Consider the following 58,200-nt stretch of genomic DNA (forward strand, 5'->3'; position numbering starts at 1 on the left):
GGGACACATGAGTAAACTCTCTTGACTCTTGACTTGACTTGAAACCCATGCGGTCACAGGGAAATCGTGCAAACTGCACGCACAGACAGCACCCAAGGTCAGGGTCGAGCCCTGGCCCCTGGTGCTGTGAGGCAGCAGCTCAACCCGCTGCGCCACTACACCGCACGATGGTGATGTTCCATGAATTAACACTATCAACGGGGAAATGATGGGGGAAGTGAATGGCGAGGTGACTGATGGGGCCAGCAGCCGCTAGTCCGGAGAGACAACAAACTTGTGTTCAGGGTGGGTGGGTGTGGCCGGCAAGAGGCAGGACTGATGGAGGAAGATGCATTGTCTTGTAACGGTGCAGCAGGCAGCAGTTAGTGTAACACGATAGATCCCGTCTCTGTACAGTGCGTTAGGCAGTGCAAATGCACAGACAAATCAAAGTGTAGATGGAATGTTCTGTAAAATTATAAACCTGCAAAAAAGTGTGCACGCCACCAAAATATCACACAATAAGTTAATTCACCAAAAAATCTCAACAGCAATCAATTCATCACCAACTTCAGTGGAATTGGATAAATACAGGCAAGAAATTTAGCTTTAAAAATTTGATTTTTTTTTTTTTTTTTTTTTTACATAGACAAATTACACGATTCGCTGCTGTAATGTGTACATTCTGTACAAAACAGATTGGCAGATTAGCAACAAAAAAAAACCCCTCCAAACAATGCAGTCATTAAAACTAAACAATGGTTAGTTTGAAATATTTTCCTAGTCACCGTGATATTGTACCAGCCTTTTACAGTTAGCAGCTGTCAGCGATGTTTCCTCTTCATTAGATGAGCCCACTTTACACAAGCCTGGTGTTATACAATTGTATTCAGTGAGAGACAGACAACTGTCACCTGCAAATACTTGATAAGAAGGATGTTGTTTGATTGCTGTGGGTGTCAGCCCGGGCAGTCCCGTGGACAATATTCACGTCTCTACCTCAGTTCCAGATTTTCAGGAAGCTATCCCAAGAGCCGGTTGCTACCGCCATTCCGTCGTCCGTGATGCCCAGACAGCTGACACGGTTGTCATGGCCGGCCAGCACGCCTGCAGGGCGCACAAAGCACAACTTAGTATTATTACCTGCAGTACATAGGGGCACAGGGTGGTGCAGCAGTCTTGTTAGTGCCGTGCAGCACCAGGGTTACTGCCTCACAGCGCCAGAGACCCGAGTTCCATCCTGACTACGAGTGCCGTCTGTACCGAGTTTGTACGCTCCCCATGTGACCGTGTGGGATTTCTCCGGGTGCTCCGGTTTCCTCCCACACTCCAAAGGCATGAAGGTTCGTAGATTAATTGGCTTCTGTAAATTTAAAATTGTCCCTCGTGTGTGTGTGTGTGTGGGATAGTGCTAGTGTACGAGGTGATCGCTGGTCGGCGCGGACCCCGCGGGGCCAGTTCCTGCGCTACATCTCAACACTAAACCAAAGCTATTTTAATGGTAAATTTGACTATAGTTTTACACCATTGGGTGTCCCAGTGATGCAGCTAGCAGAGCTTCCACAATGCCCCAGAGTCCCGGGTTCAATCCTGATTTGGATGTCGTCTGTGTGGAGTTTTCACGCTCTCCCTGTGACCGCGTGGATCTCCCCCCCTCATCCCAAATATGAGCGATTGTAGGTCAATGTGCTCTGTAAATTTTCCCACTAGTGTGTAGGGAGTGGATGAGAAAGTGGGAGAACATAGAACTAGTGTGAACAGGTGCTGTCCATGTGGAGTTTGCACGTTCTCCTTTAGATAGCGTGGGTTTCCTCTAGGTGCTCCGGTTTTCCCCTCAACATCCCAAAGGCGTGTTGGTGAATTGACTCTAGTGTTAGGATGCAAAACTGGAAGGACATAGAACTAGTGTATGGGTGGGTGATTGGCAGTTGGCGCAGGTGCTAACAATGTTTAACATGACAGCATAGTAAAGAGTGGAGTGCTGACCTGCGCGATCTCCCTTTAGAGAGTCCCACACGTTGCAGTTGAAGTCATCGTAGCCGGCAAGCAGAAGGCGGCCGCTCTTGGAAAAGGCAACGGAGGTAATCCCGCAGATGATGTTGTCGTGAGAGTACATCATCAGCTCCTGATCGGCCCGCAGGTCAAACAGCCGGCACGTCGCGTCGTCCGAGCCAGTGGCAAACGCATTGCCATTGGGAAAAAACTGCCAAAGGAAACAGGACATACAATGCTCCAGAAATGATCCACATTCAACAGGATGGTCACAAAATCATGTTCACTACTTGGCCCTCATTTTTATAAAGCAATAGATTTTATATCATAGGTAGACAAAAATGCTGGAGAAACTCAGCGGGTGAGGCAGCATCTATGGAGCGAAGGAATAGGTGACGTTTCTGGTTTCGAGTTTCTCCAGCATTTTTGTCAACCTTCGATTTTTCCAGCATCTGCAGTTCCTTCTTAAAGATTTTATGTCATTGTGATTGTAACCCTTAATAATCTTATATGTTTCAATTAGATCCCCTCTCATCCTTCTAAACTCCAGAGTGTATAAGCCCAGCCGCTCCATTCTCTCAGCATATGACAGTCCCGCCATCCCGGGAATTAACCTTGTAAACCTTCGCTGCACTCCCTCAATAGCAAGAATGTCCTTCCTCAAATTAGGGGACCAAAACAGCACACAATACTCCAGGTGTGATTGTAACTGTTTGCACAATTAAAACGTAAAAGAACGTGTACCTAAATCCAATTTCACTTGGTGTTTTAAATTTTTTTTTAAAATCATTGTTTTCACCAATCACGTCATTGTGATAAAGTAGTCCTGTGGATGAAGAGCATTGGTGGAAACTGCTCTTCATTATTTAATATAAAACCGCCAGCATTTTGTGTCTATTATCGGTAACGCCAGTATTTTGTGTCCATGATCAGCTCGAAGGGCCCGAATGGCCTACTCCTGCACCTATTGTCTAACTTTGGTACAAACCAGCATTTTGTGTCTATCTTTGTATAAACCAGCATCTGCACTTACTTTTTATTACTTCTTTATTGTGTCATCGTCTCCTACCCTCCCCCCCCCCCCCCCCACTTCAAGTGGTCTAAAGGGTCCCAACCCGAGACCTTGTCTGTCCGTTCCATCCACGGATGCTGCCCGAGCCGCTGAGTGACCCTCCATTATAACACATTGCAGGGCCTGAGCGTACACTTACACACACTGCATTGATATCAGACACGTGCCCCGTGAAGGACTGCCGACACATCCCGTCTCGAATATCCCACAGTTTGGCAGAAGCATCGCAGGCGCCGGAGACAAATATCTTCATGTCGGGACTGAGGGTGAGGCTCATCACGTCCCCAGTGTGGCCCGCAAATGTTGTCGTTTGATTTCCCGTCTCAATGTCCCATAACACACTAGAAATACAAAACATTAACACTTTACAAAATGACAGTGCCTGAAGAACCTGTCCATTCCCTCCACAGATGCTGCCTGACCCGCTGAGTTCCTTTGCTTAAGACTCCAGCATCTGCAGTTCCTCGTTTCCCCACGTTCATATGTTATGTTCACAAGAGCAAAAGCTTCACATAAATGCAGCTCATCCTTATTAAACTGTCCAATGAACAAATAGTGGGAAGAAAATGTTCTCTTCTGGCTGATCCCACAGATTTCTCCAAGCCTAGGATTGGAGTACAAACTTCATAAAACAGATACAAAGTGCTGGAGTAACTCAGCAGGTCAGGCAGCATCTCTGGAGAACATGGATAGGTGACGTTTCACAGAGTGCTGGAGTAACTCAGCAGGTCAGGCTGCATCTGCAGAGAACATGGATAGGTGACGTTTCACAGAATGCTGGAGTAACTCAGCGGATCAGGCAGCATCTGCAGAGAACATGGATGTGAACTGGGAGGAAGCGGCCGATTCGGAGGCTCCGGGCCGCTGAGAGTGTTTTTCCATTCGAGGGCCTGAAACATCAGGCCACCGTTGCGGCGACTGCGGAGGCCTCAATAGGCCCCGACTACGGGCGAACAAGAGGAAGAGGACTGAACTTTGGTGCCTTCCCTCACTGTGGGAAACGTTGATTCCATTGTGGGGGGATGTTTTATGTTTTATGCCAAATTCTATAGTGTTGTGTTTATCTTATTTGTGTGCTGCACGGCAACGCAAATTTCACTGCACCAATTGGTGTATGTGACAATAAACGTCCTTAGTATTTGTCCTTTGTCCTCGTCAAACAGGTCCCGAAACATTGCCTCCAGAGATATTGCCTGCCCTATTGATTTACTCCAGCACTTTGTATCTTTTTTTGTAAACCAGCACCTGCAGTTCCTTGTGTATACAAATTGCCTCTCCGTCCACTGCAACTTTCAACATCTCCATCTCTCCTCCAAGCTCAGAATGCCCGTGATGTTATTCTGTTCTCTCCACCCCATTTCAAATGGATTTACCTTCCTCCCTAACTCAGTTTTCCCACTCCCAATCCTCTCCCATTCCCAGTTTGACAATTTTAACCCTTCTTCTGGAAGAGCTCCGACCTGAAACGTCACCTGTTCCTTTTCTCTAAAGATTACTATCGACAATAGGTGCAGGAGTAGGCCTTTTGGTCCTTCGAGCCAGCACCGCCATTCAATGTGATCATAGCTGATCATCCACAATCAGTACCCCGTTCCTGCCTTCTCCCCATATCCCCTGACTCCGCTATCTTCAAGAGCCCTATCTAGCTCTCTCTTGAAAGTATCCAAAGAACCGGCCTCCACCGCCCTCTGAGGCAGAGAATTCCACAGACTCACAACTCTCTGGGTGAAAAAGTGTTTCCTCGTCTCTGTTCTAAATGGCTTACCCCTTATTCTTAAACAGTGGCCCCTGGTTCTGGACTCCCCCAACATCGGGAACATGTTTCCTGCCTCTAGCGTGTCCAAACCTTTAATAATCTTATATGTTTCAATAAGATCCCCTCTCATTCTTCTAAACTCCAGAGTATATAAGCTCAGCCGCTCCATTCTCTCAGCACATGACAGTCCCGCCATCCCAGGAATTAACCTTGTAAACCTTTGCCACACTCCCTCAATAGCAAGAATGTCCTTCCTCAAATTAGGGGACCAAAACAGCACACAATACTCCAGGTGTGGTCTCACCAGGGCCCTGTACAACTGCAGAAGGACCTCTTTGCTCCTATACTCAACTCGTTTTGTTATAAAGGCCAACATGCCATTCCATTCCATATGCTGCCTGACCTGCTGAGTTTCTCCAACGTTTTGTGTCTAAATGCAGATTTCAACTCATTTTCTAATCGGTAGCTCAAATTAACCAAATTATTTGCATCCCTTGCATGCCAGTTTGCATCTTTTCATCACAAGGACTAAGCTGTGGCCACAGGCTCTTCCCAAGAGTGGCCCCTGTATTGTGGGGGTGCACGATGAAACACACTCACCAATTTGTATCTCCTGAACTTGTAATAATCTGGTTGTCATCCAGAAAACGACAACATGATAAATAACCTGTTGAGAAAAAAGTGAATGCAGTCAGTGTCAACATTAGCGGAATTCATAATTATTCGGAGGGGGTCTTTATAAACACCTTCTCCAAACAAGGTCTTCAAATCAAATCGAGCATCCGATTTAAACACAAAGAGCTGGAGGAACTCGGTGGGTCAGGCAGCATCTGTGGAGGGAATAGACGGGCAACGTTTCGGATCAGGACCCTTCTTCAGACTAACCAATCCCAACCCAAAACTTTGCCTGTCCATTCCCTCCGCAGATGCTGCCTGACCCACGAGTTCCTCCAGCACTTGGTGTTCTGCTCGAGCTTCCAGCATCTGCAGTTCCTGGTGTCCAACATCTGATTTAACAGTTCACATGTAGAAATTAAATGGATTACGTCAATTTCATTTCTTACACTTTTAGTTCCCTCTAATGCAATAAACAGTCTTTCGCTTAGTTTCTTTAAAAAAGAAGTGAACCGCATTTTGGCGGTTGATGGAGCAGTAGAGCTAATATGACTTGATGTTTCAATCCCTGTAATAAGTCGGCACTCTAGATATTTGCAGTGGGATTGGGGTGCTGAAAGTAAGGTAGGTACGTCATCGGGGTCATCAGGTGGGCACCCTCCTTCTTTGATGTTTCATTGATAAGCCCACAACATCTCCAGAGGGCTCACGGTGATACCTGGCGTCCCAGTTACACCCCACTCAATTGGAAATGAAATTGCCGTCGACAGTGGTCATGATGTGACTACATTACACAGCTCTCATTTCAACAGGAACCACAGAACATGCCACCTCAACCATTATTTCAACAAAGATTAATCAACGCATCATTAACTGGTTTAATCACAATCGAATCTGCCTTTCTGTTGCTCAGCTGGCAATGTCCCATTAAAGGACTTACTTATCCAATACATCCTGATATCCAATTAACATCTGCTGCTAACGCATTGCCAGCAGCTGCAATGGGGAGAGACAATAGACAATAGATGCAGGAGTAGGCCATTCGGCCCTTCGAGCCAGCACCGCCATTCAATGTGATTATGGCTGATCATCCACAATCAGTACCCCGTTCCTGCCTTCTCGCCATATCCCCCGGCTCCGCCATCTTTAAGAGCCCTATCTAAAGGGCCTGTTCCACTTGGCGATGTTTTTCGGCGACTACTGGCATCATTGACTGGCATATCAGGTTGCCAAAAAATTTGCTGCATGATGCAGCGGTGATGACATATTGACGCGCGGTGTTTTTTCAAGTGTCGCAACATTTTTTTATCGTTGCTGGATTTTGAAATGTTCAAAATCTTTTGGCGACGCTGAAATGAAGCCGGCAGTCGCCGAAAAAAATAAAAATAAAAATAAATCGCCAAGTGGGACTCTCTCTTGAAAGCATCCAGAGAATTGGCCTCCACTGCCTTCTGAGGCAGACAATTCCACAGATTCACGACTCTCTGGGTGAAAAAGATTTTCCCACATCTCCCTTATTCTTAAACTGTGACCCCCTGATTCTGGACTCCTCCCAACAGGGATTAGTGTGAACATAATACCTGCCTGCCCAGCCTCACCTGTATGTCCCGGCAGCTCCCTGCTTACTCGAACATTCCCCTCTCTAGTCTTCAGGCTGTATATCGAGCAGATGTTGTCCAGCCCACCACAAGCAACATAATTGCCCGATGGAGCGTAGGCACAGGTCATAACCCAGGATGATCGCAATGGGATAGCATGCATCTATAGGAGAAACATAGAAAACAATGATTACTGATTCACTCTTAAACACGATCTGAAAGACATACTCTGAAACAAGTAAGCTTCTGTGCATTCTTACTTTGTTCGTTGTATAACTATCCCAGATGATTAATTTTCCATCTTGTGATGCACTTACTAATAGTCTGCAGATATAAAAATATATTTGAAGTTAATGACAAGGTTAGTAACACATCAACTTTAGACAAGAAGTCTGGAGGAGCTGTTCTTAGTCATGGAATGGTGAGAGAAACAGAACTCTTTCTTGCCCGACTACAACGTGTTCTAAATGTCAAGATTTTAGACAAGATATATTGGGACAGTACCTCATTAAACAGAGAAATTAAAGCATGTAAAATTTACAACAGGATAGTGGTCTTACTTTGAAATGAATAATACTTTTAGGATGTGGAATCAAATACAACACACAGTAAAGATGGAAACAGAATGCAAAAGCTGTTTAAAACGTTTGGAATAAAGATCAAAGTAATAACCAGTTCAGGTAAAAGTCAGGTAGGCAAAAATGCTGGAGAAACTCAGCGGGTGAGGCAGCATCTATGGAGCGAAGGAATAGGTGACGTTTCGGTTTGTGTCACTTCTTCAGACTGATGTGGGGGTTGGGGAGGGGGGGGGGGCGGGAAGAAGAAAGGAAGAGGCGGAGACAGTAGGCTGTGGGAGAGCTGGGAAGGGGAGGGGAAAGAGGGAGAAAGCAAGGACTACCTGAAATTGGAGAAGTCAGTGTTCATACCGCTGGGATGTAAACTACCCAAGCGAAATATGAGGTGCTGCTCCTCCAATTTGCAGTGGGACTCACTCTGGCCATGGAGGAGGCCCAGGACAGAAAAGTCGGATTTGGAATGGGAGGGGGAGTTGAAGTGCTGAGCTCCCGGGTGATCAGGTTGGTTAAAGCGAACTGTGCGGAGGTGTTGGGAGAAGCGATTGCCCAGCCTGCGCTTGGTCTCACCGATGCAGAGCAGTTGACACCTAGAGCAGCGGATGTAATAGATGAGGTTGGAGAAGGTGCAGGTGAACCTCTGCCTCACCTGGAAATACTGCTTGGGTCCTTGGATGGAGTCGAGGGGTGGAGGTAAAGCGACAAGTGTAGCATTTCCTGCGGTTGCAAGGGAAAGTACCAGGGTGGTTTGGGTGGGAAGGGACAAATTGACCAGGGAGTTACGGAGGGAGCGGTCTCTGCAGAAAGCAGAAAGGGGAGGACATGGGAAGATAAGGCCAGTGGTGGGATCCCATTGGAGGTGGCGAAAATGTCGGAGGATTATCTGTCGTGGTAGACAAAAATGCTGGAGAAACTCAGCGGGTGAGGCAGCATCTATGGAGTGAAGGAATAGGTGACGTTTCGAGTTGAGACCTGTAGACAATGATAATAGTCAGGGATTGGATAAGTAAATAACCTCTACCGAGAAAAGTGGAAGAAGTCGTTTTCTGTGGTAATTAAAATCTACTATTGCCATGCACTAAATCCTTATTCTTCCATTATTTTCTCAGTTTAAATATTTAATTTTTATGTTCCACAACAGCTGATACTGGACTACAGAGCCCAAAATACGGTTACACCCATCAATTAAAATCTACCCTGATTAAAGAACGGTCGAGAGCTGGGCTCCAAGCTAGAGATTTATTCCCATCACAGAATGTTGGGATAATACCAGAATAACAGGTTGTGTGGGAATAAAAGGAATGGGTGACATTTCGGGTCGACAACCTTCCTCTGAGGAACGGTCGTGACCTAAAACGTCATCCATTCCTTCTCTCCAGAGATGCTGCCCGTCCCGCTGAGTTACTCCAGCTTTTTGTGTCGATCTTCGGTTTAAACCAGCATCTGCAGTTTCTTCCTACAGGTTAATAGCCAGTGCGTTATAAAGCGTCGAATTTAGCGTAAGACAAAAACTAGTTAATTAGTCCTAACCAATATTAAACCCACGATATGACCTCTAATTTAATAGTTTTTTTTTTAAAAAGATCACACTGCAAAAGCCCACCATGGCAGTATATTCACCACAGATTTTAATAAGGTATTCATAAACTGGACAATTTGAAATAAATGGGCTGCTGCAACAAATTGCTTGAATGTTAGAACCAAGACACTAATGGATAATCTTGAGCATGTGCTCACATTAAATATATAAATAAAGAGCATGGATATAAATGAATGTCAAACAGAGCCAGCTCCATCTGAATGCAGGCTCCGTATTGCTGATCTCATACAATGAACAATGCAATTGATTCAACATATAAACCTTACAATGCATGAGTTACACTTGGCAGTCGCTGATCATAGGGCCACCACTAAATTTCCGGCACCTTCTTTAATCCGGACAAAATTATGAGAGTGGCCACCCGGAAGTCCCCGCAAAAAAAATGTGGAGGCGGCCGATCTCGACCTCATCGGGACTTCCAGAGCCGATCAGCTGGTGTAATTTGCCCCCCTGCGGCCGGGGCTCTGGAACTCCGGCCCAGCTGGTACCGGCAGATCCGTTCCCACAGCCCAATTTGCCCTCGGCCGCCTAGACGGAACGTTCCGGTACCGTTGGGCTCCTCCGTGAGACTGCGACCTCTGTTGGTCCGGCAACATGGATAATGCAGAGAAGCTCTGGAAACAAGAGTGCCGGGGGGAAAAAAACACGAAATGGTGATGGACTCGTAAACAATAGAGTATAGACCTTTAACGTGTGATAACTAACCTGGAGTCTGTTCCCCAATGCATGGCGTAGATTTTGGCCAAATGCCCCCTCAGCGTGCGCCTTGTACGCATTTGGATTCGACCCACTGAATCTAGACCGGCCGTGATCTGCAAAGAACAGGTAGCTATGTTTCAATAAAAGTGACACAGCAGAAAGACAAAAGCAAGCTAGTTGTCCACTTCACCAATGTGTTTACCTGGGCCAGAGTAGAATCACCACAAGCTTTCCTTGCATCCTGTAACGACAAACACAATGTTATCTGCTGCACTGCCAGCATCAGTCATGAGTAATAATATCATGGGCCAAGGTCCTATCTGCACCACCATTATTCTTCATAAATGATAAGCTCTTAGGGCGAAGGGAATCAAGGGATATGGGGGGAAAAGCCAGAACGGGGTGCTGATTTTGGATGATCAGCCATGATCATATTGAATGGCATTGCTGGCTCGAAGGGCCAAATGGCCTACTACTGCACCCATTTTCTATGATAGGAGCAGAATTAGGCCATTCGGCCCATCAAGTCTACTCCGGCATTCAATCATGGCTGATCTATCTTAACCCCAACCCCATTCTTCTGCCTTCTCTCCACAACCCCCAACATCTACACTAATCAATAATCTACCAATCTCTGCAGGAGTAGGCCGTTCGGCCCTTCGAGCCAGTACTGCCATTCAATGTGATCATGGCGGATCATCCACAATCAGTACCCCGTTCCTGCCTTCTCCCCATATCCCCTGACTCCGCTATCTTTAAGAGCCTTATCTAGCTCTCCCTTGAAAGTGGCCAGAGAACCGGCCTCCACCGCCCTCTGAGGCAGAGAATTCCACAGATTCACCACCCTGTGACTAAGGAAGTCCTTAGACCTTGGTTATTGCTAGTGGAATTTCAAACCAGCTGGTTGTAGAAGGCAGGGCTATGGTGGCATCTTACCCGGATTTGATTCCTCAGTTGCTCCGCTTCTTGCCGCAACTGTTCCAGTTCACTCATTTTGCCTGGTATATAAAATGTCCACGCACACAATTACAAAACCGATCTGTAATGAAGAGAGTAATTCAATGCAATTCAACGTACACAACCACCACACAATGAGTTATTTTTTGAATATTATGAAATATGACAGGATTTTTGTTCTGAAAACACTTTTAGAATAAACAAGACAATATACAAAACATTCACTCTCGCCTCATGGGGAAAAAAACATTTCCCACCATTTAAAAAAAAAACTGAAGTAATCTGGACTCAGAACTGCAGATGCTGGTTTGCAAAATAAGACAAAGTGCTGGAGTAGCTCGGCAGGACAGGCAGCATCCCCAGAGAACATGGATAGGTGATGGATCAGGTCGGGACCCTTCTTCAGACTCTGTGGAATTCATCCACCTGGCCTTGTTCGACCTTCATCATTTAACAAGATCATTCTCCTTCCAACAAGCCAATGGCTGATTTTCAACCTGAAATCCATTCCTCCTGTTAATTTATCAGGTCAGGCAGCATCCAGCATCTAGTTTACACCCCAGCAGTATGAATATTGACTTCTACAATTCCAGTTAGTCCCTGCTTTCTCTGTCTTTCCCCTCCCCTTCCCAGCTCTCCCTCAGACCACTGTCTCCGCCTCTTCCTTTCTTCTTCCCCACCCTCACATCAATCTGAAGAGGGTCCCGACCAGAAACGTCGCCTATTTCCTTCGCTCCATAGATGCTGCCTCACCCGCTGAGTTTCTCCAGTATTTTTGTCTAGCTTTTTGTGTCTATCTTCGGTGTAAACCTACACTGCCTGTTCATTTATGTTGATTTTTAAGTCTGCTTTTTACCCAAAAAGCATAACATATCAATCTATACGTGTACCCACAGTACCTGGGACTGTGCAGACCAGTTAGCAGAGGTTTTTAGCGACATCTTTAACCTCTCTCTGTCAACATGCACTGTCCCTAAATGCTTCAAGACTGCTACCATCGTGCCTGTTCCCAAAAAAACATAAATCACCAGCTTGAACGACTACCGACCTGTTGCTCTCACTTCAACTGTGATGAAGTGCTTTGAGAGGCTGGTCCTGGCCCACATTAAATCCTCACTCCCACCCACCCTGGATCAGCATCAGTTTGCATATAGAGCTAATAGGTCAACAGAGGACGCCATCAACATAGCTCTACATTCTGCACTGACTCAGCTGGAGCGCCCTGGCTCGTATGTGAGAATGTTGTTTGTAGATTTTAGTTCTGCATTCAATACCATCATCCCCAGCAGAATGGTGGACAAACAGTCTGACCTGGGTGTTAATGCCAACACATGCAGATGGATCAAGGACTTAACAGATCGTCCACAGACTGTCAGGATGGGGTTCAATCACTCCCCAGTCCTGACGCTCAGCACAGGAGCGCCACAAGGGTGTGTGCTGAGTCCTATCTTATACACAATATACACCCATGACTGCATACCAATACACAGCACAAACCGGATCATCAAGTTTGCAGATGACACGACTGTGGTGGGGCTGATAAATAACAACGACGAGTCTGCCTACAGAGATGAAGTCCAAAAACTGACTGTCTGGTGCACTAAAAATAACCTGGTACTCAACCCAACCAAAACAAAAGAACTGGTACACAAAAATGCTGGAGAAACTCAGCGGGTGCAGCAGCATCTATGGAGCGAAGGAAATAGGTGACGTTTCGGGCCGAAACCCTTCTTCAGACTGATAGGGGGTGGGGGGGGGGGGGAGAAGGAATGAAAAAGGGGAGGAGGAGCCCGAGGGCGGGGGGATGGGAGGAGACAGCTCGAGGGTTAAGGAAGGGGAGGAGGCAGCAAGGGCTAGCAAAATTGGGAGAATTCAATGTTCATGCCCGCCGGCCGCAGACTACCCAGGCGGAATATGAGGTGCTGTTCCTCCAATTTCCGGTGTTGCTCACTCTGGCAATGGAGGAGACCCAGGACAGAGAGGTCGGATTGGGAATGGGAGGGAGAGTTGAAGTGCTGAGCCACCGGGAGTTCAGGTAGGTTCTTGCGGACTGAGCGGAGGTGTTCGGCGAAACGATCGCCCAACCTCCGCTTAGTCTCACCGATGTAAATCAGCTGGCATCTAAAGCAGCGGATGCAGTAGATGAGGTTGGAGGAGATACAGGTGAACCTTTGTCGCACCTGGAACGACTGCTTGGGTCCTTGAATGGAGTCGAGGGGGGAGGTAAAGGGACAGGTGTTGCATTTCTTGCGGTTGCAACGGAAAGTGCCCGGGGAGGGGGTGGTACGGGAGGGAAGGGAAGAATTGACAAGGGAGTTGCGGAGGGAGCGGTCTTTGCGGAAGGCAGACATGGGGGGAGATGGGAAGATGTGGCGAGTGGTGGGGTCACGTTGGAGGTGGCGAAAATGGCGGAGGATGATTTGTTGTATTTGCCGGCTGGTGGGGTGAAAGGTGAGGACTAGGGGGACTCTGCCCTTGTTGCGAGTGCGGGGATGGGGAGAGAGAGCAGTGTTGCGGGATATGGACGAGACCCTGGTGCGAGCCTCATCTATGGTGGAGGAGGGGAATCCCCGTACCCTGAAGAGCGAGGACATTTCCGATGCCCTGGTGTGGAACGTCTCATCCTGGGAGCAGATGCGGCGTAGACGGAGGAATTGGGAGTAGGAGATGGAGTCTTTACAGGGGGCAGGGTGGGAAGACGTGTAGTCCAGATAGCCACGTGAGTCAGTGGGTTTGTAGTGTATGTCGGTCAGAAGTCTATCCCCTGCGATGGAGATGGTGAGGTCAAGGAATGGTAGGGAAGTGTTGGAAATGGTCCAGGTGTATTTGAGTGCCGGATGGAAGTTGGTGGTGAAGTGGATGAAGTCAGTCAATTGTGTGTGGGTGCAGGAGGTGGCCCCAAAGCAGTCGTCAATGGAACGGAGGTAGAGGTCGGGGATGGGGCCCTGGTACGTATTGAACAAGGATTGTTCGACGTACCCGACAAAGAGGCAGGCGTAGCTGGGGCCCATGCGTGTGCCCATAGCTACGCCTTGTGTTTGGAGGAAATGGGAGGAGTCAAACGTAAAGTTGTTGAGGGTGAGTACCAACTCCGCTAGGCGGAGGAGAGTGTCAGTGGCTGGGTATAGGTTGCTCCTCTGGTCGAGGAAGAACCGGAGGGCTTTGAGGCAATCCTGGTGGGGGATGGAGGTGTAGAGTGACTGGACGTCCATGGTGAAGATGAGGGGGTGAGGGCCTAGAGAGTGGAAAGCGCGGAGGCGGCGGAGAGTGTCTGAGGTGTCTAGAACATAGGTGGGAAGGGATTTAACCAAGGGGGATAGTATGGAGTCAAGGTATGTGGAGATGAGTTCGGTGGGGCACGAACAAGCAGAGACAATGGGTCTGCCGGGAGAGCCGGATTTGTGGATTTTGGGGAGAAGGTAAAACCGGGCTGTGCGGAGCTGGGGAACGATGAGGTTGGAAGCTGGTTATTGGTTATTGGTTCAGGAGGAGAACTGGTTATTGACTTCAGGAGGAGGAGAGAGGAACCTGCTCCTCTCTACATCAAAGGAGACATGGTGGAGAGAGTACATCTCCCAAGACCTCAAATGGACAATGAACACCGTCATTCTCGTGAAAAAGTCACAGCAGCGGCTGTATTTCCTGAGGTCTCTGCGGAGAGCAAACGTTTCACAGCCGCTGCTGCTGTCCTTCTACCGGTGCGCCGTGGAAAGTATCCTCTCCTATGGCATCCAGGTGTGGTTTGCTAGCTGCATTGTGGCTGAGAGGAGGGCGCTGCAGAGAGTTATTAAAACTGCACAGAGCATCACAAACGCTCAACTGCCCTCCCTGGATGACATATACAGGGCCCGATGCTTGCGCCGGGCCACAAACATTATGCAGGACACATCCCATGCTGCCAACCACCTTTTCACTCTGCTACCCTCTGGGAGGCAATACAGGTCTCAGAAGGCTCGCACCGGTAGACTAAAAAATAGTTTCTATCCATGTGCGATAAAAGAACTTAACTCTAACAGAGAACACTGGGGGAAGCACAACATAATTCGGGGTGCAAGATAATGCGCAATATTCTTTTAAAATATTTTTAATACCCATTTATTATTTTCTTTACTGATCTTGTGTACAAGTGAGTCAATGGCTGTTGCGTTTTGTTCTTTTTAAATCTTTTATCCTGTGTCTTCTATGTGCACACCGAAGGAGATGCAATGGAATTTTGTTGTACAGTTGGTGTGCAATGACAATAAATGTATTCTATTCTATTCTATTCAAAGAAGCCCCGAACTCCTCATTCCTAGATGGTTTAACGCACCTCCCCTCCCTTCGCCCGTATCTTTTAACGCCCCACTTAACCCAATTCTAATCTCACCTCAATCCCTTCACACAGGTATGAAACTATTTTCAAAGGTGGGTGGGTGCAGCTCTGTGCCAAACCCACTCCCAACACCTCCTCAGTGCAGTTTAGTTTATTGTCACGTGTACCGAGGTACCATGATAAGCTTTTGTTGCGTGCTATCCAATCAGCAGAAAGACAAGACATGATTACAATCAAGCCATTCACAGTGTATAAATGCATGATAAAGGAATAACCTTTAGTGCAAGGTAAACCCAACAAAATCCAATCAAGGATAGCCAAAAATCAAGGATTTATTTATTTATTTTTTAAATTATACTGGACCAAGTGCAGACCCGTTGGGTCTGCTCCCCCAACGCACCCGTTCCCTACCCGTAGCCCCCATGGGAGACGTGGTCCTGCAAGCCGTTCCCGAACATAAGATTCCAGCACTCAGCAGTGTGGCTGTTTTTAAATGGCGTCTTTGAGGCGAGAGGCAGGCGCCAGCAGCCGTTATGGTCGCTGGCCAGCAGGAGGCGACAAAATGAGTGAGTGTCGGGGGGGACGAAATGTAATCAGGAGTGGATACTTGGAATTAAAAGTGAAATCTCCACCAAAATGGAAAAATTCTTGGCGTTTCTGCGTCTGGTGTTGGCGTAGCAACGAATCAAAGGCTGGCACCCACAAGACAAGCAGAAACACACACACAGTTTTAAATATAGATAGATGTATGACTGCAAGGCAACGAAATTTCGTTCAGACTGAAAGGTCTGAATGACAAAAATAAAATTCAATTCAATTCCAAGGGACACCAAAGAGGAAGTTTGTAGTTCAGCACTGCTGTCTGGTTGTGGTAGGATAACTTAAACCTAAACCAACTCTTTTCTTGGTGAGAGGACGGTTCAGTTGCCTGATAACAGCTGGGAAGAAACGGTCCCAGAATCTGGAGGTGTGCGTTTTCAAGCTTCTATACCTTTTGCCTGATGGGAGAGAGAGAAGAGGGAGAGTGTCTAGGGTGCGACTGGTCCTTGATTATGCTGCTGGCCAAGGCAGTGCGAGGTATAAATGGAAGGGAGAATGGTTTGTGTGAGGGTCTGGACTGTGTCCTCATCTCTGCTGCATCCTCTGGAGAGCAAATGGAAGAATCAGGGTAATGTGTGGGACTCGCTTATATTTTAGTAGTTGCACACAACTCTATGTAGATGGGAGACACAAAATGCTGGAGTAACTCAGCGGGACAGGCAGCATCTCTGGAGAGAAAGAATGGGGGATGTTTCGGGTCGAGACCCTTCTTCAGACTGATGTCGGGGGAGGGGGCGGAACAAAGATAGGTGGAGGCAGTAAGACTGGTGGGAGAACTTGGAAGGGGGGGGGGGGGAAATGGAGAGAGAAAGCAAGGGCTATTTGAAGTTAGTGAAGTCAATGTTCATACCGCTGGGGCGTAAACTCCCCAAGCGAAATAAGAGGTGCTGTCCCTCCAATTTGCACTGGGCCTCACTCTGACAATGGCGGAGGTCCAGGACAGAAAGGTCAGTGTGGGAATGGGAGTTAGTGCTGAGCACCCGGTTAGTTTACAGTTGCAACGGACTGAACGGAGGTGTTAATGGGAGTTAGATGGGATCTGGCCACAGTATTTCCCTGGATTACAAAAACCCATGATTTAAACCATAACTGTACACCAAGATATCCAGGAATATGCACATTTACCGAAAGGATTACTCATTTGGCAATTTAATAAATTTTGAGTTCTAACAAGATCAACAAGGACATCATTTAGTCTAGGATTTTAAGGATTCATAGGCTGCAGTAAAATGTAAAATTCAAGTTCTCAGCTGCTGCTATAAATTTTGCAATGAAGCATGAATCTTTAAATGCAATGCTCAACACCAGGATACGAACAAAAATGACAACCAACCATATTTGATTTACAAATTATTCTAGTACAATTTCATTGAACCTCTGTGGAGGAAGGAACTGCAAATGCTGGTTTAAACTGAAGATAGGAACAAAATGCTGGAGAGTCAAATTGGCAAGGGTGCTGAGGAAGAGGATTTCTTGGAAGGTATGCGGGATAGTTTTCTAAACCAACATGTAGAGGAACCAACGAGAGAGCAGGCTATTCTAGACTGGGTATTGAGTAATGAGGAAGGGTTAGTTAGCAGTCTTGTTGTGCGTGGTCCCTTGGGCAAGAGTGACCATAATATGGTTGAGTTCTTCATTAGGATGGAGAGTGACATCGTTAATTCAGAAACAAGGGTCCTGAACTTAAAGAAAGGTAACTTTGAGGGTATGAGACGTGAATTGGCCAAGATAGACTGGCGATTGATTCTTAATGGGTTGACGGTGGATATGCAATGGAAGGCATTTAAAGACTGCATGGATGAACTACAACAATTGTTCATCCCAGTTCGGCAAAAAAATAAATCAGGGAAGGTAGTGCATCCGTGGATAACAAGGGAAATCAGGGATAGTATCAAAACAAAAGATGAAGCGTTCAAATTAGCCAGAAAAAGCAGCCTACCAGAGGACTGGGAGAAATTCAGAGACCAGCAGAGGAGGACAAAGGGCTTAATTAGGAAAGGGAAAATAGATTATGAAAGAAAACTGGCAGGGAACATAAAAACTGACTGCAAAAGCTTTTATAGATATGTGAAGAGAAAAAGATTAGTTAAAACAAATGTAGGTCCCTTGCAGTCAGAAACGGGTGAATTGATCATGGGGAACAAGGACATGGCAGACCAATTGAATAACTACTTTGGTTCTGTCTTCACTAAGGAAGACATAAATAATCTGCCGGAAATAGCAGGGGACCGGGGGTCAAATGAGATGGAGGAACTGAGTGAAATCCAGGTTAGCCGGGAAGTGGTGTTAGGTAAATTGAATGGATTAAAGGCCGATAAATCCCCAGGGCCAGATAGGCTGCATCCCAGAGTACTTAAGGAAGTAGCCCCAGAAATAGTGGATGCATTAGTGATAATTTTTCAAAACTCTTTAGATTCTGGAGTAGTTCCTGAGGATTGGAGGGTAGCTAATGTAACACCACTTTTTAAAAAGGGAGGGAGAGAGAAAACGGGGAATTACAGACCAGTTAGTCTAACGTTGGTAGTGGGGAAACTGCTAGAATCAGTTATTAAAGATGGGATAGCAGCACATTTGGAAAGTGGTGAAATCATTGGACAAAGTCAGCATGGATTTATGAAGGGCAAATCATGTCTGACAAATCTTATAGAATTTTTCGAGGATGTAACTAGTAGAGTGGATAAGGGAGAACCAGTGGATGTGTTATATCTGGACTTTCAGAAGGCTTTCGACAAGGTCCCACATAAGAGATTAGTATACAAACTTAAAGCACATGGTATTGGGGGTTCAGTATTGATGTGGATAGAGAACTGGCTGGCAGACAGGAAGCAAAGAGTAGGAGTAAACGGGTCCTTTTCACAATGGCAGGCAGTGACTAGTAAGGTACCGCAAGGCTCAGTTCTGGGACCCCAGCTATTTACGATATATATTAATGATTTGGACGAGGGAATTGAATGCAACGTCTCCAAGTTTGCGGATGACACGAACCTGGGGGGCAGTGTTAGCTGTGTGGAGGATGCTAGGAGGCTGCAAGGTGACTTGAATAGGCTGGGTGAGTGGGCAAATGCATGGCAGATGCAGTATAATGTGGATAAATGTGAGGTTATCCACTTTGGTGGCAAAAACAGGAAAGTAGATTATTATCTGAATGGTGGCCGATTAGGAAAGGGGGAGATGCAACGAGACCTGGGTGTCATGGTACACCAGTCATTAAAAGTAGGCATGCAGGTGCAGCAGGCAGTGAAGAAGGCGAATGGTATGTTAGCATTCATAGCAAAAGGATTTGAGTATAGGAGCAGGGAGGTTCTACTGCAGTTGTACAGGGTCTTGGTGAGACCACACCTGGAGTATTGCGTACAGTTTTGGTCTCCTAATCTGAGGAAAGATATTCTTGCCATAGAGGGAGTACAGAGAAGGTTCACCAGACTGATTCCTGGGATGTCAGGACTTTCATATGAAGAAAGACTGGATAGACTCGGCTTGTACTCGCTAGAATTTAGAAGATTGAGGGGGGATCTTATAGAAACTTACAAAATTCTTAAGGGGTTGGACAGGCTAGATGCAGGAAGATTGTTCCCGATGTTGGGGAAGTCCAGAACAAGGGGTCACAGTTTAAGGATAAGGGGGAAATCTTTTAGGACTGAGATGAGAAAAACATTTTTCACACAGAGAGTGGTGAATCTCTGGAATTCTCTGCCACAGAAGGTAGTTGAGGCCAGTTCATTGGCTATATTTAAGAGGGAGTTAGATGTGGCCCTTGTGGCTAAAGGGATCAGGGGGTATGGAGAGAAGGCAGGTACAGGATACCGAGTTGGATGATCAGCCATGATCATATTGAATGGCGGTGCAGGCTCGAAGGGCCGAATGACCTACTCCTGCACCTATTTTCTATGTTTCTATGTAACTCAGCAGGACAGGCAGCATTTCTGGAGAGAAAGAATAGGTGAAGTTTTGGGTCGAGACCCTTTTTCAGTCTGAAAAACCTGAAACGTCACCTATTCCTTCTCTTCAGAGATGCTGCCTGACCCGCTGAGTTACTCAATCATTTTGTTTCTATCTTCATTGAACCTCCGAGCACCCGGACGAAACCCACGGGGAGAACATGCAAACTCCACACAGACTGGACCAGAGGTCAGGATCAAGCCCTGTTTTCTGGTCTTTGCTTGTTCTATCTACAATGAATTGTGTTCGGGGATAGCCAGGTCCCTTTGGACATCAGCACCACCTAAACTCTCAGCAAGTACCCTGCCTTTCTGTTCTTTACACCAAACTGGATCTCAAGTTTTTCTATACATTATATTCCAAATTCTCACAGAGAGTGGCGAGTCTGTGGAATTCTCAGAGTGGCGAGTCTGTGGAATTCTCAGTGGCGAGTCTGTGGAATTCTCACAGAGTGGTGAGTGTGGAATTCTCAGTGGTGGAGGCAGACTCTCTGGATGCTTTCAAGAGAGGGTTAGATAGGGCTCTTGAAGATAGGGGATATGGGGAGAAGGCAGGAACGGGATACTGATTGTGGATGATCATCCATGATCGCATTGAATGGCGGTGCTGGCTCGAAGGGCCGAATGGCCTACTCCTGCACCTATTGTCAAATGGCATGGTCTCAGAACCATTTATATCCCACAAAGCCTCTCGACACAGTCCTCACAATCCCACCTAGTCATGAATGGTGGGGACAATTTCAACGTTGAGGCACTGGGGTCCCGATTGGGAGCGATAAAGATATGGAGAAACACATGCAGAAATATCCAGCCAAGTGTCAAATGAACAATCTGCACTGACTTCCTCCTGAGTTCTCACCAGCACAGAAGCCAGTTTTCAGAAAATTCGATTCACAAGGCACAAGATGCAGCAACGGATGAGACAGCACATAAACTATCAGCTGTTGTGCTGAAGGTCTGGGCTCCAGAACACACCACATCCCAGTCAACCTGCCAAAGGCCGTCAATAATACTTCATTATAATTACATCAATAATTCAGTCTGAAGGGTCTTGACCCGAAATGTCACCCATTCCTTCTATCCGGAGATGCTGCCTCACCCGCTGAGTTACTCCAGCACTGTGTGTGTGTCTATCTTCGGTGTAAACCAGCATCTGCAGTTCCTTCCTACAGACTGACCAATTACCGCACATATCAATGTCGAAGAAAAAACTGCAGATGCTGAAAAAATTGAAGGTAGACAAAAATGCTGGAGAAACTCAGCGGGTGAGGCAGCATCTATGGAGCGAAGGAACAGGCGATGTTTCGGGTCCAGACCCGAAACGTCACCTATTCCTTAGCTCCATACATGCTGCCTCATCCGCTGAGTTGCTCCAGCATTTTTGCCTACCACCCATATCAATGTCGATCACCAGCATTGTGTCAGAAGGCTCGATGACAATCCAGAGAGCAGCATGTTTGGGCCAATGCTTAGTTTGCCAGGACCTCCCTGCTGCAGCTCTCTGCAAAGCTGGGTCGAAACGCAGACCAAACAACTGAACTGAAGGCGAGGCAAGATGGACTGCTCCCAACATCAACATCCACAATTGAATGCAACATCTCCAAGTTTGCGGATGACACGAAGCTGGGGGGCAGTGTTAGCTGTGAGGAAACATAGAAAAAATAGAAAATAGGTGCAGGAGTAGGCCATTCGGCCCCGAGCCTGAATGCAAGGTGACTTGGATAGGTTGGGTGAGTGGGCAAATGTATGGCAGATGCAGTATAATGTGGATAAATGTGAGGTTATCCGCTTTGGTGGCAAAAACAGGAAAGTAGACTATTATCTGAATGGTGGCCGATTAGGAAAAGGGGAGATGCAACGAGACCTGGGTGTCATGGCACACCAGTCATTGAAAGTAGACATGCAGGTGCAGCAGGCAGTGAAGAAAGCGAATGGTATGTTAGCATTCATAGCAAAAGGATTTGAGTATAAGAGCAGGGTGGTTCTACTGCAGTTGTACAGGGTCTTGGTGAGACCACACCTGGAGTATTGCGTCCAGTTTTGGCCTCCTAATCTGAGGAAAGACATTCTTGCCATAGAGGGAGTACAGAGAAGGTTCAACAGACTGATTCCTGGGATGGCAGGACTTTCATATGAAGAAAGACTGGATAGACTCGGCTTATACACGCTAGAATTTAGAAGATTGAGGGGGGATCTTATAGAAACTTACAAAATTCTTAAGGGGTTGGACAGGCTAGATGCAGGAAGGTTATTCCCGATGTTGGGGAAGTCCAGAACAAGGGGTCACAGTTTAAGGATAAGAGGGAAGTCTTTTAGGACCGAGATGAGAAAATCATTTTTTACACATCTGTGAATCTGTGGAACTCTCTGCCACAGAAGGTAGTTGAGGCCAGTTCATTGGCTAGATTTAAGAGGGAGTTAGATGTGGCCCTTGTGGCTAAAGGGATCAGGGGGTATGGAGAGAAGGCAGGTATGGGATATTGATTTGGATGATCAGCCATGATCATATTGAATGGCGGTGCAGGCTCGAAGGGCCGAATGGCCTACTCCTGCACCTATTTTCTATGTTTCTATGTTGCCTTGATCCACCAACTTTGCTGCATCCTTTCAATGTTCCAAACACTAGTTTCTGCGTCGGTGGGAATCTCAAAAGGATACACTTATGCAAAGCCTTCAGCCTGGTCCTTGTTATCTTGCACGAGGTACTGTTCTTAAAGATCACCTGGACCTTGTTAGAAAAGCACAGGAGGCCACAGATTCATAAATCAAAGTGGAAGAGAAGAAACGTCCCAACCGGAAACGTCACCTATCCATGTTCGCCAGAGATGCTGCATGACCCGCTGGGTTAATCCCACACTTTATGGGCTTTTATTGGAGAATTAAAGTGAGAAGACACAGGATGCTTGGAGTAACTCTTGTAGACTGAACGCACGCATTCCACGGAGCAGCTCCAACTTCTGTATGTGAACTTGCTGAAGACTGGTTTCAGTGATGATGGGATCCTCATGGAGGCAGCAAGATAAGTCAGCCACAGGACACTTGTGTGGCCTATCAAAAGCCTGATCTTTACCATTCACACACTATACATCACCATCGTGGCTGGATAGGAAATATTCTGGGGTTCACCTTCTGTTGACTATTTAATAGTCCAACACTCTTTACAACTAGATGTGGAAGGCTGCCTAAGTTGGCACTGGGAGTTCATTTCATTTAATCCTTTGCGATTTCAATGTAGTATTTATGACGTAACCGAGTGGCTTTTCAGGTCACTTCAAAAGGCAGTTAACGGTTAAACCATGTTGCAGCATGTCTGGAGTAACACAGCGAATAATGATGAGAGATTCTGCTCCTTGTAGGACGTGCTTAAGATTACGTAACAATCTCACCCACCAAAAGATATGGTGTACTTAAGACGGACACAGACAAAGGGTTGGAGCAACGCAGTGGGTCAGGCAGCATCTCTGGAGAAAAGGAACTGGTGATGTTTCGGGTCAGAACATGAGTGGTCGGGGGAGAGGGTAGAGAAAGCATTCATGTCATTAAAGAAAGGTCATGTGGAAAAATAAACCAGTTGAAAAAGCTGCAAGTTAGTTATTGTTCGGGTTCCTGAGGTATGTGGATAGCCCATGTATACCCCCATGCAGTACGAGCAAAACACAAAGTGCTGGAGATACTCAGCAGGTCAGGCAGCATCTGTGGAGGGAATGGACAGGCGATGTTTCAGTTGAATCCTTTCTTCAAACTGATGGAGTGGGGGGGTGAAAGAGGTGGGGAGTGGGACAACAAAAACCGGCGAGTGATAGGTGGATAGGTGAGGAGGATTAGATGGAATAAATGACAAGGGGGTGGAAAGGAGGCAAAAGGGTGTCAGATGAGGAGAGAAGAAGGGGAGTGTAGCCAGAAGGAGGGATATGGTTGAAGGGGACAGGGGAAAGAGGCGACTAAAAGGGAAATATGAGGTTTTGTTGCCCCACTTCAAGATTTGCTCAAGATTCCAGCATCTGCAGTCTCTTGTGTCTCCATACATTAAGCTTGGCATAAAAACATCTTTCTTCCAATTTGATTTTACGTCTATTCATCAATCTGCTCTCAACATGGAGCTCTTGGTATTTTTGAAGTAAAAATCACAATTGTACTGAACTAACTTCTCGAAAGTCATTTTACTTTTGTTGATAGTAATTATGGTGATTGCTTTTGTTGAAAAGGGGTTTTTAACTGAGGTACAGTAAATGCCGATCTGAAACACTGAAATATCTGGAGAATGTGGTAAAATGTAAAGAATATTATTCAGACAGGAGAGAAGGGAGGAGACGTCAGCAATAGCAATTGCAAAATATTATGGAATGGGTAAAACAAAAATCAACTTTATTTTACTCCTGGAACAGCAGACTGATCTGGCAAATCCCTTTTTCCTGCAATCCAAAGTAGACAAAAATGCTGGAGAAACTCAAGAGGTGAGGCAGCATCTATGGGGCGAAGGAATAGGTGACGTTTTGGGTCAAGACCCTTCTTCAGACTGATGCAGGGATGGGGGGGGGGGGGGGAAGAGAAGAAAGAAAGAGGCGGAGCCAGTGGGCTGTGGGAGAGCTGGGAAGGGGAGGGGAAAGAGGGAGAAAGCAAGGACTACCTGAAATTGGAGAAGTCAGTGTTCATACCGCTGGGGTGTAAACTGCCCAAGCGAAATATGAGGTGCTGCTCCTCCAATTTACGGGTGGGCCTCTACAAATGATCTCAACACTACAAGGAGGAGAACTATAAAGCAGAATTGGAACAGCAAATGTTAACCATTAGCCCAACAATAGCACCCTTCTCTTCAAGCATTGCTACTGCAATAAACAAAAAAGATTTTAAATGTATTTTGTGTCCAGGACATACTTTTGATCGTTGCCCGAGGAGGATTTCATATAATTACCTTGCTTTTCCACAAACCTAGCAGAGTTTTATCCCAATGATGCACGGCACTGCTTGATCTTCGACAAAATGGGCTGCAGTTAAGACATTTGCAGGTCCTCTAAAACATTAATGGCTTTACAATGGATACATTTGAAATTAAAGCCAATATTAATGTTATCTATTAAACAAGTAAAATAATCCTGTAAATTAAGTATATTTAGAATCTTCAAGGCTCAGGTACAACTTGTACAAACTTTATTTAGTATAATTTGGTACCATAAACCTAAACCCGGCAACAGCTTATTTTGGCAGGAAAATGGGGTTAGGAGGGAGAGATCGATCAGCCTTGATTGAATGGCCAAGTAGACGTGATGAATTACCTCATTCTGCTCCTATCATTTAAGAACAGTTTATTTTCAGTTACGTTTCCTCATTTCTCCTGCTCAATTTCTTCTTCTTGTACATCCATTCCGGCTTGCCTTAAAACGGAAGGACAGGGCCATAGATGACAGGATGGCTGCATATAATACAATCTGTGCGGGAAGGATCTGCAGATGCTGATTTATACAGAGGAAAGGCACAAAGTGCTGGAGCAACGCGAGATAATGAACAGGTGACGTTTCGGGTCGGAACCCTTCTTCAGACTCTTAATACAAACTACAAAAAGAGTGTTTTATTTCAAGGTTTACAGCTAGAATGAGCAATGGGAGGCAGTAGAATATGGAAGACTACAGCACAGCCCACAATGTCAGTGCCAAACAAGATGCACATCTCCCTGCCTGCAAGACACAAATCTCTGATGCAAGGTGCAGCAGAATAATTTGGAATCTTTGGATAGGTGGATGAATTGAAATTTCCACCATTTACATAAACTGGAAAAACTAAAGCAAATACCATCCCCGACAGAAGCACTATTCTGTGGCCACTGGTTCCCAAAGGCAACATAGGCAGCCGAGAGAGTCCGTGCCCCATTTGTTAATGAACTGAGATTCCAATCCCACATCCCAACAAGGTCACTTCTTCCCATTCCAAGTGAAGTGCCTATCCCTCTGGCATCCAGCATCCCTTCCACTGTTGAAGCTCCTCGCCACAATTTGCCTTTCACTCAATATTCTTGTTCCCTTGGTCAGCCTTCCAACTTCTGTGGACTTCACAATGAGAGCCTTGCCCCAACTTACACCAGGACCCATTTACCCACCCCTGCTCTCTCTGCCTCAAGTAAACAATTCTCTCAGTTGCATTCAACTCCCTCAATGTTCTTGTTCCTTGGTTCTACACCAGCACCTCCCCTGCAAATTCTGCACTCCTGCTAATTCCAAATTTATCAATTCAATATACCCAAGATTTGCAATGCTCTTCCTAAACCTCTGTTGCTCTTTTCCTTCTATAGGGCACATTAATACCATTGACCAAATTTTCGATTACTCGTCACAATAAATCCGTGATGTAGTCCCAATGTAATTTGGTATTAAAGTTCGTTTGGATTACGAACTTTTTGAAATGAATTCAAAGATACTGCATCAAACAGGCCCTTCGGATCAAGTCCATGCCAGCCATCCATCATCATCTGTTCACACAAAATCCCACACGTCTTTGGGATGTGGGAGGAAACCGGAGCACCCGGAGGAAACCCACGTGGTCACAGGGAGAACGTGCAAACTCCACACAAACAGTGCCCCCGAGGTCAGGATCGATCCTGGGTGCGAGACTGCAGTTTTCTGGCACTGCAAGGCTGCAGTTCTATCAGATCGCCGCCTCTGACTTATGTTTCAAGCACAAGAGACTGCAGATGCCGGAATCTGGAGCAAATAGCAAACTGCTGGAAATGCGCAGTGGGTCAGACAGAATCTGCAAGGGGGGGGGGGGGGGGGAGGAATTGTCGTCACATCGGGTCAAGATGCTGCATCATGATCCCGATAATCACCTTATCAGAGTCATTCCCTTTATTCTCTCTGCTCCACCTTTCTCCCTCCAAGTTAAAATTGTTTTGTCACTTCCAATTCTAATCAAAAATCATACACCGAAACTAGTTCCATCCACACAGATACAGGCCAGCTTGCAAAGTACCTCCGGCATCATTTCTGTGTGCGCCGAACAGGTTCATTTTCAAAACTACTGATATAACTTACCTTAATAAAGAATTCTACAGTAAAGCTAAGGTAGACAAAAATGCTGGAGAAACTCAGCAGGTGAGGCAGCATCCATGGAGGGAAGGAATAGGCGACGTTTCAGGTCGAGACCCTTCTTCTGACTTCAGTAGGATAACTACGAACTAATGTGAACGTGTGATCGATGATCAGCCTGGACTCGGGTCGAAGGTCGAAGGTCCTGTTTCCATTGCTGCATCTGAAGTGTGAAGGGTCTTGACCCGAAACGTCACCTATTCCTTCGCTCCATAGATGCTGCCTCACCCGCTGAGTTTCTCCAGCATTGTTGTCTGCCTTCGATCTTTCCCGCATCTGCAGTTCCTTCTTAAACACTACACCAAAGCTAGATCTTACGACTGGTATAATGTTGCAACATATTTATAAATGCCAGAATAAAATTGCTATTCAGCAACTTAATGAACATTTCACGATCGACTTTGACTATTATTTCATTTCCACCTCTCCTCCAGACTAAGTACTTACTGGCCAAGCAATAGGTTCATGCAAGGCCATCACAATGCCAGTGACAGGACAAACAAAAGAAAAACTAAAATTACGAAATTAATGATAAAAAGCAGAAAGACGGAAGCCAGCCAGCATTTAATGTCATTGACTTGAAACGTTAATCATCTCTCCACAATGCTGCCTCGTCAGACCATTGGCAGTGATAATACTGCTGCACCAAAATATACTTCAGCTACCAAAGCACAGCTCAGAATTCTGCATGTTGTGCAGCATTCACTGATTTTTGCTAGTCTTGTTTCAAAATTATCCCGAATAAAAACGTAATTACAACGTTTTCAAATGTTCTATGCCACCCTGTTAACTTCAACTAAAGATGGCATGGGGGGGGAAGAAAGAGACCAGAATGTCATTTTCCATTTTGCAATCACCTACATCTTGATTAATGTTTAAGAAAGAACTGCAGATGCTGGAAAAATCAAAGGTAGACAAAAATGCTGGAGAATCTCAGCGGGCAAGGCAGCATCTATGGAGCGAAGGAGTAGGTGACGTTTCGGGTCGAGACCCTTCTTCAGAGACCCGAAACATCACCTATTCCTTCGCTCCATAGATGCTGCCTCACCCCACTGTTTCTCCAGCATTTTTGTCTACCTCTTGATTAATGTTGACTTAAGTGCAGGTGAGCAGCACACAACCAACAAGCAACCAGTCAAGTAAATACCAACTGTTATTTGATGCTTTTTCAGACGTTGAACGAGGAGGATATAATAGGCTTCATTTCCTCACACAACTTAGATTATACAGATTCAATTGCAAAGTTTAACGTTGCCAACGATGCAACACACCTTCAATTCAGCAAAGTGAACCAATATCACAGTGCTCAAGAAACAAGGAACTACAGAATCTGGTTTACAAAAAAATGACGAAGTGCTGGAGTAACACAGTGGATTAGGCAGCATCTCTGGAGAACATAGCTAGACAGAGTTTCAGTCTGATGGAGGGCCCCGACCCAAAACGTCACCTAGGCATAGATACCCTAGTCACACAGCGTGGAAACAGGCCCGACCAACATGTCCCACCTACACTAGTCCCACCTGCCGGCGTTCGGCTCATATTCCTCGGAATCTGTCCTATCCATGTACCTGTCTAATCGTTTCTTAAACGTTTCAATGGTACCTGTCTCAGCTACCTCCTCTGGCAGCTTGTTCCATACACCCACCACCCTTTGTGTGAAAAAGTTACCCCTATGGTTCCTGTTAAATCTTTCCCCCCTTGACCCTTAAACCTATGTCCTCTGGTTCTCGATTCCTTTACTCTGGGCAAGAAACTCTTGTGTGTTTACCCGATCTATTCTTCTCGTGCCTTTATCCATGTTATTCAGAGATGCTGCCTGACCCACTGAGTTACATCGTGGCCCTTTTAAGCCCAGCATTGTGCTTTCAGTGAAAAAATGTGCACAAACATTGGTTAGTCAAATTTCCAACATGATACATTATGTGATTACAATCTTGCTCAGCCAAAAACACAACCAAGCCAACCTCCAGACCCAACCCTTTAGGCCTCAATTCATACAGATCGGCATGCCTGTGACCCAGATGCAACTTAACTTCCCTGCACGCTATTGAACACTAGTTGGCCTAGCAGAGTATCCAATGGAATAAATATCAACATACTGCAAAAGTTTAATTCAGCAGAGGGAGAGTTAGATAAAGCTCTTAAAGATAGGGGATATGGGGTGAAGCCAGGAACGAGGTACTGATTGGGGACGATCAGCCATGATCATATTGAATGGCGGTGTTGGCTCGAAGGGCTGAATGGCCTACTCCTGCACCTATTGTCTATTGCCCACAAGATCTTGCATGACATTGTTTCTGACCAAAAAAACTGCAATTTCTTTTTTTAATCACCCATTTTTTAATGAACATTTAGTAATGATATTTCAAATATGAAAATCATTATGTAGAAGGTTAACAAAATTATTCCTTTGTTTTCTTTGCCTTCTTTCCATCCAGTATAAACCCCTCACGCTGGGACATTAAAAAACTGCAATATTCAAAATGTCACTAGATTTGATTTGCTTACAATAACCAATCAAAGCTGTTTGACTGTTAAAATGTTAAAAAGTAAGAACTTACAGCAAACCTCAATCCGTAATTACGCCAACCATAGAAATCAGCTCCATTTGATTTTTTTATTTAATTTAGTTTTAGAGATGCAGCAATGGAAACAGGACCTTCGGTCCGAGTCCAGGCTGACCATCGATCACACGTCCACATTAGTTCATAGTTATCCCACTCTCTCGTCCACTCCTACACACTGGGGTAAATTTTACAGAGGACCAATTAAGTTACAAACTCGCACGTCTTTGGGATGTGGGATGAAACCCACGCGTGCACTCGGAGAACATGCAAACTCCACACGGACTTCACTCAATGCCAGGATCAAAGCCGGGTTAGGATCAAAGCCGGCTGCACCATCTCCATAGGCACATTGCCCAATGATTCCCACCCATACAATCTATTCCATCTTTCGCCTACCCAGTTTCCACTGTACATGCAGACAAACAACCCTTTCAAGAGAGAGCAAGATAGGGCTCTTAAAGATAGCCGATCAGGGGATATGGGAAGAAGGCAGGAACGAGGTACTGATTGGGGATGATCAGCCATGATCACATTGAATAGCGATGCTGGCTCAAAGGGCTGAATGGCCTACTCCTGCACCTATTGTCTAAATCCTTTTAATCTGGAATAATCCATACAGTTAAAAGCAGATTCAAGGAACTGCAGTGCTGGTTTATACAATTAAAGTGATGGAGTAACTCAGCGGGCCAGGCAGCATCCCTGATGGGATAGGCAACGCTGAAGGGTTCCGACCCAAAACATCCATGTTCTTCAGAGATGCTGCCTGACCCACTGAGTTACTCCAGCACTCTGTGTCTTGTTATAGTCGGTACAGTTTTCAGGGATAGCGTCATTAATTCCCCTGACCATAGAGGTCATCAACTGAGAGGAACAGATTCAAGTAGAAGACTAAGAGAGGATCAAATGAAAGACCTTTCACTTTAAAAGTGGCAAGGTTTGGGGTGTCACTGGTTAAGATGGTGGGAGGCAGAAATCAGAGCCAAAGTAAGTCTTTGGTAATTAAATCAATCTAAATTACTTTCTGGACATGGGCTGAATCTGCACCCTGAATTTCTGACAATTCTTTGTTCACAAACAAGCCGATCAAGGTCTGCACCAATAGGTAGAAATGACTGGATTTTTGGAACACAAATTCTGAATATATGTAACCTGCGTACAATGAATGGCATTCTCACCGTTCCTCAAAATAAAATAACCAAACACAGGCAAGTGACTGAATGAAAGAAATTAGAAAATCCCAGTCAAACCTCTCAGATATTTCAAATATTTGACAATTACTCAGTAGAGAAAATAAAAATGATTGCAATTCCACTTAAAAATGATTGCAATTTCACTTAAAATACTTCGAACCGATGCAGTAAAATGCACATTGTAAAATGTTTGAAATATATTAAATATACAATTCCCCAAAAATGCTTTGCATTATATACCTATTATTCCCACAAGATTCTCCAATACGGCAGTTAAAAGATGTATTAGATTTATAAAGGTAAATCCAAACAGATTAAGCATATTATTTTTCAAATCACTCATTATCTAACTAATTATTCTTTCATAATCCAGATTTGAGATTTTGTAGTGTCTGCTGCAAACTATAAAGAAATTAGATAACCAAGATGTTATCAATTGTGCCTGCCATGCACTCACCAAAAATTCAATTAAGACTGCTTTTTGAAAATATTCACAGGATGGTAATTAAGAACCTCTTCGTTTCACCACTCTCATCCCCACCCTCACCCTCAACAAAAATAATAAAATAGACACCCACTGTACAACAGAATACAATATAGATTTAATCTGTTTAAATTAAATTAATCCTACTTTTCACATAGGTATTACTAATTTCTTGTGGCAATATATCTCGAGTATAGTTGTCCTGTTGCACTTTTTTCAACATATACCGACACACACTCATCTTTGTATAAATTAAATTCACAAATGCAGCAATCAATGTTAACATCAAAGACAGACACAAAAAGCTGGAGCAACTCAGCTCCACAGATGCTGCCGGACCCGCTGAGTTACTCCAGCATTTTGTGTTTATCTTCGGTGTAAACCAGCAACGGCAGTTCCTTCCAACACAACAGGAGCATCTTTAAGTGGCACAAACCCCCCCTCCTCCCCTTATAATTGAATCACTAAAATTCAGCAGTTTACAGTGAATTTGACTTAGTTAATTTAGAGCCACGGAAACGTCAAATTTCTGCTGATGGTAATTCATCGTTAAAGAGCAGAAAATTATGTATTTTGTTGTTTATTTGCAGAGAAACAGTGAATATGTTGAGATTGCGAGCCTGGTGGTGCACTGACTGAGCCAAGGACTACAAAGTCAGACTGTCCTGCTTGCCATTATTGGACTTCTCCCAACATATAATGACACACACTTGTGCTGGAGGTCCAAGCTGATTATTTTATGGTTAAATGATTTGATTAGAGCCCCGTCCTGTGCTGAACAGACGCCGAGAGTACCTTGTCACCGCCGCCCCGGCCTCTCCACGTCCCCGAGTCAGTCCTCGTCCTGTCCTGTCCTGTCCTCTCCCCTCAGCGGGCTCGCATGGCCTCGGCCTTGCGCCGGTGCAGGGTGGCCGCTGTCCGGCTGTCGAGCGAGCTGGCGAGGCCACAGGCTGTATGTGTCTGTATATTATATATATATGTGTGTGTATATATAATATTGGCGACCGGCGGCGAGCACAGTGTCCTCTCTCTGCGCCGTCCTCCCTCCACTGACGGCCGCTGCGCCGCCCCTCGCCCACCACACCCAGGCCCGGGCCCCTAGCAACCGCGGGCAGAAAGGGGGGGGGGAACAGAGAATACATACAGATATTTACTCAATATTCCCCCTCCTCTCCATTGTAACAATAACACATCGAACTATTAGTCCCTAAAATACAAATTAAATGAATCTAACCATCTCTCCCTTTCACCATTTATTGTAAAATTGTCTGCTTACTCACCAGTCCCCCCCCTCCTGCAGACCGGACATCAAGTCTCCCGGCCCAGGACCATCCCTGCAGGAATAACGGTGCAGGCGGCACAGGTGGTCTCAGTCAAAGATGATAGAGCACCTTTCATCTGTCATCTTTGGTCTCAATGCAAAAATAAATCGCAAAATTGTAACTTGCACTGGGGCTCCGAAAGCGCAGGCATTATTTTTTTTCGCTGCAATATGTCAGTGTGTTTTTTAATTGGGTTTGCAGGGAGGCGGTGCATCCAGGCGGAGGGTTCAGCAACAAATGATGCAAGCTTCCCTTGCATATGAATGCAGCCTAGTTAAGATTACACTTTGCACATGAAAGCAACGCGGTTGAGATGATATTTTGCACGTCTTTGCATATGAAAGCAGTGGGGGTGAGATCATATTTTGCACGTCTTTGCATATGAAAGCAGCGAGGGTAAAATTACATTTTGCACGTGAAGGCGGCCCAAATTAAGATTGCCTTTTGCACGTTTCTGTTTATGAAAGCAACCAGATTAGGACTATACTTTGCTCATTTTTGCATATGCACATAACGAGATCAAAAATAACTCCACTTTGCACGTATTTGCAGTATGTACATAGCGATGGTTAAGACTACACTTTACACATTAACTTTCTTTGTTTAAAACTGCGTTTACAGCCCAACTGATGCATTCCCTTGGATATTACCGCTTGCAGCTGAGTGGCGGTTGCCATGGGGACGGAAGCATTGACGTAGGAAGCGCCGAGGAGGGGGGGGGGTCTTCCCCCAGCACTACACCCCCCTATTCCACACACACACCTAGTTACATGCACCCCAATGCTTCACACACACCTAGTTACATACACCCCACTACTACACACACACACCTAGTTACATGGACCCCACTAGTACACACACACACACCTAGTTACATGGACCCCACTAGTGCGCACACGCACACACACCCAGTTACATGCACCCCAATACTACTGCACACACACCTAGTTACATGGACCCCACTAGTGCGCACACGCACACACCCAGTTACATGCACCCCAATACTACTGCACACACACCTAGTTACATGGATCCCACTAGTGCACACACACACGAATAAACCCGTATTGTATTGTATTGTACACACCTAGTTACATGCACCCCAATACTACACACACACACCTAGTTACATGCACCCCACTAGTACACACACACACCTAGTTACATGCACCCCACTAGTACACACACACCTAGTTACATGCACCCCACTAGTACACACACACACACACACACCTAGTTACATGCACCCCACTAGTACACACACACACACCCCTAGTTACATGCACCCCACTAGTACACACACACACCTAGTTACATGCACCCCACTAGTACACACACACACACACACACCTAGTTACATGCACCCCACTAGTACACACACCCCTAGTTACACGCACCCCAATACTACACACACACACACACCTAGTTACATGCATCCCACTAGTACACACACACACAGTTACATGCACCCCACTAGTACACACACACACACACACACACACACACCTAGTTACATGCACCCCACTAGTACACACACACACACCTAGTTACATGCACCCCACTAGTACACACACACACCTAGTTACATGCACCCCAATACTACACACACACACACCTAGTTACATGCACCCCAATACTACACACACACACCTAGTTACATGCACCCCACTAGTACACACACACACACCCCTAGTTACATGCACCCCAATACTACACACACACACCTAGTTACATGCACCCCACTAGTACACACACATAGTTACATGCACCCCACTAGTACACACACACACACACCTAGTTACATGCACCCCACTAGTACACACACACACACACCTAGTTACATGGGGGTGGGAGATTGAAACCAAAGATCCTATAGCTGTAGGACCTTTGATTGCAACCTTCACGTGGTCCACCCTGTTTCGACGAATGCAATCAACCTGGCGTGCACAAACAGTAGATCAAACAGAACAAGTTGTCTTACAACTTTAGGCTGTGCACGCCATACACAAGAAGAAGAAGAAGAAGAAGAAGAAGTCCTAGTTACAATGCACCTTGGGTTGAGACCCTTCTTCAGACTTTCCACTATGGTGAAGACTTAGGAAACGATACATCACACTTGTTCACATAAGCAAATTGCCTATGTTTGATTTAAATTAATAAATCAACGTAAGAAACAAATTAGAACTTACTTATTGAAAATTAGTTTTGTGTAATATGAATTAATTACCCACGAACCAGTAAAACCAAGGTCATAAATCTACATGTTCAAAAGGGAACTGCAGATGCTGGAATATCGAAGGTACACAAAATTGCTGGGGAAACTCAGCGGGTGCAGCAGCATCTATGGAGCGAAGGAAATAGGCGACGTTTCGGGCCGAAACCCTTCTTCAGACTAAGCTGAAGAAGGGTTTCGGCCCGAAACGTCGCCTATTTCCTTCGCTCCATAGATGCTGCTGCACCCGCTGAGTTTCCCCAGCAATTTTGTGTACCTTCATAAATCTACATAGTGCAACAAGTAGTGTGGGAAGAATCATCAAATTGAAGAAAAATGTAAAATAGCTAAAAATGTTGCTTGTGGACAGCAAAGGTTTACTAGTAATTAGGAAATAGAGTAGGAACAAAACATGGCATGTGAGAAATAAGGCAGAAGGTATCAACAGAAAAATAGAATTAAGGTAGATAAAAATGCTGGAGAAACTCAGCGGGTGAGGCAGCATTTATGGAGCGAAGGAATAGGTGACATTTGGGGCCGAGACCCTTCAGATTAATGAAAGAGATGTTATGTAATTTGTCAGGATGTACGTGAAAAGGATTAAAAATGTGTGGAAACTGCTTCTAAAATGTTAAAACTGAGAATAAATTGGAGACAAGACAGAAGTCAAAACCAGAAAAATAATGATTTGGCCATGTGAATATCACAAAGATGCACGTCTAATTTCGGTGTAAACCAGCATCTGCAGTTCCCTCTTACACATTCTGTCTGCTCCACTGCAAAATCTCCTCAAGGCATGTCTACTTTGAAGACATTCTCCTCCCTCCGACGAGAGATCTGCAACATCTTCTCTCGCTGCTCCCACTCTGTGATTCCTCCTGCTCTCCGACACTTCATCCCTTTTGTTCTCTTACACTTCCTTATCTCTGTAACTCCCTCTCCCCTGACATCACCCATTCCTTCTCTCCAGAGATACTGCCTGATCCGCTGAGTTACTCCAGCACTGTGTGAAACATCACATATCCATGTTCTCCGCAGATGCTGCCTGACCCGCTGAGTTACTCCAGCACTCTGTGAAATGTCACCTATCCACATTCTCCACAGATGCTGCCTGACCCGCTGAGTTACTCCAGCACTCTATGTCATGTTTTCTAATTGCACGCAAAGCAAAAGGACAAAGGAAAGAGAACAGCTTATTAGAGATTTTTTTTTTAAAGGAACCTTTGGCTGTGTGCACCAGCCCGTTATGCAGGTGGGGACAGGGCAAGCGGGGGGAGCGCTGTCTGAGTGAAATTCAAGATGATACAGACACACACCACAATGAACAGGAAGGTTGGCGCTGTGATTAAGACGGCTAAAGTACAGTCCTTTAAAAGAGGGGGGGAGATGGGGGGGGGGGGAGATGGGGGGGGGGGAGATGGGGGGGGGGGGGGGAGATGGGGGGGGGGGGGGAGATGGGGAGGGGAGATGGGGAGGGGAGAAGGGGGAAGGAGTGGAGACAACTTTTAAGAAGCCAGAGATACAAGGCTGTGAAGCTCAGCGGACATTTAACATTACCAGTCGGTTATCCTTGGTTCTGAAAACGACTGCTTACTTTTTTTTTTCCCCAATGAACCAATGAAATTCAACGGTCGGCACCGGCTACAACCTACGAGAACCTACGAGAACCTTCGACGTCCTGGCAACCTACTACCACTGCACCTACGGCACGAGAATTCTCGCTACTCTCCATGGCGGCTTCATTCTGGTCGCCGCTAATTTTTCAACATGTTGAAAAATTGGGGGCGACCATAATGAGGCCGCGACTAGTTTCCAGAATGCGGGAACTCCTCACGACCATGGAGGAAAATGGCCAATGGAAGTTATTTTCTAACATTAGGTAGGGTAGATGCTCAGGGCCTTTTAGAACCGGAGGGCATGTGTTTAAGGTGAGAGGGGAAAGATAGAATAGGAACCTAAATAAAGGGCTTGTCCCAATTAGGCGATTTTTTAGGCGACTGCCGGCCACTAAGTCGTAGCAGGTCGCCGAAAAACCGGCGACTGGACTATGGGCCTGTCCCACTTAGGTGATTTTTTTAGGCGACTGCCGGCGACTAGGCTGTCACCACATGGTCGCCGGAGTGTCGCCTTTATGGTCGTGAGTAGTTTCCTCAGTCGCTCAAAGAGTCGTAGCGTTTATCTGGTCGCCGCTGGATTTTGAAATGTTCAAAACCTTTCGGCGAACATGGGCTTGTCGTAGCATTTTCCTCAATTTCTGTCTTGAACTTTGAATATCGATACAGTGGGTTAGTCCACAACTTGTCATGGTGTGTACTTTTCCTGTACGAGTAAGGACTGCGAGTGTGCACAGGATATTTGACTATTCCGTCAACTCTTTATCATTCCTTGTGGTTTTTGGAGCGTGGTGAATTATTCAATGATTCACTTCAGCTGCTTTTAATTTAACGAGCAGCTTTTTTTTTAAAGCCGAACAGAGGTCATGAGATTACAACTTTGAATCTTGCTAATTTTAGCTTTCCTGGTCTTGGGCCATCAAGCCGTTGTACTATTTATGCCAGAGGATTTGACGCGGCTGATATAACACCTCAGTTAAGATGCGAGGGAATAACGAGTTGCTGAGTTGAATTTTTAAATACTTTTTTAAATGTAAGTATTTATGGATGCGTGAATAACCAGATGTGTTTTTGTGCAGCTTGATAGAGGTATAGTCTCCTTGACAAACTTAATAGAGTTTTTAAGAAGATCTCCGACCGCCGGCCTGCGGCCTATAACATCCTGAAGCCGCGGTCTCCGGTAGGAAAGTGCCGATTCGGGCACTCCAAGCCACGGAGTGTGTTCGACCGTCCCGACGTTGGAGTTTCAATCATCCCGACGAGAGGGCCTGTACATCGGGCCATCCGCAGCGGCAACTACGGAGGGTTTATGGCCCCGACCACGGGTGAACAAAGGAGGACTGGCTGAACTTTGTTGCCTTCCACCACAGTGAAGAATGCTGTGGTGGATGTTTGTGTTAAATTCTATTGTGTATTGTGTGTTCTTTTTGGGTGTATCGCTGCTGGCAAATTCATTTCACTGCACCTTCGGGTGCATGTATCGAATAAAATTGACTTTGACTTTGAAAGAGGAAAAAAAGTAAATAATTTAATAGGGACAACACAATGGCACAGCGATTGAGTTGCTGCTTCACAGAGCCAGAGACCGGGGTTTGATTCTGACTACTAGTGCTGCCTGTATGGAGTTTTACAATCTCCCCGTGACCATGTGAGTTTTCTCCGGGTGCTCCGGCTTCCTCCAGCACTCCAAGGACGTACAGGTTTGTAGAACTAGAGTGCATAGGATTAACACAAGAGGCACAACGTTTAAAGAAAATGTGCTGGGCAAGTTTATTTTGTCCAGCATTGTCTACCTTCGATTTTTCCAGCAGCTGCAGTTCCTTCTTAAATCTCCCTAAGTTTGCTGCCCACCAAGCTCTGAGCTTCTTAGTTTAGTTAGGGCTAGATAGGGCTCTTAAAGATAGCAGAGTCAGGGGATATGGGGAGAAGGCAGGAATGGGGTACTGAATGGGGATGATCAGCCATGATCACATTGAATGGCGATGCTGGCTCGAAAGGCCGAATGGCCTACTCCTGCACCTATTGTCCATTGTCTAGTTTAGTTTAGTTTAGTTTATGTTTATCATGTGTACTGAGGTACAGTGAAAATCTTTTGTTTGCCTGTTTTTCAGTCAAATAAAAGACTATACATGATTACAATCAAGCCATCCACAGAGGAAGGATGACAGCACTCGCTACAAGATAAAGTCACAAGATCAGTTTACTGCCAGTAGATGTATCATTGTAACTCCAGCTGCAACTTCTGCTTTGAAACCAAGATCTTGATCCACTGCAAATAGACACTAAATGCTGGAGTAACTCAGCGGGTCAGGCAGCATCTGTGGAGAACATGCATAGGTGACATTTCACAGGGTGCTGGAGTAACTCAGCGGGCCAGGCAGCATCTGTGGAGAACATGGATAGGTGACGTTTCACAGAGTGCTGGAGTAACTCAGCGGGTCAGGCAGCATCTCTGGAGAAAAGGAATAGGTGACATTTTGGGTCGAGACCCTTCTTCAGACTGAGAGTCAGGGGAGAGGGAAACAAGTTCTATGTACCGTCCATAATCTCTCGTTTCCCGCTCCCCTGAGGCTCAGTCTGAAGGAGGGTCTTGACCTAAAACATCACCTATTTCTTTTCTCCAGAGATGCTGTCTGACCCGCTGAGTTACTCCAACATTTTGCGTCTATCTATGGTGTAAACCTTCATTTGTCGGAGATCACTAAAAGTTAAAAGAATTTTAACTAAAAGTTAAAATGCAGGACAAAATATCCAAAGGTCAATTCGGACCATTAATGATTATATCGCGGGGTTTTGATAAATCTGTCTGGAGATTAGATGTTAAGACTTTCGAGATACAGCGCTGAGGCCCTTCGGCCCACAGAGTCCATGCTGACCAGTGATCACTTTTTCTTTTTTTGCATGCAGTTCAGTAAAAATCTTACTATTCATCGGCACATCATACTCAAGTATTAGAGTACAAGAATTATTTTTTTTTAGCCGGAGAGTGGTGAATCTGTGGAAGTAATAAGCGAGTTCAGTATTCCGACTGCGCATGCTTTAGAAGGGTCGAGATGGCCTGTTTCCGTGCTGTAATTGTTATATGCCCAGGTCATAGGTCATGCGCGATAAACATTCTCAGCAGCTCAGCTGCTGCGTGTATACAGACCTGCGTTTCATCCGTCTTACGGAGTGTAAGAATAGTAGATTATCCTGAGGCAATACGAAAAAATTTGCCTCGTTTCCATTGTCATCTTGTATTCGAGTTTCAAGTTGTTAAAATTGTTAAAGTGGTCACAGAAAGTATTGAAGGAGCGGCTTGTAATAATATAATAATATATTTTATTGTCATTGCACATAAGCGCAACGAGATTTGGTATACAGCTTCCAACCGATGTCATATTATATGGTTATATGGTTATATCATAAATAACTAATAAAATTTGGATTTAGATGTACTGGTCTTAAGCTGATGAATGGCTCAAAGAGTGGCTTAAATGTAGTTATTATTTGTCAAAAAGTGAATATGTATTGGGCAGACTGAAACCATCATCTTCAGTCGATTACAAACTCTTCTTCCTAACTAGTCCTCTCTCTGTCCACCACTTGAAACTGAACCAAACTCTTTGCAATCTTCGTTTCATGTTTGTCTTTGAGTTGAGCTGTGGACCTGGTTATTATTACGGTTGTTTTAAAAATATCTATTCCATCTTTCTGAAATATCTATTCCATCTTTCGTCCCATCTTGGCCAGTCTTCATCTCATCATGTGCTTTAAATCTTTTTTAAGATCTTGAGTTCCAACAAGACTTGGAACCAGGAAACAAGAAACTGGTGGAGCCCAGTTGGGATAATGTTTAAGATCGAACAGCAGATGCTAGTAAATCAAAGGTAGACACAAAATGCTGGAGTGATTCAGCAGACAATAGGTGCAGGAGTAGGCCATTCGGCCCTTCGAGCCAGCACCGCCATTCAATATGATCATGGCTGATCATCCCCAATCAGTACCCCCTTCCTGCCTTCTCCCCATATCCCCTGACTCCGCTATCTTTAAGAGCTCTATCTAGCTCTCTCTTGAAAGTATCCAGAGAAACAGCCTCCACGGCCCTCTGAGACAGAGAACTCCACAGACTCACAACTCTCTGTGTGAAAAAAGTGTTTCCTCATCTCCGTTCTAAATGCATTACCCCTTATTCTTAAACTGTGGCTTCTGGTTCTGGACTCCCCCAACATCGGGAACATGTTTCCTGCCTCTAGCGTGTCCAAACCCTTAATGATCTTATATGTTTCAATAAGATGCCCTCTCATCCTAAACTCCAGAGTGTACAAGCCCAGCCGCTCCATTCTCTCAGCATATGACAGTCCCGCCATCCCGGGAATTAACCTGGTGAACCTACGCTACACTCCCTCAATAGCAACGTCGCAATGACCTTTGGATTGGCAACGTCGCCAATTTCTTCTCCCCATAGATGCTGCCTCACCTGCTGTGTTACTCCAGCATTTTGTGTCTACCAGTGGGGATAATAATCTTCACTGAACTAATTGACAACAGGCTACTGTCGTCTTTAGATCCGTGTTTGTCCAGTGGATTGATACCTTTCACCGGATTGTACCACAGATAGTCTTTTCAATTTAATTCTTGTAGGATTATAACATTCCCTTAATAAAAGTTATGCTGCATTTGATCGTAATTTACCTGAAGGCAAAATGATTTCATGGAATCCCAGTAAAAATACTCGTGAATCCCTTTTGATTTACTAAGATTAAATGTTTAATGAACATTAAGTATTTAAATAATCCAATAAAATCGTGAAGTGCGTTAAATTTATGGATTAATAGCTTCTTTTTATACCTCAGAAAGTAAAGCACCAAGATATGTTTAAGAAAGAACCGCAGATGCTGGAAAAATCGAAGTTAGACAAAAATGCTGGAGAAACTCAGCGGGTGGAGGCAGCATCTATGGAGCGAATGAATAGGTGACGTTTCGAGTTGGAGTACTGTCTCCGACCCGAAACTGTGGGAGAGCTGGGAATGGGAGGGAGGGGAAGGAGAGAGAAAGCAAGGACTACCTGAAATTGGAGAAGTCGATGTTCATATCGCTGGGGTGTAAACTACCCAAGCAAAATAGGGAAAAGTACCAGGGGAAGGGGTGGTTTGGGTGGGAAGGAACAAATTGACCCGGGGGTTACGGAGGGAGCGGTCTCTGCGGAAAGCCGAAAGGGGAGGAGATGGGAAGCTGTGGCCAGTGGTGGGATCCCGTTGGAGGTGGCGAAAATGTCGGAGGATTATCTGTTGTATGCGACGGCTGGTAGTGTGGAAGGTAAGGACAAGGGGGACTCTGCCCTTGTTACGAGTGGGGGGATGGGGAGTGAGAGCAGAGCTACGGGATATAGAGGAGACCCTGATGAGAGCCTCATCTATAGTCAAATAGGGGAACCCCCAGTTCCCTAAAGAATGAGGACATCTCCGATACCCTGGTTTGGAACACCTCATCCTGGGTGCAGATGCGGCGTAGACAGAGGAATTGGGAGTAGGGGATGGAATCCTTACAGGAGGCAGGGTGGGAAGAAGTGTAGTCCAGATAGCCATGGGAGGCAGTGGGTTTGTAGTAGATCGCCAAGATCACCAAGAGTAATAGCACAAAGATAGGATCCCTTAAATCATAAACATATGTCTTCTGATTCTTGATTTCCCTACTCTGGGTAAAAGACTGTGCTGTTCACTCCATCTATTCCCCTCATGATTTTATACACCTCCATCAGATCACCCGCACTGCAAGGATTAAAGTCTAGCCTGCTCAAGCACTAAAGCAAAGGCAGGCACCCGCAACAACATAGTGAACAAATGGGGTGGCAACCCAACAACAGTACGTACTACTGCCTAAGCACTCTGCTTCTCTGCTGCACAATACGCTTGCCCTGCTTGGGAGACATCTACACATGCACAGAAGATTAACTCATCCTTGAATGCCAGCTGCCGTAGCATCAATGGTTGCCTCCAATCTACGGACATGAACAATGTCTACCTACTGGCTGGCATCGCTCCCCCCCCCCCCCCCCCCCCCCCCCCCCCGACATCAGGAGAGCTGTTGCAAGTAGGACAGAGTGTCTGAAACAACTGACACCCATTAGTTCAAGTTTCAGTTTTCAAGTTTCAGTTTCATTTTTCATATGTAGGTTAACACAGGGTCAACGGTACAATGAAATGTGTTTGTCAAGACACAACACATTACACAACCATGTGTCCCTCCTAGCCGGTTAAAATCCCGTAAGAGCTTCCTAACCAGCGCCAGCCCATTGGAAACAACACCAACTGAAGGTCGCCTCCAGATGTGGAAGAACAGACTAGCCACTGTCCCTATTTCCACCAAGATGGGCACATCCCAGCACCACCAGGCGCTGGTGAACACTGGCTGAACTGGAGATGTCGCAACCGACTGTGAACCAGGGTCGGCCGGTTAAGGGTGACAATGGGGCACAATTTGGGCGACATGGAGGGTGACTGTGGCACACAGACCCAGACAATGCAACACCTACTGCAATGCCCATCGCTGGATAATCCATGTACTACTGCAGACCTTGCACTGAATATTCCAATAGCACAACGATGTGTACAGCATTGGCAAGCCACTATGTTACATAAGGACACGGAAAAAGCCGAACCACTCCTTCCTGCACAGGTCCTCAAGTTCTGGCAACGTCCTCGTGAACCTCGTATGTACTCTTTCCAGCAGAGATAACATAAATATACTCCGGTAAAAGAAAACAAAGGAATCAAAGGTAGTGATTTCCTCTCACATTTTCTCGTTGGGGGATTAAATATCCCGTCAGAATCTAGAGGAACATTAAGCACAGAAGTTGGCTAAATTAAAGCAAGCAACTCTGTGTCTCACTTCATATTAGAGAGGAACACCAAATGCTAGAATTTTGTTGGTGATATTCTGCAGAATTACCCAGGAATGAGTGGGTCAAGGCATAATGAGTGTTTGTCGGCACTGGGCCTGTACTTGCTGTGGAGTCCAGGACTAGTGGTTACAGCCTCAGAATAGAAACATTGAAACATAGAAAATAGGTGCAGGAGTAGGCCATTCGGCCCTTCGAGCCTGCACCGCCATTCAACATGATCATGGCTGATCATCCAACTCAGTATCCTGTACCTGCCTTCTCTCCATACCCCCTGATCCCTTTAGCCACAAGGGCCACATCTAACTCCCTCTTAAATATAGCCAATGAACTGGCCTCAACTACCTTCTGTGGCAGAGAATTCCACAGGATATTTAAAGGATATTTCCTTTAAGGCGAGCGCACGTGCGCACACACATCTTTTTTTGTTTATTATATTGCTTACGGAGTATTATGTTTACATATTCTGTTGTGCTGCTGCAAGTAAGAATTTTATTGTTCTGTTTGGGACACAGGACAATAAAACACTGTTGACTCTTGACTCTCTTGACATGGGAGAGTGTGAGGTCATGCACTTTGGTTAGAGATATCTAAATACGGACCATTATCTAAATGGAGCAAGATTACAGATGAGCCAAGAACAGTGGGATCTTGTGTTCTTGTTTATTAATCACTAAACTTTAACAGGCAAGTGGTTAGGATATTAGATAGATAAAGACACAGAGTGCCGGAGTAACTCGGCGGGTCAGGCAGCATCTGTGGAGAACATGGATAGGTGATGTTTCACAAAGTGCTGGAGTAACTCAGCGGGTCAGGCAGCATCTCTGGAGAACATGGATAGGTGACGTTTCTCAGAGTGCTGGAGTAACTCAATGGGTCAGGCAGCATCTGTGGAGAACATGGATAGGTGACGTTTCACAGAGTGCTGGAGTAACTCAGCGGGTCAGGCAGCATCTGTGGAGAACATGGATCGGTGACGTTTCGAGTCGAGATTCTTCTTCAGACACTTTGTGCCGCTGAGTTACTCCAGCACTTTGTACCATTGTGTGTAAAGCAGCATCTGCAGTTCCTTGTTTATACAGGGTATTAGATTCTGACTGGCGTCTGTGATATCTGAAGCTAACCAAAGTTACATTGCACCACGTACATTGCAGCCTTGAACTGCAATCATAGTTTTGGTTGTCCAAAGTAAAGACCAATGCAGGTGGTTAGAATTAAGATAAAAGGGAGATTTGATGGATTTTTTTGTCAGATAATATGGTGCTATTTAATATACTGTATATTAAAGATTGTGGAAATCATTCTTATTACAGGTTATTAGTTTGGTTTATCGTTTTGTTTAGCTCACATATACTGAAATGGTTTTGTTGCGTGTGAACCAGACAGCAGAAAGATTATATTTGAATCATTCTCATCTTTTGTTAATTTGGCTTTATTTTTCTATTGTTTTCAGGAGAATCTCTGTTAAAGATTCAATTGAATGGGAAATGTAGGCAGATTTTAAAGCTAAAATGCAAGTTCAAATATTTAATTAGTGTTAAACATTTCTGTACATTTCTTGAAGCAATGTGATATTTATCTTCAGTTATTTTATTTGTGCTGTTTAAAATATTCTTTGAGACCCGATCAAGGAAATTAAATACACTTAGTTTTCAATATTCACTGAGTTTTACTATGAAGAAGCTATTGTAGAGAAATCAAGTTGGAATATCTTCTGACTCTTGTTGTATATCTGCCGTTCACTCGCCCGGCTGCACATACGTCAGATGCCACACAAAGCATTTCTTAGATAATGATAAAAGTTAAATACAGATAATAATACATGAACACCATTTATCCACTTTCATTCTTGCAAGATTTTATTTTGTGATCACAAAGAGAAATAACATTGTGCAGTCCAGAGCCTATAAAATGTCTGCTGCAATATTTGTTCTTGCATTTACTTCACATCTCACTCTATTTTTAGCCGTTAATTAACGCCAGGGGAGTGTAACTTCACAACATGGAGTCCTTGTGTAGTTCTACGTGAAGAATACACCGCATATGAGGACATAAAAATACCTGATGTCTTTAATAAAGCATTTGACCTTGTGTGCGTCAGTTATCTACAATCTATTCATAATTATCACACAACCAAAATAATAATCGTTTGTAAATAATGATGCAGCCTCAAACATTTTACATTTGTGATGCCTCTTTCCATATTTCCTCCATTTGATACCTAATTATTATACTTAAGTACAGCCTTGTATAAAATGCCACAAGAATAATAGTAAGAAATTTCAATAATGTAAGATAAATCGTTAGAAGCTTGCAATAATTCTTCGAAGGCAAGAAAGCCTGTTCTGTTTCTTGAATCTAATACATAATTAAGTTGCTTATGAGCACTTTGTTCTATTTTTGAACCATATCTTTTATTGGTGAGGTTTGATAATGATGTCTGACAGGACATGTTATGTCTCTGCTGTAGAACACTTTTCCCCGTTGGAGATAAATCTTTCATCAGGCTGACAAAGAGGTTAGAATAATCCTATCATTTATTGATAGTTAAAACAAACCACTGCAGGATTCGGTGACCAATTAATTACAAGTTGAATAAAGGAAGGAAAATCTTTAGTTTATTTGGAGATACAGCTTGGAAACAGGGCCCTCTTAGCCTGCCCGACATCCACCGTGGATCGCCAGTTCTCACTAGCTCTGCTACCCCACTTTCTCATCCACTCTCTACACACTAGGGGGCAATTTACAGAGGGCCAATTAACCTAAAAACCTGCACCTCTTTGGGATGTGGGAAGAAACCGGAGCAGCCGGAGGAAACCCACGCGGTCACAAGGATGACGTGCAAACTCCACCCAGAGAGCACCCAAAGTCAGAATCAATCTCGACTCTCTGGCGCCGTGAGGCAGCAACTCTACCAGCTGCGCCGCTGTGCCGCCCGTTACAATTGTGGATGATCAGCCATGATGACATTGAATGGCGGTGCTGGCTCGAAGGGCCAAATGGCCTTCTCCTGCACCTGTTGTCCATTGTCCAAAACTCTCTGTGTGAAAAAGTGTTTCCTCGTTTGTTTTGTAAAGTATACTTCTTTTTTGGTGTGCAAGTTAATAGGACAATATTGAAGCAACAATTATGTTAGTAAAAAGTACTGGCGTAACAGCGCACTAAATGTCGGACCCGCAGGAGAGAAATGTTACTTTATGTATCTGACGACGGGTCCCTTATGTTGTCAGTCAGTTTTGAAGCAGCAGTGACAATCTTATGTAAAACTGTACTTTGTTAGCCTAAACTGCTGGGCTGAATTCGCCTCCAACCTCAGAGGTAATATAATAACTGTCCATGGAAACCTCCTATTTAACTTAGATGTATATAAAATTATGAAAGACAGAGATAAGGCAGATGTCAGAACATTCAAAACACTGAGACATTCAGAACCTTTCTCCCAGGATGGAAAAATCAAATACGTGTGATGTAAGTTTTGTACTCAGAGGGTGGTGGGTGCCTGGAACGCACTGCCAGGGGTGGTGGTACATGTACATACAATGGTGGCATTTAAGAGGTTTTTGGTTAGGCACATGGATATGCAGGGAATGGAGGGATATTTTATTCACGTGCAGGCAGATAAGAGTTGGACTTGGCATCATGTTCAGCAATAGACAATAGGTGCAGGAGTAGGCCATTCTGCCCTTCGAGCCAGCACCGCCATTCAATGTGATCATGGCTGATCATTCCCAATTAGTACCCCATTCCTGCCTTCTCCCCATATCCCCTGACTACGCTATCTTTAAGAGCCCTCACATTGTGGGCCGGTGGGCCTTTTCCTGTGCTGTTCTATGTTCAATGCACCAATGTTATCATCGATAATTCACAAATCAATTTTGGGAGATATAACCTTTAAATACATTTGACCCACCTGTTTTTGAAAGAACAGTCTTTGAAGTGGTATATAGTGTGTTGCTGTTATGTTATGCAGAATGTCATATGCTGAGAGAATGGAGCGGCTGGGCTTGTATACTGTGGAGTTTAGAAGGATGAGAGGATATCTTATTGAAACACATAAGATTATTAAGGGTTTGGACACGCTAGAGGCAGGAAACATGTTCCCGATGTTGGGGGAGTCCAGAACCAGGGGCCACAGTTTAAGAATAAGAAGTAAGCCATTTAGAAAGGAGACGAGGAAACACTTTTTCTCACAGAGAGTTGTGAGTCTGTGGAATTCTCTGCCTCAGAGGGCGGTGGAGGCCGGTTCTCTGGATACTTTCAAGACAGAGCTAGATAGGGTTCTTAAAGATAGCGGAGTCAGGGGATATGGGAGAAGGCAGGAACGGGACACTGATTGGGGATGATCAGCATTGAATGGCGGTGCTGGCTCGAAGGGCCGAATGGCCTACTCCCGCACCTATTGTCTATTGTCTAATTAGGATTTAGTAAATTATTCATTTGGGACTCTGTTATTGCATTCTTTAAGTTTATTAATAAAATGCATAAATAATTGAGAGAATTATTAATCAAGTGTTTAATTGCCATATGTATCGGGAACAGAGCATTAAAATTCTTACTTGCTGCAACTTAACACAACGATTAAATATACAATAATGCAAACCAATAAACTTTAGACTTTAGAGATACAGCATGGAAACTGGCCCTTCTGAGTTGGTGCCAACCAGTGATCACCCCATATATTAACACCATCCTACACAACAGGGACATTTTACAATTTTACCAAAGCCAATTGACCTACAAACCTGCCTGTCTTTGGAATGTGGAGCACCCGGAGAAAAAAAAACAACTTTCTTGAAGTTAGGAGAGAAAATGGCATCAAATACTTGCCTAATCTTAACGATATGACATGCAGGTTCCAGTTAGCTAATCCAGATTATATATAGGAGAATTATTAGAATCTGGCTTGTTAAAACATGGCCATTTAATGATTGCAAAGACCAGCTCATCACTGCATGCTCAAAGAGGGCTAATTAACTCACTGAGGTTTCAGCTGGCAAGGTTCTCTACATGCAAGTGAATAAGTGTAGGAACCAGATGTACATGACACTATTTACCTGGAGTGAGACCACACACAAACTGGTGGAAAAACACCTCATATTCTGCTTGCCTAGCTTGCAACCCAATGGTATGAACATTGAATGCTAAAATTTTAGGTAACTAACCACAAACAAACCCCCCTCCTCACTTCCTTCGCCCCCCCCCCCCCACCCCACCTCTTCTTCAACCCCCCATCTCCAGCAACCCCCTCCTCCATCAACCCCCCCTATCCATCAGCCTCCCCCCCCCCCCCCTCTCTCCGTCAACCTCCCCTCTTCCCCCACCTCTTCCCTTCCCCTCTCTGTGGTGGCGACACAAGGTACTGCAGATGCTAGTGTACGAAGAAAGACACAAAGTGCTGTGGTGACTTAGCGGGTGAGGCAGCATCTCTGGAGAACATGGAGAGGTGATGGTTTGACCTGATCCAGCACTCTGCATCTTCGTTTTCCTCCTTTTGTCTTGACATTTCACGTCTCTTTCCTCCTTATCTCGTTTTTCATCTCTGGCCTTTGTGCAACCAAATCCGGCCTTTGTGTAACCCCTGAAACCCCTCCCTCTCCATCCCCCCTCCCCCGTCGTACCAGCCTCAAAGTCGTCTTGTCGAGTCTCATTGTCTGTAACTTGTTTTCACCTAGCTCACTGCTAACAATGGCCTGTTTCTTTTATTATCGTTCCTTTTTTGCACATCTTTCATTCATTTGTTCTATATCTCTCTGCATTACCGTCTAATATCTTTCATTTCCCTTTCCCCGGCTCTCAGTCTGAAGAAGAGTCTAGACCCGAAACATTGTCTATTTCTTTTCTCCAGTGATGCTGCCTGACCCGCTGAGTTACTCCACAGATGCTGCCTGACCCGCTGAGTTACTCCAGCACTTTGTGAAACGTCACGTATCCATGTTCTCCACAGATGCTGCCTGACCCGCTGAGCTACTCCAGCACTCCGTGAAACGTCACCTACCCATGTTCTCCAGATGCTGCCTGACCTGCTGAATTACTCCAGTACTTTGTGTCTTCTTTTGTAAACCAGTACTTGCAGTTCCTTGCGTCTAGCCAATTTGCTTCATCAAGTGAGTAATCGACCGTGCCAAAGCCTGCTGTGGATCTGTCTTTTCAGACCACCAAGGTCGACGCAATGGGTTTGGTTTAGTTTAAATACAAAATGAAACAAGCCCTGTGGCCCCCCCGAGTTCATGCTGACCATCGATCAACTGAGTTCCATGTCACCCCACTTTCTCATCCACTCCCTGCACTCCCTACAATTTACAGAGGGCCAATTAACCGACAAACCCGCACGTCTTTGGGAAATGTGAGGAAACCGGAGCACCCGGAGAAAACCCACGCGGTCACAGGGAGAACATGCAAACTCCACGCACAGACTGCACCCGAGGTCAGGATTGAAACCTGGGTCTCTGGAGCTGCGAGGAAGCGACACTACCCGCTGCACCACGGTGAAGCACTAAAATTGAACAAAGTTAATCGCAATCCATCATCTTATCACTGATGTGTTTGCTGGACAATGCACCAGCTCAGAGTTTAGCTACGACTTCTAGAGGACAATATTTCATCATCAGAGGAAAATTGAAATTAGAAAGCAATTCACCGTACGTAATGTGCCTGTCACACACTTTCCTCGTGTGATTCAAATATTAATAGAATGCAAGGTGTCGGGAGATCAAAAGGATATGAGATGAGCGCTAATTCACACAACGCCACAAAAATCGACCACTCGGGAAATATTTTAATTAACGTCTGCTGTTTCAATGTTATGCTTTCAACGTTGAATTTAATTTATGCAAAAATTCAACCAGCTTTCTATAAAGGCAAATTATACCTAATCGCACATTGATTGACCTTATATATCCGTGTCAAAGATATTCGGATGATATGTTTAATTTGTTTCAAAGATGTAGTCGTGACATTATTAATTTTACATTGCTCGAGTGCTTATTCCCAACCCAATTTCCACATGAAGCACTCGTCTCTAATGTCAGGCTAGAAATTCCTCTGGGATTCACGCATCCTTGTCTCTGCTAGTTCTTTGCTGCTATTTTTAGAAAGCTTTTTGTGGGCAGTCAAGAGAAGAACGATGATCCGCTGCAGTTCCCCAAAGCAACCCCGTGACGTCAATCAATATTTCTGCATTCGAGATGAGAAGAAACCCTAGCAATATTTCCGAAATTAAGTCAGGGCTGTCGTACAAGAACAAAGACAACAAGAGATTTTCTTTTACAGAGCCGCAGATCAAAGAATATGGGTTTTTCAAATAATAATAATTCACATTTCATCCTCTCATTCGGTTGTTTTATGTCCCTTTTTGTGGTTTATGAATGTTAATTTACAGGCAAAGTAGTAAAGCATGGATTAATTAAAAATAACCTTGATACCTTTACTGTAATTGATACTAGTTGTGTTTGACTTATGATATTGGAAGAAAGTTTGGCGTTTAAAAAAAAATATGAGGCATTTCCTCTGAGTTCATGCATTTCTTGATTGGGCTAAATCATTAATGTGAAATTTTCTGCCTATATCTTATAGTCAAACACAAACTATTATCAAACAGAACTATTATGAATTACTGGTAGACAAAAATGCTGGAGAAACTCAGCGGGTGAGGCAGCATCTATGGAGCGAAGGAATAGGTGACGTTTCGGGTCGAGACCCTTCTTCAGAAGAAGGGCCTGAAGAAGGTTCTCGACCCGTAACTTCACCCGTTCCTTCTCTCCAGAGATGCTGCCTGTCCCGCTGAGTTACTCCAGCATTTTGTGTCTAGTCACAGTAAACGTTTAGTTTAGTTTAACTTAGTTTAGAGACACAATGTGGAAACAGGCCCTTCAGCCTAGTGTTTAAGAAAGAGCTGCGGATGCTGGAAAAATGGAAGGTAGACAAAATGCTGGAGCAACATCAGCGGGTGAGGCAGCATCTATGGAGCGAAGGAATAGGTGACGTTTCGGGTCAAGACCATTCTTTCAGCCCAGTGAGTGTATGCTGACCATCAATCACCCGTTCGCACTAGTTCTGTGTTATCCCACTTTCACATCCACTAGCGGAATTTTTTACAGAAGGCCAATTAACCTACAAACCCACCCACCCACCCACCCATCTTTGGGATGTGGGAGGAACCTGGAGCACCCGGAGGAAACCCATAGAAATATGAAGGACTATGGGCCAAATACAGGCAAATGGGCCTAGCCCAGAAGGCCAGCATGGCCAGCAGGGACAAGATGGGCTGCAGGGCCTGTTTCCACACTGTACAACTCTGTGACTATCAGGCCACACACACAGTGTGAGTCATTTGAATAATGTCCCAGACATTATTCAAATACTATCTCGCAATCTATTTGGGTTACTGATCTCTGCGTGGTGTTTCATTTTGTTGATGTGTCGCTCAAGCTTCCTGAGAAAAAATACAATCTGTTTACATCGGTTTTCACAATTTTGCTTAAAAATAAACAGTGACAGGTTAAAGCTTCCAACCAGCCTACATTCATCAAATGCAAATCGCTGGATTAACTCAGTGGGTCAAGCAGCATCTCCAGAGAAAATGGAACGGTAATGGAAAGATAGTAGCTCTACTCAATAACCAAAAATCTGTCGCCTTCTTTTGCTCTGGTATTTTGTTTGATGCACACGTTTAATCAATAATGTTTTATTATTAATGTTTAATGTTTTATGTGTCATTCCTAACTGTCACTGTATGTCATGTTGTTTCTTGCGGGCGGAGCACCAAGGCAAATTCCTTGTATGTGAATACTTGGCCAATAAACTTATATACGTATTCAAACTTAAACTTAAACGTAAATGGAAAGAAAACGGAAGTGTGAAAACACACAACCCTCCAGATTCGAGGACAGTTTCATCCCAGCTGTTATCAGGCAACTGAACCATCCTACCAACTGCTAGAGAGCGGTCCTGGGCTACTATCCATCTCATTGGAAACACCTCAGACTATTTTTCTGATAGTTCTCTGATATGTACAATAAATCTAACATGTTGGTACAGTGTTTATATAATTTCATTTGTTGATTTTTTAATTTTATTTTTAATTATTTAATTTCATTAGAAGTAAGTACAATCATATGGCACCAAAGTGCCTAATATATATTTTCATAATACATTTTATGTACAGCTTCTTTTTTTTTGTTATATTAAAGAAAGATTAGAATAAGAAAAATAAGTTAGATAGTAAAGGATAGAAAGACGTGAGATATATAGTGTGTGAAGAAAAAGAAAAAAGACGAATGAGTGAAGAAAGTTGAGAAAAAGAAAATAGAAAAAAGAGAATAAAACATAAAAAAAAAAAAAAAAGTAAGGAGATCATTGTTTATAATCTTGACCAACCCTCGTCCAGTCCTGAAACAGTTATTTTTTACAATTGTGTTGCACCATATGATTCCAAAAAGACGACAAATGGAGACCAACTCGTTATGAATTGGTCTGATTCATCCATTAGGAGGAATCGCATTTCCTCAAGATGTGCGGTGTCCAACATACTTGCAATCCACATTTTAAGCGTTGGTATTGATGTATTTTTCCAAAATTTAAGTATTAATTTTTTTGCTATGATTAAACCATAGTTAAAAAATAAAATTTGAGATGTGTTCAATTTATTCCCATCTTCCATTACGCCAAATATAATCATTTCAGTATTAGGTTCCATTCTTATCTTGAATAATTTTGTAAATATTTCAAAAATATCACTCCAAAATCTATAAAGTTTTATGCAGGAAACTAAGGAGTGTGTTATAGTTGCATTTTGGGATAGACATTTATCACAAATGGCGGATATATTTGGATAAAATTTGTTCAATCTTGTTTTTGAATGATACCTTTATTGAATGATATCTTTATTTCGAACGATTAAAAAATTTTGAATAATATAATCTATGTCAAATTTTAAATTGAATTAGATTATGTCGAACATTTGTGAATATATATCAAGTACTTTTCCCATGTAACCTTCGTAATTTTTATCATTAGTTCCCGTTCCCACTCTTCTCTAAGTACCTCTGTCGATGGTAGGTCTATATTTAGAATACTATTATATAAATATGATATTAATTTTTGTGAGTCAGCTTCAATATTCATTGCTTCTTCCAATAATTCAGGAGTTATTTTTTGATACCCTTGTATATATTTTTTCATGAAATCGCAAATCTGAAGATATTTAAAATATTGGTTGTTTTTCAGTTTAAATTTTAATTGTAATTGTTGGAATGATAGTAGGTTTCCCATTTCGTACATATCCCCGATCCTTCTAATTCCGAGACTTTCCCATTGGTTATATGTCTTATCAATAAGAGATGGTTTAAATAAAGGGTTATTCGCTATTGGCATTAACAATGATAAATTTCTTAATTTTAAAGATAATTTTATTTGTTTCCAAATTCTTATTGTACCATATATAATTGGGTTCTTCTTATATATTGTGTTATTCAGTTTTTTCGGGGAGAAGAGGATCGTTCCTATATTACAAGGATGACAATCCTCTTTCTCCATTTTTATCCATTCTGTCTGTTGGGTAGAACTATCCAGCCAGTAAATTATATTCTTAATATGCACTGCCCAGTAATAATACATAAAATTCGGAAGTGAAAGTCCCCCGACCTCTTTTGGTTTATATAAGTGTTTTTTTGTAATTCTATGTGATCTATAGTCCCAAATAAAATTAGTAATATTAGAGTCTAATTTAAAAAATATATATTTTGGTATATATTGAAATAGGTATAGTAATTGTGGTAGGAAGATTTGTTGAATTAACATTTCATAAATGTTTTTCAATATTTATTGAATTAATTAAACTTTAATACAATTTATTTTCAGATTTTTCGTGTGCAAACTAAAACGCAGACATACTGAGGAACAATTCCCTTCAATAAAATATTTGTCAACAGAATGAACCACTTGGCTGCTGATGATCACAGCTGTCCTACTGAGGACAATTGATACTTTTGTTCTCTCAAATGAAAGAACGTTAAGTTCAGATAGTTGCATCAGAACTAACAGGCATTGATGCATGGCCTCTAGACTAGAAAAAATGTTTAAATGTCGTTGTTTCAATTTTTGCTGTTGATGGGAATCGATGAATTAATTCCACTGCAAAGGAATAATTAAGAATGGGCAAGTATTGTGATCTTTAAGGGCCTGTCCCACTTACGCGTTTTTTTTCGGCGACTGCCGGCACCCATCATAATCGCAGCAGGTCGTCGAAAATTTTCAACATGTTGAAAATCCAGCAGCGACCAGGATAAAGGTACGACTCTTTGGGTGACCGCTCATGACCATACAGGCGACATGTCGCGGGGTGACGCCTGTTTGGTCGTGAATAGTCGCCCAAAGATTTGTACCTTGTTCTGGTCACCGCTGGATTTTCAACATGTTCAGTGACCTGCTACAACTAATGACGGATGCCGGCAAAAATTGCGTAAGTGGGACAAGCCCTTAAAGCTACCAATCTTCTCCATAAGAAGGGTTTTGATCCATCACCTATCATCACCTATCCATTTTCTCCATGGATGCTGCCTGACTGGCTGAGTTACTCCAGCACTTTGTCTCTATCTTTCCTTAAAGCCTCATATTTGAGCTACTGGAGAGGAGATGGGTGTGAAGATGATTCCTTTGCATCACGCCCTAAAAGTTGATTAGTAAGGGTGTCAAAGGTTACAGGGGGAAGGCAGGAGAATGGGGTTGAGTGGGGAAAATAGATCAGCCATGATCGAAGTGTGGAGCAGAATCTTCTCAGGGCAGTTTCTTCCCAGCTGTTATCAGGCAACTGAATCATCCTACCACAACTAGCGAGCAGTCCTGAACTACTATCTACCTCACTGCTGACACTTGGACTTCCTCAGTCTGAATGAACTTTCCATGTCCATTATTGAAATGTAGACCTTTACAAAAATACATTTGATCAATTTCATAATTATTCTTTGTTTTGTGCATATTTATAGATTAGTGTTGCTTGTTTAGAGATGGAGATACAGTGTGTGTGCCAACACTATCCAACACACACGGGACACTTTACAAATTTACCAAAGCCAATTAACCTACAGCCCTGCACGTCTTTGGAGTGTGGGAGGAAACCGGAGCACCCGGAGAAAACCCACGTGGTCACAGGGAGAACGAACAAACGCGTACAGACAGCGCCTGTACTCAGGATCGAACCTGCGTCTCTGGCGCTGTAAGGCAGCAACTCTACCATTATGCCACAGTCCCACCCTATTTAAAAAAAATAATTTGCCTGGATGATAAAGCAATAAGGATCGTAACCACAGACAAGGTATGAAACTGAATTTCGAAGAAAAAAACTGCAGAATGATGAATAAATAATTTGTGGGGAAATGCAATATTTTAGAACCACTTTTATGCTGAATTGAAATGTTGCTGCTATTAATCTGTCACAAGTAAAATCTAAAGATTATCCCGATAGATAATTGCAAAATAAATCATCCATTTTAAAATTAAATGACCTATTATATTTTTCAAAGGGACTAAAATTGTGATATTACATTTTTTTAATATTAGAAATTAAGAAGATGAATACAAATAAAACAAATTACTTCATAAAATAATGTTTCCGTTTATTACTATTAAACACATAAATATAATTATTTTCAATTTATAACATTCACGTTTTGGTGAATCTTTCAGTCCATATTATTTAAAACATTTTCCCTTCAAGCAACTCGCTGAGTTCAAAAAATAGACTACAAAGCTTTTGTTGCCTCATAAAGCAGCAGCCATTTCTAAAAATAACTTCAGCGCTCTGAGCAGGTACTGTGCCTGCCTTCTAGCTGTCTACATTTCAACCTTTGTTCATTTCTGATAAATGCACTGCGGATTGCCAGCGACACCACCACAGGAATCAATATTCACGGGGTTTGCATAGAAGGCACGGGAATTTTGACTGCGTTCTCCGACATGCTCTTTCCGTGGAAGTATAGCATTGTGCTATAAACAATAGACAATAGCAGCAACAGTAGGCCATTCGGCCCCTCAAACCAGCACCGCCATTCAATGTGATCATAATAACAATAATAATAAATTTTATTTATGGGCGCCTTTCAAGAGTCTCAAGGACACCTTACAAAAATTTAGCAGGTAGAGGAAAAACATGTAAGGGGAATGAAATAAATAGTAGAGACATGACTAGTACACAAAGTAAAGACAGAATACAATTCAAAACACAATATGAGGCAATTAATGCACAGATGAAAAGGGAGGGGGACGTGGGGCTAAGGATAGGCAGAGGTGAAGAAATGGGTCTTGAGGCGGGACTGGAAGATGGTGAGGGTCACGGAATTGCGGATCAGTTGGGGGAGGCAGTTCCAGAGCCTGGGAGCTGCCCTGGAGAAGGCTCTGTCCCCAAAACTGCAGAGGTTGGACTTGTGGATGGAGAGGAGACTGGCTGATGTGGATCTGAGGGACCGTGAGGGTTGGTAGGGGGAGAGGAGGTCAGTGAGATATGGGGGGGCCAGATGGTGGAGGGCTTTGTAGGTGAGGATCAGGATTTTGTAGGTGATCCGGTGGGAGATGGGAAGCCAGTGAAGTTGTTTGAGGACTGGAGTGATGTGATGCCAGGATTTGGTGTGGGTGATGAGTCGGGCGGCTGCGTTCTGGACCAGTTGGAGTCGGTTGATGTAGGTGGAGCTGATGCCAAGGAGAAGTGAGTTGCAATAGTCCAGTCGGGAGGAGATGAAGGCATGGTTGAGTCTTTCAGCAGCGGGAGGTGTGAGAGAGGGTCTGAGTTTGGCGATGTTGCGGAGATGAAAGAAGGAGGTTTTAATGACATGGCGGATGTGAGGCTCAAGGGAGAGGGTGGAATCAAAGATCACGCCAAGGTTGCGGGCCTTGGGAGATGGGGAGACAGTGGTGCCGTCGATGGTGAGAGTGGGGTTATTGATTTTGCTGAGTGTGGCTTTGGAGCCTATGAGGAGGAATTCTGTCTTATCGCTGTTGAATTTGAGGAAGTTATGTTGCATCCAGGTTTTTATAGCTGACAAACGGGAGTTGATATGGGAGAGGGGGGGGTTGTGGGGGGATTTGGTGCCGAGGTAGATCTGGGTGTCATCGGCGTAACAGTGGAAGTCCAGGTTGAAGTGGCGGAGTATCTGACCAAGGGGGAGGATGTAGATGATGAAGAGGAGGGGGCCGAGCACGGAGCCTTGGGGAACGCCTTGAGTGACTGTGGCTGTAGCAGAGGTGTGGTTGTGGAGAGAGATGAAGTGGGATCTTTTGGAAAGGTAGGAACGGAGCCAGCTGAGTGCATGGCTGATCATCCCCAAACAGTACCCCGTTCCTGCCTTCTCCCCATATCCCCTGACCGCTGTCTTTAAGAGCCCTATCTAGCTCTCTCTTGAAAGTATCCAGAGAACCGGCCTCCGAGGCAGAGAATTCCACGGACTCACAACTCTCTGTGTGAAGAAGTGTTTCCTTGTCTCCGTTCCAAATGGCTTACCCCTTATTCTTAAACTGTGGCCCCTGGTTGTGGACTCCCCCAATATCGGGAACATGTTTCCTGCCTCTAGCGTGTCCAAACCCTTAATAATCATAAGATCCCCTCTCATGTCATAAGATGCCCTCTCATCCTTCTAAATTCCAGAGTATACAAGCCCAGCCGCACCATTCCCTCAGCATATGACAGTCCCGCCATCCCGGGAATTCACCTTGTGAACCTACGCTGCACTCCCTCAATAGCAAGAATGTCCTTTCTCAAATTAGGGGGCCAAAACTGCACACAATACTCCAGGTGTGGTCTCATTAGGGCCCTGTACAACTGTGCTGCAACATGGAAAAGGATAACTCATTGTCACACGATAAAGTGTCAGCTTGCAAGCATTGCCTCTGTGAAGGAGGTTTCTGACCTCAATATACAGTGGCTTGCAAAAGTATTCATACCCCTTGAACTTTTCCACATTTTGTCACGTTACAACCACAAACGTAAATGTATTTTATTGGGATTTTATGTGATAGACCAACACAAAGTGGTGCATAATTGTGAAGTGGAAGGAAAATGATACATGGTTTTCAAATTTTTTTACAAATAAAAAACTGAAAAGTGTAGCGTGCAAAAGTATTCAGCCCCCCCGAGTCAATACTTTGTAGAACCACCTTTCGCTGCAATTACAGCTGCAAG

General features: G+C 44.4%; 1 protein-coding gene across 2 annotated transcripts; it reads right to left on the bottom strand.

The window, feature by feature from the left end:
• Positions 1-581: 581 nt before the first annotated feature.
• On the bottom strand, positions 582-32,306 carry gnb4 (G protein subunit beta 4). 2 transcript variants are annotated; one of them, XM_033031286.1, is made up of 10 exons: positions 31,803-32,057; positions 10,820-10,922; positions 10,086-10,124; positions 9,890-9,996; positions 7,273-7,336; positions 7,013-7,175; positions 5,400-5,466; positions 3,183-3,384; positions 1,966-2,182; positions 582-1,086 (listed from the first exon to the last, which is right to left on the bottom strand). In XM_033031286.1, the coding sequence occupies exons 2-10, from the start codon at positions 10,874-10,876 to the stop codon at positions 980-982; spliced, it is 1,023 nt and encodes a 340-aa protein (XP_032887177.1). In that variant the 5' UTR covers positions 10,877-10,922; positions 31,803-32,057; the 3' UTR covers positions 582-979. The 2 variants fall into 2 exon arrangements, with proteins under 2 accessions (XP_032887177.1, XP_032887176.1); XM_033031285.1 differs by lacking the exon at positions 31,803-32,057 and adding an exon at positions 32,288-32,306 and having other exon boundaries at positions 623-1,086.
• Positions 32,307-58,200: the final 25,894 nt, after the last annotated feature.

This window comes from Amblyraja radiata, chromosome 13, assembly GCF_010909765.2.
Source record: "Amblyraja radiata isolate CabotCenter1 chromosome 13, sAmbRad1.1.pri, whole genome shotgun sequence".
NCBI classification, from domain to species: domain Eukaryota; kingdom Metazoa; phylum Chordata; class Chondrichthyes; order Rajiformes; family Rajidae; genus Amblyraja; species Amblyraja radiata.

Coding starts and splice junctions, on each gene's coding strand:
- gnb4 (XM_033031286.1), bottom strand. CDS start 10,876: ATGAGTGAACTGGAACAGTTGCGGCAAGAAGCGGAGCAACTGAGGAAT. Junction 3,385..5,399: donor AGTTCAGGAGATACAAATTG/GTGAGTGTGTTT, acceptor TTGTATTTCTAG/TGTGTTATGGGACATTGAGA. Junction 2,183..3,182: donor CTGATATCAATGCAGTGTGT/GTAAGTGTACGC, acceptor TTCCTTTGGCAG/TTTTTTCCCAATGGCAATGC.